At 47.4% G+C, this 70,961-nt stretch overlaps 3 protein-coding genes across 6 annotated transcripts; all 3 read right to left on the bottom strand.

The window, feature by feature from the left end:
* Positions 1-30,777: 30,777 nt before the first annotated feature.
* On the bottom strand, positions 30,778-32,782 carry CAMK2N1 (calcium/calmodulin dependent protein kinase II inhibitor 1). Its single transcript, XM_050931861.1, has 2 exons — positions 32,401-32,782; positions 30,778-30,930 (listed from the first exon to the last, which is right to left on the bottom strand). Exons 1-2 carry the CDS (start codon positions 32,567-32,569, stop codon positions 30,860-30,862), a joined length of 240 nt encoding a protein of 79 aa, XP_050787818.1. The 5' UTR covers positions 32,570-32,782; the 3' UTR covers positions 30,778-30,859.
* A 13,793-nt stretch (positions 32,783-46,575) lies between these two features.
* Positions 46,576-55,413, bottom strand: MUL1 (mitochondrial E3 ubiquitin protein ligase 1). 3 transcript variants are annotated; one of them, XM_050931851.1, is made up of 5 exons: positions 55,338-55,413; positions 54,445-54,579; positions 52,897-52,984; positions 51,833-51,953; positions 46,576-48,883 (listed from the first exon to the last, which is right to left on the bottom strand). In XM_050931851.1, exons 2-5 carry the CDS (start codon positions 54,565-54,567, stop codon positions 48,154-48,156), a joined length of 1,062 nt encoding a protein of 353 aa, XP_050787808.1. In that variant the 5' UTR covers positions 54,568-54,579; positions 55,338-55,413; the 3' UTR covers positions 46,576-48,153. The 3 variants fall into 3 exon arrangements, with proteins under 3 accessions (XP_050787808.1, XP_050787807.1, XP_050787809.1); XM_050931850.1 differs by lacking the exon at positions 55,338-55,413 and adding an exon at positions 55,174-55,313; XM_050931852.1 differs by lacking the exon at positions 55,338-55,413 and adding an exon at positions 54,871-55,002.
* Positions 55,414-65,104: 9,691 nt separating this feature from the next.
* On the bottom strand, positions 65,105-68,896 carry FAM43B (family with sequence similarity 43 member B). 2 transcript variants are annotated; one of them, XM_050931854.1, is made up of 2 exons: positions 68,657-68,896; positions 65,105-67,507 (listed from the first exon to the last, which is right to left on the bottom strand). In XM_050931854.1, exon 2 carries the CDS (start codon positions 67,498-67,500, stop codon positions 66,523-66,525), a length of 978 nt encoding a protein of 325 aa, XP_050787811.1. In that variant the 5' UTR covers positions 67,501-67,507; positions 68,657-68,896; the 3' UTR covers positions 65,105-66,522. The 2 variants fall into 2 exon arrangements, with proteins under 2 accessions (XP_050787811.1, XP_050787810.1); XM_050931853.1 differs by lacking the exon at positions 68,657-68,896 and adding an exon at positions 67,979-68,044.
* Positions 68,897-70,961: the final 2,065 nt, after the last annotated feature.

Raw genomic sequence — 70,961 nt, 5'->3', positions numbered from 1 at the left:
CTGTATCTTGGGATGTTGAAGATTCATGCTCAGCAGAAAGGAACTAAGGGCTCATCACTTTGTTATTACCAAAAAGAAACCAGAGGACAAGGAAGGCTTTTAGCGGGGAGATAGGCATTCCCCATGCTGTGGATGCCTTCTCCAAGATGCACCAGTTTCAGCCTGGTCATCATTGACACAGATTATCAGCTGCCCACATGAGATCAGCGCTAGGCTGAGACAAAAAAGGTTGCTTCTCCTACACTGGCTGGAAGGGGTCACCTCTAGTGGCAAGAGGAGAATTAACATTTCATGATCTGTTCAGACACAGCCTGTCTGTGGAGACTGTCAAGAAGAGGGCCAGTGGCAAGGTGGGGGGAAGAGGTCTTTCTAAATATGGCCATCTGCCCATTAAGACCACCAGCTCATTTCACATAGGCTACCAGATATCTGTCAAATGATTATAGGATATTGACCAGTAAGAACCTGGAATGGATCCTAGGCATCTGTAACCTAAAGGATGAAAGAAGCCGCACCTATGCACCAGCCTATCTGGTGCCCTGATTGTCTGTTGCTGTGTGTTCATGTGTATAGGAGAAGGCTTATATTTTTATACCTCGTTGCTATGCTCTGAGCACTGAGAATCTCCAAGAACTAAAATACAGGCAGTGCTGCATAGATGTGCAGTGGAATTCACAGATGTGCCCTGACTTCAGTAATGTTCATGCTAGTATAAAAAAAAATCAACTGGTTTTACTAAATATTAAAAAAAAGCTGAAGCCCAGGGGTCTTTACGGTTCATTCCTGCCTCTTTTGAAGACGTTTTGCAGGGGAGCTGGTGTGACTCCTGGCCTGATCCCAATGGAGAGATGCAGACTGGAGGGAAGAGGAGGTGTTCAGAGCATTTTCCTTGCCTGCTGTCTGGGCAGACTCCGGACAGCTGGGATTACCCATGTGCAATTACTGCCAAGCGTGCGTGTGATGCAATCAGCACTTTAGTCTGCAGTTTGCAGTAATTTTAGAGTTTTTTTCCCTTCTTTGCTGAACTGGGTAGAGTGAGAGGGCTGAAAAGCTTTGGAGGAGACTCTTGCTGAGAGTAGGTCTGTTAGAAAGGAGGCTCCAACTGCACCCACTGCTTCAAAGTCATGCAACAGTAACATTTCCAGTAGCCATCACTGTGTATTTATAAAGTGCATGTGCATGCGCACACACACACACACACACACACACACACACACTCCTCCACCACAGCCTAGTTGCTGTAAGGAAATGCTTTGTGGTGCGTATTACCAAAGTAGCAATTCTCCAAGTGCCGCAAGGTATCAGCTAAATTATCCCAATTCTCCTCCAATCTCAGTTATGTCCACAGCCATCAGCCATGTGCTGGCCTAACAAGGGAATTGAAGGTTCTGAGTTACTGGACCACTCAGCAAATTACAGGAAGATAACTTGCCTGGCTTCACTTGCCCTGGTACCAATGCACTTGTGTTTGAATATCAGTGTAAGTTACCATAACAACTCCAGCATCATGTGATGCCAGTGTGTGCTCCACATATTGCACCTCAGAGAGAGAAACGGAGGGAGAAAAATATCACCACAAGAACTTTATGTTTTAGCAGGTACAGTAACTTTGGATATGATATTCTTGTCATGAGACTGAAGTAGCATGACATGGCAGTCAGGACATATCAGCTATATCCTTATATCAGTGACATGATAAACCCGGCCAGGATAGGTCACTGATATGTCATCTGTCTCATGCCAGTTGTACCATGAAGATGGCCCCCTTGTGCCATACCTGGGTCAGGAGCATGTTTTATTAAGACATCCTAATCATACGGAGATAGCTGGGCCACGATAGTCCTAGCACGACAGATTTCAGATACAGATCCCACGTTTGGAGCTAGGGTTTTCGTTTGCACTGTTACACAACTAGTGAGAAAGCCACATCCTGGTCAGCATGTTTAGATTCTGGTCCATCCCAACATGACCGCATTAGATCAATGGCACAAGAGCGAGGCCACGTTAGTCACATACAGTCACATATGACTAACATAACTGTAGCATTGCCATTGCACAGTGGCTGGGCTGTGACCATTTTCAGCTGCCTGCTTCACTCTTCATCCTCTACTGGCTCAGGGCAAACGTACAGAGACAGTAGAGTTTTCTACATGCCTGTTGATGTTCCCTTTGCCTGCTCATAGCAGGTGAGAGAGAAGTTATTCACCAGTTGCAGGAAGGAGATGGAAAACAGAGCCCCTGCATGTTTCAAACAAGACTTGTGGTGGCTTTTGGTTTGGTTGGATTTTTGTTCTTAGCCCTGGTCTACGCTGGTGGCGGGGGTGGGAATTGATCTAAGTTATGCAACTTCAGCTACGTAGCTGAAGTCAACGTACTTAGATCTACTCACCACGGTGTCTTCAACACAATGAGTCGACTGCTGCCGCTCCCCCCTTGACTCCGCCTGCACCTCTTGCAGTGCTGGAGTACAGGAGTCGATGGGAGAGCGCTCAGGGGTCAATTTAACACGTCTAGACTAGACGCGATAAATCGATCCACACCGGATCGATCGCTGGCCGCCAGTCCGGCGGGTAGTGTAGACATACCCTTAGAGACTAAAGCAGTTTATATATACAGGGCACAACCACAAGTCACACAACTCCCTCCACAGAGTCTATCAGGACCAACGCATCTGGCAGCACTCCGCTTCTGGCCTGGGTCTTGTGAACAGACAAGGATCTCAGGAGCACTCCTTATGCTGCCCAGCATTCACCAGGCAGCATGGGGAGTGCAAAGCAAATGGATTACTGCTGGACTAAGCCAACCATCCTGTCCCAGGTGGGACATAAGTAGCCAAGTGCATCTCTTTCCCTCCCAGCAGTCAGCAGAAGTGGAGAGATGCCAGCTACCCTTCCAGCCTCCAGGAGGGGGAGAGGGAGAGAATTCTTCTCCTTTCACCAACTGGGGCAGGGTCATGCAGGTGCCATTAGATTCACAGTCAGCTTAATAAGTTAAACTGTGCCCTCAGTTATCAGGGATTTCACAAAGCGTTTGAACTATGCTGTTTTTGCTTTGTGGTGGTAGCCTGGGATGCAGACCCCAGCCATCTGGGCTGTTGGACTCACTCTGCAGTCAGCTTAATAGGAAAAAGAAGGAGATGCCAGTAATCTTGACCATATATATTTTATACATAGCAAAATAAATATACAAGCCAAAAATACCTTTCCGGAGGTCCAAAGCACCTCAGACTCTAGTATGATTGGTTGGGATAGCAATAGCCTACTCCTACCCTAGTCATCCAATGTTAAACTTCTGCACCATCAGTTCCAGAACGCATGGCTTTGGGAGACAATACTGCTGACTTGCCAAGCCTCCCGGCACACTGTCCCAGTGCACTCGAGTCAGGCCGCAAACTGAGCCTTCACCACTAGGGAAGGGTTTGTTGTAGCACCTCCTCTTCCAATTGTCCTGCCACACCTATGGTATTGGGGACTGTGCTTTTGAGGGCTGAGCCTCCCAGACAGTCTGGGTAGGGGGTTGTGAGGCTCTTGTTCTGAACAGCCAGGTGGGACCAGACGGGGGAAAAATAAAAGTACTCAGTGATCCCCAAACACCAACTGAGGATGATGCACCATCAATTAGTGATGTGATCTGGAGACCCATGTGTTGCAAAGGAATCCCTTTTGCTTCAGTAACTGTCCCAAACACAGCAGCTGGCAGTAAGGATGCTGCCCTGTTTGGGGTGATTATCTCAGCATCCTTTATAAAAACAATATGACAGCAACCATGCCATGATTGCTCAGTGGCTCTTTATGCTGCCACAGAATGACAAAGTGCCTCTACAGCTAGTATAGGTTGAGTACCTCTTCTCCAACCGGTGTCAAGAGTGAGAGAGGAGGACTAGCTGTGTAACAGTAAATTACGCTGCATGTTACACCCAAGCCTGATATTCTTTCTGTTTTAACTATTTTGCACACCTTCAGGGAGGTAAGGAAGAAGAGAGAGGGGATAGGACTCTTCGGGTATCCAGCAAATATAATCACAAGCAATCAGGAAAAGACAATAAAGAACTACATTTATTACATAAAAGACTGTCGAATACACACACTTGACTAAGGACCTAATCTTGAGGATTTCAGCATAACATACAAGGGCCAGATTCTGATCTTACAGATAGTGGTGTAAAACTGACATAGCTCCATGAACTTCAGCATGAATCTTCCCTATTTAAACCAATGCAAGACCAGAATCAGGTCCTTAACTTTTCCTCTTAAACAGAATGCAAGTTTTTCCAGGTCAGTATTGTACTACCCAATGTCAGTGATGTTCAGTCTCTCTAGTGATTTCCCCTTCTTAGTATGGATCTCTTGGCCAGGTGATTCTTGTCTCAAAGACCCAACGCCTTGCTAAATTACTGGCTGCTTTGATTGGTGATCAATGATTTGCAGCGGAGGATGCTAAGTGGAATAATTGCATTTGAGTTTACACAGAACAAAGACATCTAGAAATCAACAGCTTTCAAACGCATAAACCTGATCAGAGCCAGCCCTAGAAATCTTCAGAAGTTGTTATAGCTCAGACCTTCATGAGCTTTTTTCATCTAAAAAACAAAACCAAAGAACCCCCAAAGATCCTTTCCCTAACCCCCATCCTTGCAATCAGTAAGAGCATTTAGTTCAGAAGTGATTGCAATAGGTGGTTCCATTTGTTTACAAATGGAATCAGTGAACTGGACCAGTCGGTACCACCAATGTAGACAGAGGATTCCCCATTACAAGATTATTAATAAATAGGCACTTGTTCTGTTTTCTCCTTCCTCACATTGGGCAAGAATCTCAAGCCTTTTCTGACTGTTCATGCCACTTCGGTGAGGCTTCTGGAGCGCAGAAAGGCACCTCTGTTACTTCTCATAACAGCCCTAGAAGCCACCAGCTATCCACTTCAAACAGTGCTCCCGTGTGGTAGCCCAGTTAATGACACCCAGTAGTGACTGGCTGACACTAGCCATCCAGTCGCTGGCTACCTGGTGTTAACCCACCCCTAAGAGTGACTCAGATCACATGAGCTAGCCTGCCTTACTCCTACCACTGCCCTGAATGACACTCAGCACAAGTTGGGTGCATTTCAGAATCTGGATAGAGTGTTTAAGACCATAAGAATGGCCATACTGGGTCAGACCAAAGGTCCATCTAGCCCAGTTTCCTGTCTTCCAACAGGGTCCCAGAGGGAATGAACAGAACAGGAATCATCAAGTGATCCATCCGTTGCCCATTCCCAGCTTCTGGCAAACAGGGACATCATCCCTGCAACTCAGAGCAACCTAAACACCAAAGATGTTTTTTTTAATACCTTGATTTTTTTTTTAAATAACCACTCCAGTCTTATTCATACTTAAACTCCAGTAGTTTGGTCATAAAGACAAAGGAAGAAGCAAACAATCTGGGATTTGATTCCCAGTTTGGCAGGACAGATGTTCGCCTCTGTATTCCCACTACAAGGAAGAGAGTAGAAATAGCACAAAAACAGCTCTTCTGTCACCACTTCTTGGGTCCAACAGAAGTGAGTAAGGCACAGATGTGGTCACGGTGACCATCTTCTTGGAGTCTCTGACTCTTTCAAGAGTCACCCTGAAGCAGTTCATAGCCAGCCTCACTGCTTTTTACACCTCCAGTCAGTCAGGCCGTACAAGAATGATGTAGTTTGAACCAGCCTGCTCAATGTGTCCCAGGAAGCACCGAATTGATCAGTCACAATGCAGATGTGTTTTGAGACCCGTGCACAACCCGGCATGTTGAGACAGTGAATCTGCGCTTCCTTTGGAAAAGCCAGCAGCACTCAAGAACAGCAGGTAACCTGAATGATGCAGCACGAATCCACCTTAGCTTCCTCAGGAACACATGTGGGAAACAGGGCCAGCTTTAGGAAGTGCAGGGCCCAATTCGAACAGTTTTGACGGGCCCCGGCAGGGATGACTAAAAAAAACAACACATGTAAAAAAACACGTGGAGCTAGTACTCACCGGGCGGTGCTCCAAGTGTTTGGTGGCACTTTGGCGACGGGTCCTTCACTCGCTCCAGGTCCTTGGCGGCACTGAAGGACCCACCGCTGAAGATCCAGAGCGAGCGAAGAACCAGCTGCAGAAGTGCTGCCAGGTGAGTAAAGATTCCCTAGCCAGGGAAGGGATTCTCACTGGGTGCAGGGCCCGATTCGGGGGAATTGGTGGAATAGACCTAAAGCCGGCCCTGGGGGGAAAGGATAGGACCCTAATCCTGAAGTCTTTCCAGAGCTAGCACATCGACAATGGTTAACGGCCTTATGACCTGTGCGATTTGGCTGTTGTAGGAGATCTAATTCTTTGAAAACTGCATTTTGCTGAAAGGGCTTACGTAATAAAGGGTCCAACCCCCGACAGCCCTTGCTCAGATGAGATTCCTTGCACAGCCAGAAGGAATTTGGTCTGGGTAAAGGCTGTTTGTCTTGCTGCTCTAGCAATAAGTAAATGAAATACAGAGTATTAACTGAACAAGGCTTCAAGCTAAGAGGGTCTTTCTGAAATGTTTTAGCCTTCTCCCCATCTCATGAGTTCTACCTTTGGCTGCGATCCCAGCAACTCTCATAAGCGAAGCACGGCTGGGCCAAGTTAGCACTCAACAGGAGAGCTTAAAGGCAAGCCTAGCTTGTTGCAGGAAGTGGTGTTGGTAGTCAGTATTGAACCAGTGCCCAGCATGGTGCTCAGAAGCATATTTAGGATGAGGCATAACATTAAGGTTCCTGAAGGCATATGGCCATATGGCAATCCAATGGCATTTTAATAAGAGCAGGAGTGTCAGCTCCAGCGTCCCGGGGAACTGCTAACATAGATAATTTATGTTCACCCCTAGCTAAACTGTCCTGTGTAGTTTCAGTTAAATAAATTGTTCTTCAGTTCCAGTCCTTAAACTGTCAGGCAGGGATGCTTTGCACTGTCATATGCCACTCCAGAAATGGCTGGATTACAGGGACAGTTGGGGCTGACTGCCATGGAGGAAGGATACACGTCGCCTGCTCCAGCCAAGGCTCAGTAGAAGCCTGCGGCCTGAGCAATCCCAGCTGCAGGAGCTGCTCCTGCCTAGCACTCCTGCAGTCACTAGGCAGCCCAACTCGGTGGGTGAGGAGATGCAAGGAGAAGGATTAGCTGTGGTCCTGCTCAGACATTTGCTGCACCCCTGGGGTGGAGTAGCAGGTATATACCGGGGGGCTCCTGGAAACATTGCACCATCTTGAGGCACATTGCTCTGGGAGCTCCCTGGGGGGAGGGATATCACATCCATCCCAGGGCTGTACCTGGGAGACACAAGGGGCCATGGCCTTCAGGAGAATAGAGAGCTCTAATGACTAGTGGCTGAAATTCCAGCTACTCCCGCTCTGTTCAGTCAGCAGCCCTGCATGAGTGTCTGGCCCCAAGAAGAATGAGGAGTACTTGTGGCACCTTAGAGACTAGCACATTTATTTGGGCATCAGCTTTCGTGGGCTAAAATCCACTTCATCGGATGCATGTAGTGGAAAATGCAGTAGGAAGATATCTAGATACACAGAGAACATGAAAAAAATGGGTGTTGCCATACCCAATATAGCGAGACTAATCAATTAAGATGGGCTATTATCAGCAGGAGACAAAAAAAACTTTTGTAGTGATAATTAGGATGGCTCATTTCCAACAGTTGACAAGAAGGTGTGAGTAACAGTAGAGGGAAAAATTAGCAGAGGGAAATAGCTTTACTTTGTGTAATGACCCATCCACTCCCAGTCTTTACTCAAGACTAATTTAATGGTGTCCAGTTTGCAAATTAATTCCAATTCAGCAGTTTCTCATTGGAGTCTGTTTTGAAGGTTTTTTGTTGTAATATTGTGACTTTTAGGTCTGTAATTGAGTGACCAGGGAGGCTGAAGTGTTCTCTGACTGGTTTTTGAATGTTATAATTCTTGAAGTCTGATTTGTGTCCATTCATTCTTTTGCGTAGAGACTGTCCGGTTTGGCCAATGTACATGGCAGAGGGGCATTGCTAACACATATCACATTGCTGGAAGGAAGAACCCATCTACCGCAGAGCAGCAGCAGCAGCTCTGGATGCCTGTGGCTTGTATTCTAGTGGGAGTTAAAGTCTTCAGTAGAATGATCAGTCCTTGAATGAAGAATGAAAAAGACCATGGTGTGCTGGGTTTAAGGGGCTGGCGTTTCACATACTCTAGGAAAAGCTGCAGATGTTAGGATCCCTGTCCCTCCTTAGAGATACAAAACCTGCACATTAGGGTGAACTAACACACCCTCCGTCTCAGCACCTGTGTTGCCATCTGTAAGGCTCCATTATCCCTCAGGGATGGAAGCAAAGGTGGGGGAGCTATCTAAGAGGGGAGCAGAAATGGCCACTGAAGCTTTGACTGGGTATTTGTTTGGGGACCCATCCACACACCACTATGATCCCTTGCCCACATACCGCAGCTAGGAGCTGTTGGAGTGTTTAGTGCATTAGCATCCTTTGTACAAGGCACAGGCTTAGGAGAGGGGTAATACTTAGGATGGCAGGGAGTAGCGCCCCTGCTGCTCACTAGTGGCAATTGCAGGACATTAAAGAAAGTCTGCCTAACTTTTCCCTATCAGAACACTCAACGACAGGGAGCATAGAAAGCCCCAGTCGGGATGTTAGACCTGCACCAGAAGCATGTGGCTGAGGACAACTCTGTGCTGCATGGGGCGAGTGGGAAGGTGGCCCAGGCCCTCCAGTGTTTGTGGTGGTTTGGGGGTGATGTGTGGAAGGGGCTGAGTCCAACACGGTTCACACAAGCAGGGCTGGGTTTCCCAGGTGAGCAGTGCTCAGCGGGGAGGATGATGTGGGAGGCTGGTTTCTGGAAAAGCTGGACCAGAGATCCTGGTTATCGTATGACAATGCATGCAGAGTCCCCTTAGCCTGATTATTGGCAAGAGCTGGCAGGCTCAGCTGCGAGACCACTGATTGAATGAGACCAGACCGCTCTGACCCCTGGACCGGCAAACACTCTCCCTACACATGCTGCTGTGCTGTGCTCAGAAGATTTCAGGCTCCAGGGTGATTGTGACACTGCACCCCAAATTCTTCATAGTGATATTATGATGTGGTTATGACATAATTGAGGCATTTTGTACAAGCCAGGTCATGTGAGGTGTCATTGGAAAAGTTATGATTTGCTCAATGTGATTATCCTAGTTGTATGCCTGTATCATTTTTGTATCTAAAGTTATGAATATTGACTATGTATCTGTATTTCAAATGTGCTTACTCTGGGTGACACCCACAACTAGCCTTTCAGGTACAACAATGACAAGATTACGGACCCTGGAAGAATTTAACCATCTTGGAAATGTTCCAGGCAGCCTGTAAGTAATGGCTGCTATGACTCCGCAAGGTATGCAAGGGTATGTAACCAGGCCACATGACTCTGGACTCCCTCTTGGGCTGCTTGTATTTTTTCCACAAACTGGTCTGGGAACTAAGTTTAAAACAAAGGGTTCCTACGCCCTATGCTAAAACTATATAAGGCAGGGAGTGACATCATCTGGTGTTCTTCACCCCTCACCCAAGAAGACACCTGAAGAACAAAGACTGAACTGGGGGAAGTGATGGACCCAGGCTAAAGGAATTTCTAGCCTGTCAATGAAAACCTGGGATCCCAACCTACAAAGCAAATGCAGCTTGTCCCTTACAAATCTGCAAGTCTGCTTATACCATCTCTTGGGGTGAGAAACTGCTAATTCATATCCTATCTATCTAATATGTTAAACAAATGAAAATGGAGCTTATTTGCTAGATAATCTGTTTGCTATCCCTTATAATCACTTTAATTAGGGCTGTCAAGTGGTAAAAAAATTAAGCATGATTAATCATGCTGTTAAACAATAATAGAATACTATTCACATAAATATATTGGATGTTTTCCACATTCTCAAATATATTGATTTCAATTACAACACAGAATACAAACTGCACAGTGCTCATTTTTTTATTATAAATATTTGCACTGTAAAAATAAAATAGTATTTTTCAATTCACTTAATACAAGTACTGAAGTGCAATGTCCATCATGAAAGCTGAACTTACAAATGTACAAAAAGGAACTGCATTCAAAAAGAAAATGTAAAACTTTAGAGCCTACAATTCCACTCAGTCCTACTTCTTGTTCAGTCAGTCACTCAGACAAACAAGTTTGTTTACAGGTGCAGGAGATAATGCTGCCTGCTTCTTGTTTATAATGTCACCTGAAAGTGAGAACAGGTGTTTGCCTGGCCCTGTTGTAGCCAGTGTTGCAAGATATTTACATGCCAGATGCGCTAAAGATTCATATGTCCCTTCATGCTTCAACCACCATTCCAGGGGATATGTGTCCATTATGACAGGCTCTGTTCGATAATGATTCAAAGCAGTGCAGACCAATGCATGGTAATTTTCATCATCATGACTCAGATGCCACCAGCAGACGGTTGATTTTCTTTTTTGCTGGTTTGCGTTCTGTAGTTTCCGCATCAGTGTTGTTCTTTTAAGACTTTCAAAGAGCATGCTCTACACCCTGTCCCTGTCAGATTTTGGAAGGCACTTCAGATTCTTAAACCTTGGGTTGAGTGCTGTAGCTCTCCTTAGAAATCTCACATTGGTACCTTTTTTGCATTTTGTCAAATCTGCAGTGAAAGTGTTCTTAATATGAACGACATGTGTTAGGTCATCATCCAAGACTGTTATAACATGAAATATATGGCAGAATGCGGGTAAAACACAGAGCAGGAGATATACAATTATCCCCCAAGAAGTTCAGTCACAAATGTAATTAACATTTTTTTTAACGAGCGTCATCAGCATGGAGGCATGGCCTCTGGAATGGAGACTAAAGCATGAAGGGGCATACGAATGTTCAGCACATCTGGCATGTAAATGTCTTGCTTGCATGGCACTTTTGTAGCTGGCATTGCATCTGTCCTCACTTTCAGGTGAGATTGTAAATAAGAAGCAGGTAGCATTATCTGCTGTAAACGTAAACAAACTTGTTTCTCTTAATGATTGACTGAACAAGAAGAGGACTGAGTGGACTTGTAGGCTCTAAAGTTTTACACTGCACTCAAAAAGAAAACAGTTATGTAACAAAAAAAAAACCCTACATTTGTAAGTTGTGCTTTCATGATGAAGAGACTGTGCTACAGGACTTGCATGAGGTGAATTGAAAAAATGCTATTTCTTTTGTTTATCATTTTTACAGTGCAAATATTTGTAATAAATATAAAGTGAGTACTATACACTTTGTATTCTGGTGTAATTGAAATTAATATATTTGAAAATGTAGGAAAAACATCCAAAATATTTAAATTTCAATTGGTATTCTACTGTTTAACAGTGCACTTAAAACTGCAATTAATCGTGATTAATTTTTTAATCGTGATTTCAGTTAATTGTGTGAGTTAACTGCGATTAATCAATCAATTTTTAAATAGGGCTATCTTTTATAGTTAATAAACTTGTTTTATATTTTAATTTAAACCCAGTGTGCCTTTAAGTGAAGTGTCTTGGGGGGAAAAAAAACATCTCAGCTTGGTTTAATACCGGCTTGTTGCATTTCCTCTCCACATTGATGGGAAGGTGAACTGGATAATAAATTCATACCGGTTGGGGTTTTGGCCAGGGCAGGACAGTACAGTTCTTGGGTCCCAGGCTGGGACGCTGGTGGCAGGGGCGGCTCCAGACCCCAGCACGCCAAGCGCGTGCTTGGGGCGGCATGCTGCGGGGGGCGCTCTGCCGGTCACTGGGAGGGCGGCAGGCGGCTTCAGTGGACCTCTCAGAGGTGTGCCTGTGGAGGGTCCACTGGTCCCGCGGCTCCGACCAGCAGAGCGCCTGCCACAGCATGCTGCCCTACTTGGGGTGGCGAAATGTCTAGAGCCGTCCCTGGCTGGTGGTTATTTTGGCTGTAGCCTTTCTATTGTTGGTTTATGCAGTGGCTGGTCAGAGATCCTGCTTGTAACTGCAGCTCGTTGTGAGCCTACCTGCGTGAATGCTGGAGGCAGTGTAAGACCAGGAGCGGATCTGCAATTTGTCACAGCAAACACAGTGTGAGAGGGAGCCCAGGCTGGTGGGTCAGAGGCCTCAGTTTGAGGAGGCACCCCCCGGAGGCAACTCATCACAGTGGTCATTTCCGTAACACCACAATTCATCATAAAATACTACTTAAAACCCCAGCCCTATATGTGTAGGGATGTCTCCTGCTGGGTGACTATTTGTTAAGGGCTGAAAGTGCTTGGTGCTGTACGATCCCCACGGATCCTAGAGTATGGCAGACACCCCATGCATGGGAGACCCAGAGGGGAATTTCAGTTGTCTCTGGCTCACTGCCTCTCCTTACAGGGACCTTTGTTCCCCTCTCTTGCCTGCTCCTGAGGATGCAGCATGAACAGACCCCTCAAAACCCCATGTTTTCTGCAGTAAAACCGCTCCCACCCCACCCTGCAAACACATCAAAACAACCAGCCACTAGTTTTGTGGATGCTGTTACCATGGAAACATGGCTCTGGAGATGCTCCTCCTGACAGTGCCAGAGCCCCTGCTGTCTCTCCAGGTGAGTATTTTGCTCAGGCTGCTTTACCACCAGTAACCGGAGCCCAGATATCACATGCCAGACTCCATGGGCTCTTACAGAAGGTCGTTTAGGAGACAATGGGCTATCGACAAGCAGCGGCTGGATTATCTTCCCTGGACTCCACAGAGGAAACCAGGCATCTTGTTTCATGTCTCACCCTCCATGCCCTCACACCCCAGATGCTGTCAGAAAGAGCAGAGGTTGCCCACAGCATAGAGGAAAGGCGGCTGCCTGGTGCCTCAGAAGTTTGAGATCAATCCGACTCCCTCTTCCTCCACCGCCATTCTCGTCCCACAGGGCCTGAATGGGTTGACACAAGCTCCTCGGGGTGGGTCGTATCTTCCCAGGTGTTTGTACAATGCCCAGCTCAATGGGGCCTTGAGCAGGGCCTCTGGGCACTGACGTAATATACATAATAATTCGCTGTCCCATGCACAGAACAGGCTTCCCAGGAAGTGCATCTTTTACTCTCAGTCCTGGTTTCCTATTCAGAATATCCTTCTTCCCACGTTACTTCTCATAACCATGAATCAATCATGTGAACCTGCATCCATCCACTTTTCCAAAAGAGGCCTAGTTGACGCTGCCTGGGGCGGGAAGTCAGGATTCCTGGCTCTGCCACCAACATACTGTGTGAGCCTGGGCAAGTTGTTTCACTCTTCTGGGGCCTCCGTTTCCTCTCTCATCCATAAAGTGAGGATAAATACCAACCTCGCATGGATGGGAATGAGTGGGTCAGACAGCACGACTTTGCAGCAGTTCTCTGATGAGCCCCATCAGTTTCTAAATAGGAGATTGAGGGGCAAACAGATGTCTTATCTCCAGGCTATGAACCCTGATGGCCTTGTTGCTTCCAGAGGCATTTTGGCCAAGCAATCTGCATAGTCACAGATCAGCTAGGAACAACTGCCTCTCCTCTAGTCCAGGTCCAGTTGGGGAATGCCATGTTTGGAGAGGCTGCATACATGGCAGAATCATGAAATTTGCCGTATGCTTTTAGTCCCATGTACTACTCTGTACAAATAGGGTGACCAGACAGCAAATGTGAAAAATCGGGACGGGTTGGGAGGTAATAGGAGCTTATATAAGAAAAAAACCCAAAAATCGTGACTGTCCCTAAAAAAATTGGGACATCTGGTCACTCTATGTACAAACAGCATGATTAGAACAGCATGAAAGTGACTATTTTAAACAAGTCAGAAACAAAGGCTATCCTAGCACTGCTAGCTCATCATTATCTGTGAGGTATCTATGGTTTTTATGCAGCGTCCAAACATTTAAAACTTGGATGCCTAAAACTTAGGTTCCTAAATCTATGTTTGGGCACCTAAATAAGTAGCCTGATTTGTCAGGGGTGCTGAACACTTACAAACCCCACTGATTTCAGTGGGATTTGCAGGTGCTCATCACCTTGGGAAGAAAAAGAATCAGTCCATTGCCTATGGATTTAGGAGTCTAAGTTTAGGTATCTTAGCTTGAAAACTCTGGCTAACCAGAGTACATCCTGTTTATATACAGAACATGCATTTAATACCCTAAACAGCAATAGATTAAAGATTGATTAAACAAATGAGTAGAAAGTGTGACACACATGACATAGTCAAGTCAACGTGACGGTGAGCATCTTGGAACTTGGTTTCCTGAGCCTTTCCTCTTTTTCTCCCCCATGCACAATTATCTCAGTTGTTTGCGCATTGGCCTGCTAAACCCAGGGTTGTGAGTTCAGTCCTGGAGGGGGCCCATTTAGGGATCTGGGGCAAAAATCTGTCTGGGATTGGCCCTGCTTTGAGCAGGGGGTTGGACTAGACGACCTCCTGAGGTCCCTTCCAACCCTGATATTCTATGATTTGCTGCCTCCTTTCTCCCAATTTAAGTCACTTCAATGTATTTTAATTTTGGGGATGGGCTTCCCTTTAAAATAAAGTGACGGGCATGGGGTTGAGATTGGGAAGGGAAAAGGAAAGCTAAGAGTGTCACACAGTTGGGGCCCAGACCTGGGAGCTGCTGTGCATTTCTAAGAGGTGCCGAGCAGCTTCTCCTCTGAGGCCCTTTCAGAAGCACACCACATCCTTCAAATTCAAGAGCATCTGCCCAAATCCTGCTGTCTTTACTCACTTGGCCAAGGCTCTGGTGGACTTCAGTAGGTGCTGCCATGGTTCAGCACCTCCGTGAAAGTCAGGCCACTTATTTAGGGACCCAAACTTTTACACAACCACATCTGAAGATTTCATCTTTGATGCCTAAAGATTTTCCACACTGCAAGCTTTGAGCAGGGTGTCCATCTCTCTGGACCACAGTCGGCAAATCACAGACTGCCTATCCACCAGGGTCAGAGAAATACCCCCACCTACCAGTAGGCAGCTTCACATCATGGTCAAGCCTGGGGCTTCTCATGCTGTTTTGCCAAAAAAGAGGCCTTGATTGCAAAATCTGGATTGTGCTCCGAAGCACATCTGGGCTTCGGCCCGGTGCCACGGGGGTCTAGAAATTCCTGTGGTCTGCAGCGAGGAAGACACCAGCATCCACAGCAAACAGCTCTTATCAGGTAGGCGCAGTGGCTTCAGCAGCTGCTAAAGATGAGTCCAGGCAGCAAAAGAGTTAGAAACCAAACTCAGTCCCTGGGCCAGCTTCAGAGGCAGCACTCTCAGCTCGAAAAAGCATCCTGTATCTTTTCCCCCAATGGCTTCATCCCTGCCCAGCCAGCGGTGGCAGAGGAAAGAAGCTCTGAGCAGGGATCCTCATGGAGTTTGCCTTCCCTAGTGGGTTCTTTCACAAGATGGGACAGTGTGGGCTATGGACAGCAAATTGACTGCAATCGGACATCTGTTAAATGTTTGACATAACAAACTCTTACCAAGTGTTCAGTCTAATCCTTAAGCACCTTTCAGAACATCATACAATCTTTATGCACAGTTCAGGGAGCACCAGCTCTTCATGTCCTTTCAATTCTCATCTGAAACCACGTCCTTTCTCCCTTGCCTGCACATCTTAATTTCACTCGCTCAGCTATTACACCCATAGAGTGGGATAATGTGTATTATTTATCCCTGTAACCGAGCCAACTAGAACACCATGCGTTGCTACTCCATTATTTATTTAGCTCTCTACAGCACTTTAAGAGCCACAGTTTATATGAAAGACACTTTTAGGAGGTATGAGAAAATTCTGATTATACAACAACTTCCCACCACCAGCACCTTTTGGGCCCCAATCCTGCTTCAATTCAAGTTAACTGCAGAACTCCAACAGATTTCAATGACAGCAGGATCAGGCCCCAGTGTAAGAATGGCTGCTATCCCTGTTCGGAGTCAAGTTCATGCCAGCTTGTGTGGAGATGTGCTAGCTGCGCCCTAGACTCAGCTGAGATCACCAATCTTTGGACCCAAACTAGATTTTCTCAAGCAACATTGTTGCTAAGATTTGCTTTGCTAAGATTCAGTTCTTCTAGTAGAGATGGGCGAGACCATGGGCCTATGGGTCTTGCGTTCCCAGGGTACCGCAAGCCCTGGGTAATAAGAAACCCCTCCCCATCTTCAACCTGAACCCAGATCAGCTGGAAAAGCAGAAAGAAAGAGATTTGCCCTATGGGCTGTGGAGCTGCCTTGTCTGCAAACACGTGTATTAAACAGTTGTCACGGGAGTGGAAAAGGTGATTGGTGTCAATCCAGTTATTCTACACTGAATGTTCGAGTCCATAACAGCCTCATATTGCTCATGCACTAGGGACAAGCCAGAACCAAAGCCCTGAATCCAACCAGCCCTGAGCTTTAGGGTAGCATGGTCCAGTGGCTAGGGCCTGCGCTGAGAGTTAGGAGACATGCGCTCTGTTCCCAATGCTACCACCAACCTGCTGAGTGTCTCTGGGCCAGTCACATCCCCCCTCTGTACTTGTTTCCCTTCTTGCCCTTTGTCTGTTTAGATTATCAGTGCTTAGGGCAAACTCTTATGGGCATGGACAGCACCAGCTACAACTGGCCCCTAATCTTAAGTGGAATCTCAAGGTGCTACTGTAATTCCGCTAACAGATGCTGAATCTGCAACTCCAACTCATCTATACTGATGGGAGACCCTCTAAAGGTCTGGTTTATAGGAACACCCTCCCTGCCCCCAAGACCCTTCTCCACATATTCAGCCCCCTGGGGTTATACAATAACAAAGCTTCCTCCCTCTCTTTTGAGGCTGTGGCTTCAGCAGCTTCCCACAGTCAAGAAGTGTCAGAACAGGCACAGAGATGGAAAATTGTTTTTGTTTATTCCCAGTTAATCTAAGGAGCCACAAAACACTGGTTCTGCGCACGTTTGATTTGTCATTATTAATATCGACATGCTTTGCACGCTGGTTGTGCCTCTCTCTCACAAACGATACACTAATCTTTGTACAGTGCCCCTGTGAGGTCAGCAAGTATGAGCCTCTTTTCACAGAGAGGGTGACCAAGAAGATACAGGCCTCACGGTCACAGAGTGAGTCCTCGCTCCCAGTCCTTTGCTCGAACCCCTCCACACATGGCCTCTCAGAACACCCTGCCTCAGGAAAAGTTTGGGTCGTGTCATTAACTCTTTCCATTCTCTCCCCTCCCCCCCCCCCAAACCTCCTCTCCCCACCCCCCAGCAATCTGTCCAGGCCACACCTTTACTGGATACCAGCCACCTGCCACGCATACGTAGTGGACTTTGGTGGGATGGTCAACCTCAGCACTTGAGTGCTTTATCATAATCTCAGCAGCATTGTAGAGATGCACCTTTAGCAACTTGGCTGTAGTTTTTAGGGTAGGTTTTTTTTGCTGGGTCTGTGAACACCCACCCAGGGAACAGAATGGCAGGGGAAGGAAATCAGATACTCCCCCTTAATTTGGCAGCATTCTAGCACTTATTTCCCCCATCCTCACTGCAGTTATGAGGCTGCACCTCTGTCACCGTCTTCCATCAACCTGCTTCAGTAGCGTATTCTCTTGTGCCTTGGAATGTTTTAACGCCACCAGCGTGTTATATTCTGCACCTGTTTCTCCTCTCACCTCACATCAGTTTAGCTCCACTGAGCGATTCCTGAATTACACCCGCGTAAAGTGGGAAGAAAGGCAGGATCTGTGCGCCAGTCTCTAAGAAAACCCAATCCAAATAACACTTAAAGATTCCCTGCAAGACATTCCCTGGAGGCTCCGGCAGGGAAAGGAATGTAATTTACACCAGGCTAGCTGTAGATGAGAAATGAAGTCTAATCAAAATAAGAATCACTCCTTCGTGTAACCTTCCCCATGTCACTTCCTATGTAAATTGACTTCTCTGAATATTATTCATATGTTAAGGGAGAGAGATGCTGATGCATTTCAGAGGCAGTAAGTAATAATGAGGCCAGGCTGCAAACAGATGGGCTAACAGGATAAATCCTCTCTCCGTTGATTTTATTTTATTAGCGGCATTATTGCAGGCCTTAAAAAAGGCAGATTGCAATTTCCTCTCTCAAGGGGAACACTCTAATCTGCGTCGTAAGGTGTAGCTACAGAGAAGCCAGTGGGGAGGAAAATGAGGCCTATTGGTTACAGCACGAGACCGGTAGTCAACAGGCTTGGGTTCTGTTCCTGACTTTGCCACTACTGTTGGTGGACCATGGGGCCATTAGGAAGCCACCTCCCCATTTCACAGAAGGGTAAATGGAGGCAAAGGGAGATAGAAAGACGATGCTTACCTGGAAATTGAAAGATCTAACTATGTGGCATGGAGAAGACACTCACAGCCAAAAGATAATACACAAAGGCCCTCTGCTCCCAGCTGCCCCATAGCTCATGACTAACATTGAGAAATAGTTCTATTACAGGAGGACCTGATTGTGCTGTTATTAAGGCTGCCCGATACTTTCATTTTAAGATCCTGTTTTCAGTTGCTTATAACTTTGCCAAACATTGGCCATTTCAGCTGAAATTATTCGCTCCGGGTGTTTGCCTCAAGCTGAATTAAGGTTGCACGGGGAAGCTTAATTCTGTTACTTCCTAACTTTTGAGTGGTTAGCATTGTAATCTGAATCATTCCATTTTAACGTATTTTGGTGTATTATAAAGTAGGAGGCACCCAGCTGCTCTGATGGGGCCCTCTGGCAGTTCTCACATTAATCTTCAGTCTCTCTCCGGAATCTCATCTTTGTATTTTCAGTGTCTCTCCCTTTCACTCACCCTCTGTCCCTCACACATGTTGTGTGCAAACTAGGCATGGAACTCAGTCTCTGGGCGGGTTTGAACACAGGTTTTTGTTTGAAGACTCAACTTAAACACATTAAGCCCACCCTTAACGGCCTACTAACATTACCTCCCTGACTCCTCTCCCCTTTGGAGAGGTCCTGCTGCTTTCACTACACTGTCTCCTCCTCTGTCTAACCTGCAGGGAACTGAATTGTTTTTTTTGTTAAAGTGACAGCAACCAATCTATTATGGTTTGCTGTCCTTTACCTCTTCTGTTTAAGGCAATGCACAGTGACTCGACAAACCAGCAATCACTGGGAAGTGAACTTAGGCAGTCTCACAAGACACAGCTCTCAACCTCGAAGATAAATCTTTTTACACACAAGTAGCAAGCTACTACAGTTGCTGGTACCAGCCACCAGGGAACACAATCCCATATCCCCATTCAGGATCAGGTCCCAGTCCTTAATGCTCAATATGCCCCACCATGGCATATGTGTTTGCCAGGAACCGTGAAGTGGCAGAAACCTGTTTAAAACTCACTGAGGGCAGAGGCAGTGAGAAGCCCTGGAGTGCGCTTCTGTGAGTCTCCTTAAAAAAAATATGCTCTAGCTCAACCTTAAGATATGAGCTTCATGCTGGAATTACTGGGTGAAATGTTTAGGCTTGTGTTATGCAGGATGTCAGACTAGATGATCATAATGGCCCCTTCTGGCCTTAAATCTATGCACACTAAGACTGTTTATTCCATTAACAGGGGACACTGAGTACAGCCTGAGGGAGGTAGATAATAATCCACTTGACCTCTCCAGTAGGTGTCCTAGGGACAAACATCCTGCTTTTGTTTGCATTAGCACAGGTGCCTTCAAACTGCCGAGTCAAGAGCATAAAGACTGGAGTGCACCGGGGGCAAAGTCCTGATGAAAGAGATTGTCATTGTAAGAGACCTGGAGTCATGGAGGTAATTAGAAATGAGAAATCAAAAACACAATACCGAGTGCCAACCCTCTTGCCAGCTCCCTAAGACCTCCCCAACTTGGGTAAGTGCCATGCCCTTCCCATCATATCATTCCAAGAAAGGAGAGGTCATGAGGAGCGCATGATATCACATGACACCAAGCAGATCCGGTTACACCTTTTCCCTGCACTTGCAGATGCAGAGACTCATTTATGAGCAGGATGCAACTCCATGGACCTCAGGGCGCTCACCCCAGGGATGATGAACTGGGTGTAAAATCTCTGGGTGGATGGCACTGTAGTTTGTTCCGTTTACATTGGCAACTGAGTAGCTGGAAATACAGGTCTCAGCTTGGTTTAACCCCAGGTTTAGCACTGTCAGAAAGCATGAATTGCTAAGAAATCCTGCAGGAGGGAGAGGTGAGCTACAGGAGATGAGGAATAGAAAGAATCTTCTCAACCCAGATACAATCAGAGGAGCCACCTCCCCTGAGGAGGGCTTGAATAACACCAACAGACTGCTTTGCCAGGGCTTGTGAGAGATGATTGCCAAGCTTCCCCAACAGCAAAACCAGCTTCTCACAATGAGATCACTCTTCCTTAGCCACAGAGCGGGACTAGCCCTGGCTATTATTATTAGACTGAAGGCTGCTACTTTCAAGGTCTTTCACAGAAGATAAAACCCTAAAACATGCTGTTTCTGCCTCTGCCCCTTCAGGGAAACAGGCCCCAGATGCAGGGACGTCAGCTCCTCTTCACCACAAAGTGCCCGGTCTCAGCAGCTCAGCATGGAAGGCAGGCAACCCAGAGTTCTATTCCTGGCGCTCAACTGCCTTGTTGTGTGGGCAAACCATTTCAGCTCTCTGTCAGACAGGGATAACGATGCTTATTTACCTGCCTTGTCACAGCGGCAGCACCATGGTGATGATTAGTTGACATTAATAGAGTGCTTTAAAGAAACCAGATTAGCAGAACCTGCTATGAAGCACCACTTCCAAGTGGGAGAGGTGGGCTGGAAATGCGACGGGTGGAGGGGAAATTGTTCACCAGAAGACACTGGTGCTTTCCCCTAGAAAGGAGTTGGAATCAGAGAGTTAGAGGGCCAAATTCAGAGTCAGCGAAGTTAACGGAGTTGCACCAGGGTTCATACCAGATCTGTTCATGCCTGCAGCAGGCTCTCTTTGAATCCTTTGCACTCCTTCCCCGATCGCCTGCAGCAGCTGAGAAACAATGTCCTCTGCACCCCTCCCCTGCTCAGACCGCTTGCAATGTGGGGCCAACCATGCCTAATGGTCCACTAAAGAATTCTGAAAAGACTATTGAGGGAAGAAGGTGCCTCGGGGGTGGCCCTTCCAGGCCTGCACTATCCAATTAAAATATTCTCTAGGGCACTGCTGATCCTGCCAGCTGGAAGACCCATGGTTTGTTGACATGGAGCCCTGTCCAGCAACAAGTGAACTCACACTCAGGGCTCGCGTCGCCCAGGACACCAAACAGCCATGACTGAGTCACTGACAGCCTGACCTACGTCAGGCCCAGACTCAGTCCTTGCAGCAGGTTTTCTAACCCTAACCCTGACAATGCTTGGGGGCGGGGGACAGGGAATCCTAAGGTAGCACCCTTTGCCAGTGTAAAGGTTTTCATCCGACATATCAACAGTTCCAGCAGTTTCCCCAGACTTCAGGGAGATGCCCCATGCTCCTGTGGCCCCTTCATGCCGCCATTTCACTCCCCAGCCTGAGAGTGAGCTAATTCCTGCCAGAGGGCAACCTTGACTGAAGCATCTTACAGTAGCAGGCCACAGCATAATCCCCCCCCCACATCCCTTCCTCAGTTTCCCCTCTCAGGTAACCCAAGAACTCCAGCCCATGTTCTCTTGCCCCTTCGTTGGGGCTGGTTTATTACAAGAACGCACTGTGACTAGTACAAAAACTAAGCCCCCAAACATAGTCCATTTTTCACCCCCGCACAAGTCACATCTCCCCTCAGCCATTGATGTGACATTCTGCATTCCAGCGCCTTCTGCCACACCTGGTCCACTGGTCAGTCCTCTCTATCCCTCTGCCAGGACAGCCATCCCACTGGAGTACAAACCCACTTTTCCCAGTGGGCACTCCCACAGCCTCTCTGCTGGGAGCTGATCCTCACCGGGGGAACATCTCTTAGTCCCCCACTCCTCTCACTGTTCCCTGAGCCCAGCTCTCCAGCAAGGAGACTGCAACAAGTAGCCCCTCTGGCCTATGCTACTCCCATCTCTGGCCCTCAGCTTCTGCTTTCCAGCTCCGAGCCAGCAAGCAGCTCTCTCTGCTGCTTCTCCTGCTCCCCTACTTCAGCCCTGGCTCGAGATCAGCCAGAAAACCCCTCTTGCTGCTGTCCTTGCCTTTAGCCTTCCCCCAAGAAATACCTCCTGGCTCTGGCAGCTCTCACCTGCCCCTCCTCCTGACTCTCACTCAGGAAGTTCTGATTCACCAGGTCTGTCTGTATCACCAGGGAGGTAGGTGGCTCCATCCATCTCCCTCTGATTCTCCCTGGTTTCCAGGTGCTGCCCTGCCCTCTTAAGAGAGCAAATGGGAACACCTGTGCTCCTACAGGGGCACTAGGCCTACTTCATTTATTGGGTCCAACCACCTTATGACATTTCCGCCAGCCATGTCCCCCTGACATGTGCCCCATACAGATAATTCCACTGACCACATCTCTCCGAAAACCTGCACTGCCTTCCCCACCCCCATGGGGGTTCCCCCAGGCACTGCGCACACCCCTCCTTGTAGAAACACTCCTGCATATCACGCTTCCTCCAGAGACTCAGTCTACCACATTCCCCATACACCCCACTAAGGAGCAACTGCTGCTGACCATGTCTTCTATACCCCTTCACACCTCCAAAGAGGCACTGCCTTCCAAGTCTCCTGTGCCTCCCAGAGACTCCAGCTGACCACATTCCCAGCACTGTCTCATCCAGGAACTCCCATGCGCACAGGTTCCTTTGCCTGCACCCACCTCCTACAGACTCCAGGCTATTCCAGCATACTGCTGCCCATGATTCTCCTTCCCAAGATGTCAGTTTTTCAGAGGGGTTCCCCCCCCCCCGCCACAAATGTAGCAGCTTGCAGCTCCCCATTCCCTCTAGCCCAAGATAAATGTGTTGTTTCCTTCCCATCTCTCCAAGGCCTCTGGGCTCCTTTGTATTATTTCTCTCTGGCCTCAATGTTTGCAAGGCCTCTCAGTTCAGGAACCTCAGCAAAGCTGATTAATATGCTCTTTCCTCTGCTGCTTATTGCTCATGGTTATCAGTCTCTCTCTGGACATTTAGGCTTTTAATTAAATAGTCTTAATATTTGCTCCATTATTTTACTAGGGAAGGAAGTTAGGCTTACCGGAGGCTAACTGGCAAGGTTGCATCTTCTCTCCGTTCTAGACAGTCAGTGGCACATTTGCTTTTCTTTAGTCCTCTCCTTTCTCCTCCGTTCTCCGTCCTTTCCCAGAAATACTCAGCAGGAGCAGCACAGCAAGCTTGTTAGCTCCTTCCCCACTCACTCCGCCCAGCAAGTCGCCATGACCTGTTGGTTTGACATTCACACCTTTTCCAGGTAGTCCTCTTACCGGCTTTTCCAGCTACAGCTATTTTCAGCAGTTTATTACTCCCTGGTTTTCTTTTTTTAAGTTGTTAAAGGACATCTATAAATGCTTCTCCTCCTAATTGTTTTTAACAGCCTGCTGCCTGCGTGCCCTCCAGTCAGTGAGTCAGCCCCTCTTAGCTGTTTCTGTAGCACCCCCTTACTACAATAGCTAAGCTCTGTTGGTATCCCATTGGTGGCATCTGGCACCTACATGCCCCCTCTACTTCTAAGTGTTGCCTATAGGCATTTTTCTTGTCCTTATGCTCCCTAAGACTCACTGGCCATGTTTTGTAACTGCCTCTTCCCAGCTACCACAGGCAACTTCCTACAGCTACATCACCATCCACGGAGATGCTCCCTGACAACCTGCTGTGACTCCATTCTCTTTCTGACTCCCAGAAGCCCTTGCACTCACCCTCACCTTTCAGTGATATTTAGCACACAGCTTTGCCCTGTAGGTCTGCACTGAACACTTCCTCCCCATGTTACCCCCTCCAAAATCACCGTGGTGACTTCCTGCATGTGTGACCCTCCCAAAATCACCCCATGGTGACTTCCTGCATCTATGCCCTGCCCAAAATCACCACAGCAACTTCTTGCACCTGTGGCCAAAGTCCTCCTCACACATCTGCCAGACATCCCCTGAAATCTGTCTGCAATTGCTCTTCTGTCCTGGATCTTGTTATATCTACCCTCCTTCCTTTCCTTCCCACTGAGAGACATGTCCACCATCCCTTGGCTCTTTCTGGGGCACAGCACCTCCCAGTTTTAGGGCAGGGGGTCTAGAGAGTCTGGTATAATTTATACCTCCTTCACATCTCTTCAGGGCCTAATACCACCCTCAGTTCCTTGTGGGTGACTCCATTTGACTTCCTCTAGTTTCTCCACTGAGCTGAGGTCAAACTGAGCTCCAGGGGGAGGGAAAGTACTCCTACCCTGAGGCTAGACTGGTATTAAGGGACTGCAAAGCAGCCATATTGTCTCCCCGTTGAATACCTCTGGCATAGGAGGCCTACCTGGCAGACATAAAGCTGGCATTTTAGGGGACATGCCAGAGGGGGCATGTCAGAGGACCGAGGCGGCATGCCCGATGACATTCCTATACCACAGTTATTCTCTGGTGGCACAGTAGGTCATTGCAGCTTGCCAATGGAGAAAGGATGGTTCTGTGCTTAGGGTACTAGACTAGTGCTTGGGAGCCCTAGATTAAGTTCCCTGACCTACCATAGTCCTCCTGTTTGAGGCACAAGCTTCTTTGTGCCTCAGTACCACATCTATACCATGAGGTAATAGCACTGCCCTACCTCATAAACTGTGCTGCCAGATTAAAGAATTCTGGGACCCTATGCTCTATGGAAACTGCCCCCGTACACACTGGATTCGTGATGCTGTGAACTGGCACGTGGGGTCACAGTGCCACTCAGGTTTGGCCGGATCACCCCTCGTTCATGACAGAGGGGCAGGCAGGCCAAATCTGAGTGGTGTTGCAGCCTGAAAAAAACAAGGAGACCTGGGACACCTTAAAGACTAACAGATTTATTTGGGCATAAACTTGCAGCCTGGCACACTGGGTCACAGCGCCACTTTTTTGCTTTTTTTCTGGTGGTCGGGACTCCCCCCCCAAGACAGGGGCCCTGGGCAAATGCACTGAATGCACCTTGGTTAATCCAAGCTGGCTCACAGGTGTGTTGTGAGGATACATATATTATAGACCCTGTCCCAAAGCCCTTTGAGATCCACTGATGAAAAGTGTCATATGAGAGGTAGGTATTAGTAACCCTGAGCCCAACCCTGAATAAGGACGGGGCAGCCCCAATGGGTCCCTCCGCTGAGCTCAGCACCAGCCCAGGGATGAGCTGGGCCCCTTGTGTGTGTAACTTACACCACCTTAGACTCCGCAGGCTAAATTCGTCCCTGGCCAACTCAAGTGGAGGCTGAAGTTGCACTAGGGATGAATTTGGCCTCATTAGACTCTCTCATACCCACTGCCTGAAGCATAACTTTACAACCTCTTCAACATCACCTCTGCACATGGCCAAACAGGTTTTGCCATCAGCTGCCCCGGGTGCAGGCTCAGACCCTATGTTTGCCTGCAATTGTATCCTTTGAGAGCAGCTATCCCAGAACCGCAGACGAGAGATTTCACTCGCTTTTACCAGAGAAACTCTGCAGCCAGGTACAAGTCCCCCTGTGCTAGGACGTGCTGTCATTAACATTGCCTTATTCCACACAGCAGGCTTTGGGATAGTTTTTACAATGTTCTTTTTTTTTTTCCCTTCCCAAACAGGCAGGTTTTGTAAACCAGAGCAGCTGTTCCAAGGGTGAGGAGAGAAGGGACTGTACAGTTTCCAGTCTGAGATGACAGCTCCACTCAGCAGGAAGTTGCTTTTATTAAAATATTTTTTTGAAAGCATCCATCATACCTTTTGCAGAACCGAGGCTACCACGGACACTGCATTCTTCTCAGCTGGCTTGGGGTTTGCACAGATTTCAGGGCTTGCATTTATTTTACAAATATCAGTTCTCTTTGTTTCTAAGATTCTTGGTTTCCCTAAGCACAGTCAATACTCAATTTCCCTGCACAAAGCAACTGCTATTTGCAAAATGCCAAGCACCAGTGTTGGCCTCTTTACAACTAATCAGCAGTAGCAATAATAACTATTATTTTTAACGCTGTGAGCTGTGCCAATGGATGTGGGGTTCTTCTGTGATGTGTGAAATACACTTCTCAAGGTGTGATTAATTTTTATGGTCATAAGCATAAGGCAGAAGCATCCAAACTTTGCAACACTGAGGGATGTGTTGGCAATTAGCCAGCAGTCCTTGGGCATCACCTCATTTACATGTAAATTTACATACATTTAACTTAAAAAAAATCCACATGCCACCATAATATTTTTATCGTTGCTGGCAGGTGAATAGAGACTACTTGGTGTTTTAGTTCAGCGGCTGCTATACACAAACTGCAGGTGACTGGTTTTGTCTTCATGTATATAAAGGGAAGGGGCAGCTGCAGGCCTGCCCCCCCAGAAGTTTCACCCAAGAGCTATGCTTTGGGGTCCCTGATCTAAGAGAAATATTTTGTGACTAATAATTATATTTATAGACTAAGAATTAATTTAACTTCCCATGAACAACTGTGCATTGTTAGTCTGAGCTATTCCACAACAGCTGCGCTGCACCCCAGAAATGGCTGCATTTCAGTGCTGGATGACATGTTATCGTATATGTCTGACCTAACTCACAAGACCGTTGTGAGGCTTAAGCTAGGGCCCAATCCTGCACACCCTTATTTGTGTGAATAAGCTTTACTTATGCTTGTTGTCCTATTAAAATCAATGGAATTGCTCACGTCAGTGCATATCGCTTGTGTGAATGAGAATTTGCAGGATTGGGCCCTTCATGTTTGCCAAATACTTTGAGATCCTCAGATGAAAGGCAAATGTGATGGATAGCCTGACCCTGTAATGGGCTTCACTTGGGCACAGAGGTCCACCTGCCCGGAGCTCATTACAGGAATGGGTCTACAGTTCACATCTTTCAGTGGGTGCAGGATTAGGCTCTATTATTCTTAGGTCTGATTGTGCGTGACTTGTGCTGAGTGTGCCAGGAAATCATTTTCTCCCTCTCTCTCTCCCTCTTTTCATTCTCTCTGCAGCTGCTTCTTTCATTTCTCTCTCCTCTCTCATAAAATCAATAATTTACAAGAGTTTGTAAAGAATTCCCCCAGAAGCAAGGCTGGGGGTGAAGGGTGTCTTTTAAGTTGTCAGCCAGAATCCACCAAGATTTACATTTATTGCAAGTATTCAATTAATTGTGTTTGAATAATACAGCCCTTGATGCTCCATCAATAAGAGAAGGATTATAGATTCTCTCATCATCTTTAGAGCTTAATATCCTCCCTTTCTATATTTACTGTTGCTCAGACATATTTTCACAATATGTTCTACACTTGGCATAATTTCCTGCCAATTAACATGCTTCCAGATTCCAAACTGCATCCTTTACAGATGTTTACATTCACATTTTCCATTTAAAGACGCCTGTGACATGGAAGTGTCCACAAAACTAGCTGACACTGCCTCCTCACCACTGACACAATTGCTTTTGTGCTATTATAGTAATATTTTAATGCCATCTCCTGAAAAACAATCATCAGAGCCTTTCAACCACCAATTGACAAACCTGCTCAGCTTGAGAATAGGAGCTCTTTGTTCTCGTTCCACAGCCATCCCCTCTGCATAATCCTCTCACAGTGTATTGTCCACAATGAAAAAAGGCTACACAACAGAAACCACTCACACAATTGTTAGAGAGAGAGAGAAGAAAAGAAAAAAGAAAAAAAGAAAAGGGGAGAGGGAATAAATAGAATTAAGCAAATATATTTTTCAAATATATAAAAAGAGAGAGACACTTTGCAGTGATCAGTACAGTTTTGGAGGTGGGATAATATTTTTTTCCCTTTGTTCCCACCCTGCCCTTATCTCTCAAATGTCCGTTTTGAAGGTGGCCACACATCTTAAGTCTAAAGGTACCTACAGCTGCACAGATCAGACATCTCCTCACTTTTAAAGCTACTTACATTGTTTTGTTTGTTTGTTTTTTAATGACAAAGCTGAGACCATAGAAAGAGTTTATGATACTGAAGCAATGAATCCCACGGCATGGAAAGCTTTTTGCATTATTTTGCATGTCCCTCATTTGGGGCCTTGCTCACCTGTTGCATCTCACAATCAGGTGCTAGCAGATTGAGAGATGCTCTTCTTGTTGAAATTACGATCTTCTTAAAACCGCTCTCCGTAAATTTCACTTCCTAGCTAGGGCAGTTCTTTGGTGAAAGGATCTCAAACATAGCATTACACATACACACAAAACCCCCCAACCCCAGTAAATATGAATTCTTATTAACACAACCTAGCTGTCACAGAGTGCTTTTCCTCCATTGAGATCACCTTGTGGCACCAGCCACTACAATAACGACCCATTTGTAGGCATCTTCATGTTTTATTGTTTATATAGAGGTAGGATCTAGTAGCTAACCAGAGTGGGGCCCCACTGCAATAGGTGGCGTAGAAACCCATCAGGAACCATTGCCAATAACAACTCGATTCACATGTGAGTCAGACCCCTGCACCTTTGTATGGCTATTGTTGTTATTCTAGAATTATGCTTCTTAGTCTCAGTTGCCATTGGTCAGCGATGAACATTCCTGAGTTAAGTCCTGGGCCCTTTTGTTACATCTGTCTCAGTCACTCCCAGCTCTCGTATCGCTCCATTCCATGTTATGACACCAGATCTCCAGAATCTTACCACCAGCCCCAGCGATGGATTGTGAGTTCTGGTAAGAATCCATGGAAGCCTCTTGCTGGCAAAGCTGGGAAGAGAAAAGTTGTGCTAGTTTTGCAAAACCAGAAACAGGAAGAGTTTGGCTCCAGGTGCCATTTAAGCTGAGTCCCCTCCCTCCCTTCAGCCCAAGGTCAGAGAAGGGGAGCTGGTGAATGGCTCTGCTTTGGCCCAGCTCCAGTAACAATCCAGGCAAACACACTCTTCCTCCATCCCCCAGCCCCTTCTGCTCCAGCAGCAGGCATGTTATTGTTCGACCCACTTGGCAACTGTTGGAAGTTAGGGACAGCACGTTAAAGCTTGGGCAGGTTTCCTCAGCAGTGAAAGGGCCAGCGGGAGCAAGCACAAGGATCCTGAGGGTTTTTTTTTTTTTTTTTTTTGGTCTTTCAAGTAAAATCCTTCTCCTTGCCAGTAGTGAGTTTTTGTTTGTTTATCAATACATCAGGCAGGCAGTTCTAAGCAGGCAGGAATGGCTGGTGGGTTTGCTCTTGTGTAATGTCATCCAAGGAGAGACTGGCACAAAGATGGAGGTGTGTGTGTGTGTGTGTGTGTTGAAATGAATCAGTGATGACTAGCAAACCAACACACCCAACCCATCCGGGTCCATTTAACTTTCCCCTGGGGAGCAATAATCACACCACCTCCATATGCCCAATTCACTATTAGCCTCAGTATGAACAGAAAGTACTTCCAGCATGGGCCAGCTCGACATTTCATTAATTTCTTCTTTCCTTGACATTCCCCCAGTGACCACCTAACACACCTCACTCTGAGACAGACATATGCAGCCTTAGCGTTCAGGCTGAAACAGATTTCTCTGCATGCTGCAGGCACAAAAACAAGACAAGAGATAGTGATCAGACACAGGAATGGACTGTTTTGTTTTTTATTGTACATTGCAGAAATAGCCCTGTGTGGTGGATAAAAGTGCAACATACACAATATTTAAGAAAAGGAAAAAAAAATAAAACCCTTCTTGAGGTCTGTCTTTCAAAGTTGCAAACAAAACCAGTAAAATAGTCCCTCACACAAGAGGCTTTTTTTTTTTTGCACATATCATGCAAAAAAAAAAGTAAAAGAAAACTCAGAAGATATTTTTATATATATATACATATATAGATAGATAGATAGATGTCTAGATATCAATAAAATCCAGTAGAGAGCCCTATAAAGAACAGAAAAGACACCAAAAGTGCTACTTTACATAGACTCAAAGAGCACTAAATAAGAAATGAAAACAGATTGCCATTTGGCATCTCAAGATATTTGGCACTCTTGTGATTACATTGGATTTTTTTTGTTCCTTTTTTTTTTTTTTAAACACAGTCTATTAAAGAGAATAAACTGCCACAATATAGGAAAAAAACAGAGATTACCCACACTACAGACTGCATGGTAGTTAGAAAAAGCTGAGCATTTTTTTTCTGTTTTACATATAAAATTTGTCCATTTGCGCTAACTTGAGCAGTTGCTCACAGCAAAAGTAATACAAGCTTTAAAAAATAAAACAATAATTCTTCCTATATAGTTCATTCCTTATAAAATTTTTTCACACATTCCATCAATACGTTAAAATGTGACTGAAATATATATATATAATTTATATATAATTTTTTTTAAACATCCAAGGACATCAACATAAAAAAACCCAATGAACCTGACAGCATGTTACATCCAAGTGCACAGAATCATTTTTGCAAGATTAAATAATGTAAACAAGGTGCTCATTTGGAACAACCATGACCAGCAAAAGGTACCACGGTCTGAAAACACTGTGTTTTGCTGCCTTGTTCAAAGTACTTTAAACCCCACATCTGGAATTGTGCAATATTCATCATCATATAGAAAAAAGAAATGACTAGTAATTTAAACAACATAGCTGCAACTGATACACTTTGATTTATTACTGTTTGTGGGCTGGGTTTAGGTTTTTGTGGGGTTTTTTGGTGGATTTTTCTTTTGGTTTGCACATTACTTAAACCTTCTTCCTTTTCGCACCTCTTCTGTCTCCAAGCCTGATGTTAAGATACAATCTGCTGATGTGCATTGCGGATCATAGGCTAGTAATGAAGGATTTCAGAGTGCTTTTTTGTTTGTTTGTTGCCAATAATGTGTTATATTGTAAATTAATTTTTCCCCTTTACTCAGTGTCTCTGGGAGGGAATTAAACACCAGGAGGTGCCTTTTCTGAAAGATTTTTCAGCACATCATCAATTCTATCATCTTCAATGACAACTGTAAAGCAGAAAAACAAAATGATGAATATATTGTAGCTTCCCTTGTCCCCCCCCCCCCCCACTTCTCCTTGCTGTTGCATGAATTCCCCCGGTTTTGCAATCTGCCTCCCTGACACATGTATGGTTCACAGAGACTCTCTACCTAATATCCAAGGCAACACTGAATTCCAACACACACACACAAAGTTATTGCAAATGATTTTGTTTAAACAGCATAAACGTCAGGGAAACATGAGTTTCAAAGAGAAAGAACTGTCTCCATTCAGCAATTTGCTTCTATTTAAAAAGAAGTGATACCATTGCAAAGAATTAAAAGTACCGGATAATATTACACACTTAATCCAGTGTTTTCAAGGTCACCAAACACTTGGCCGCTAGGGTTAGGTTGCCTAAAACAACTGATGGTGTATTTATTTAATCAACTGGGGTAAGTCGTAGCTGAATGGAACCTATCCCCCTCTGAAATGAGTTGCAGAATCTCTGAGCTCTCCAGATGTCAAGAGACACCTCCAGGTTAGCTATGTTGTGATTATTGAGATCACTTGGAATTTCTTTGTCTCTACTAGGGACATGAGGTTAGGACTGTTGCGGGTTTTTTATCATAAACATGCAACGTGGAGAAAAAGAGACAAGAAAACATCTAACTGCTAGATGACCTTCTCTCTCCCCTATGAGAACCTACACGATCTACTGCAGTTTTTTCATTCCTCTTTGCCACTCGATGCAGACTCAACACCTCTCCAACAGCATTTTGACTTGCAAGCCGGAATTCTGCGCACAAGGCTCAGACTTGGATTTGATACATTTAAACTAGCCCGAGAACTCCATGCTCCCCCCTCCCCCGCCCCAGTACGCAGAAGGTTTTAACTACAGGGATGTGTTCAGTTCTCTACAGAAGTGAAAATGCCGTTGGGGAGGTGTTGAATGTGCTGAGAGTGGCAAGGAGGAGTGGGGGTAAAAAAGGGCTTTGGATCTGTTCACCTAAACTGTGGGGTAAAAAAAGACCCATCTGTTTACACTGCTAAGTGAGCAAATGATCCCAAGCTGCATTTATCCCCCCACCCCCCATTGATCACTCCTGTGCACAGAGCAGGCACACAGCGGCAAATGGAGCTGCACCAGTGCCCGGTCCCCGCCGCCCTGGGATTCCCCCCGCAGACTGGGGATCCCGACCCCTTACTCAGCACTTCAACCCGTTCCGCGCGGGTGCAAAGCCCAGTGGCCGCCGCTCCGGGAGCCCCATCTCGGGGCGCCTGCCTGGCTCCCTGCCTCGAGGGGCACCAGCGCTTGGCAACGCGCCTGTGGGGCGGGGAGAGGGGGGCTCCTGGCCAAGCAGGAGGGGGGGGGTCAGGGCGAAGTGACTCCGATTCCGAACAGCTGCGGAGAAGGCGGGGTGCGGGCTCGGGGGAGACCCCCCCCCAGCCGGGGGCTGCGGGGCTTTAGGGAACGGGGCGAGCCCGGCCCTTACCTCTCTTGCTCCTGCCGATCTGCCCCAGCTTGGGGGGCCTCTTGCTCTGCCCCCCCGCGAAGAAGTTGCTGGTGTCCTGCAGGCGGCAGGTGAAGGAGATCTGCCCCACCTCCCCGCCCTCCCCGTAGTGGCCCAGCTTGTCCTCGCCGTAGGGCAGCACCTCCGACATGGTCTGGCCGGGCGGGTCCGCTGCCCCTGGCCCTCCGCCCGCTCCTGCTCGCTCGCAGCCGGCAGACAGGGTCGCCGCTGGCCCGGCAGCCCCGGCCCGGCAGGGGAAGCTGCACCGGCGCTGGGTGGGGGGGGTCCCTCTCCCGACTGGACTCGGCGGCGGCAGCAGCAGCAGCGGCGCGGCCCCAGCTACATCCTCCGGCGGCGGCGCGAGAGTGGCCGCCCGGCTCCCGGGCGAGAGGAGGGGGCGGGGGGCTGGCTGCGGGCTCCGGCAGGCACCGAGCGGGGGGAGGAGGCAGAGATCCCGGGAAAAGGAGCAACGTCACCGAGGGCAGAGCCCGGCTGCCGCGCGCGCGGGCTGGGCTCGCCCCTGGCGGGGGGGGGGGGGGGGTTCGCCCCTCCTTTGCAGCCCCCGCCCCAGGCTCCGCCTCCCCGCCCGGGTGCACGAGAGCTCGGTCCGGCTGCTGGGCTCTGCCCTTCCCGGGCACCTGCCACCTCTGCCCGAAGCCTCCCATCACCCTCCCCCCCCCGGCAGGTGGGGACAGCCAGGCACAGAGGGGGTCCTGCTCGCCCGGCCTGCCCCAAGCCTTTGCTCTCACCACTGATCCTTACTGCCTCCTAGAGGGAGAAACAGAACCCCGGGCTCCTGACTCCCAGACAGGGCTTAGCCCCGGCACCTCTGGGCCTGGCAGTTCAGGGCCCTGGCACCTCTGGGCCTGGCACATCAGTTATGAAAGTAAAAAAAAAATACCTGAGCCCCAGCACCTCTTTCATTACAAATTAAGCCCTGTTCCCAAGCCGCCTGGGCAAGGCCACCCTTCCCCTCCTCGACCAGTTGACCTCTTTGGTTTTCAGCAGCAGGGCAACGTCTCTGCTTCTGCACCCCACCCCATATACACTGCAGCATTCTTGCTTTTCTGATGCACATCCCCATGCTCCCTTGATTTCTCGGAGCGCCCCTCTTGCAGCAGAGTGGAGGAGGGGTGCTTTCAGCAACAAGATGGAGTGGCAGGTACAGAGCCAGCAAGCTGCCAGATGCTCTGCTGAAAAGGCAACGGCTGCTTCTTTAATGTATTATTATTGTTCATTATTTGGAGGAAATCCCCCCCCCCACTCAGCACCCCTCGCTGCTCTGATCTCCAAGAAAGGGTCTGACAATTGCCTTCCTCTGAGTACCCTGGTCTGGGTCAGGCTCCTTAGTAAAGGAGCAGGGACACAACCTCAGGTGGATGTTTCAGTGGCTCCCTTTAAAAATCTAAGGAGCGTTTTGAACAGCTTCTGCCCAAAAGCCTCAATACTGAGATTAACTTCAGAGAAACACTGAAAGAAGGGACCTAGATAATCTAACCTGGTCTAGCCAGGTATTTAGACTGCTTGTCAAATTGGAAAAGGGCCAATGTCTCCCAGTACCCCAGTCCTAGGGAACTGAGTGTAATGTTTTCACCTCTCTTAGCCAGAAAGTACAGGCCCATAGAGACAAGCTCAGCTCATCGCTCCTGAAGAAGCAGCACCCTCCAGCAACAATCCCATTTATATCCTATCTCTGGCATCTAAGTAATTGTCCTTTTCCTCTCTCATCCCATCCAGGAATCCCTGTCAAGTGGATTCTCCCACCACCTTCTGGGAAAAGAAGCCTGAATGTTCATTCCCTGACTAAGGTGATGCAGTACCCTGGCCAGCCATTACAGCAGTGGGGAAAGGGATGGCAAAGCCCAATTTTCTTTTGCCTCAGAGCAGCAGCTCTGCAGTAATGGCACTAATGCAGCGGGTGGAGCATTTGTGAAGCCTGGGCTGAGGCTATTGCCATCTTCCTTGTCATGAAGCCTTACGGCCAGGGAGATAAAATCTTCTACACTGCTGGCAGCTTTACTCTGTAAATGGCCCTGTTTCCTAATGTGTGCGTTGCCTCCATAACCAATCCTCAGTGTGGATGGAAAAGAAGGATTCACTCACAAGGGGGTATAAATGGCAGAGAATGAGGGATGTGGCCTGCTCACAGTGCTGGAATATATAGTGAAAACTGCCGTGTGGTAGCTATATGCTCCACATACCTGGCTCTCCACACAGCCAACACTGTAACAACCTACATGGAAGCTGGAGGGAGGAGCACAGGTTACAGGAAGGAAGACTTTGGAGGAGGCGCTGGGAAGTTAGTCTGCGTGCACGTGGCTGGAATGCTAGCTGCTACTGCAGCACCCCCATGAACAGTTCTCTTAATAAAGATTTGATTTAGTTTTAGAAACATGGTGCCCTCTTATGTCATTACTCAGCATGCGGTACGTGAAACAAGCACTGTGGTCATCTCACCTGTCCTGCTCTCAGATGCATGTTTCTGTCACTACCTCCTCCTAGCAGTCCTGCTGTACTGAAGGAGGTGATGTAATGTTATAAGGTGTAAATGCCTCCCGGAAACACTGGTGTACTCCCATGTGACATGGCATAACTCTGGTGCAGTGTGTCTGAAGCAATGCCTGGGCAACCTGATACCCTGTAACTTCCTGCTGCTGGAAGGCAAACAAAGGAGTCTCTTTTGACCTGGAGGATGTGACTTCTGCAGCTGGGGAAGCAAACAAGGGGAAGCAGGAAAATCCTACCCCAACACAAAGGTCACGCTATAAAACACAGGAGCTGTGAAATTTTTAGTCTAAATCTGTAGTTCCCTGTGTCCCAATCCAACACAAATGGCTGTGAAACTGCAGGGCTGCGTGACCGACAGCACCATAAAGGGTGCAACATCAAAGGTGTCCTATGACACACGGCAACCCCTCTGTAAGCCAAAGTGATGCTAGAGTAACAGCACGACCCAAGGGAACATGAGGTTATGCAATGCGGCAGGACCAGTGTAACCCAATGCAACAGAGGGAGATGGACCACTGCAGCATAGTGCACTGCAGTGTCATCTGATACGAACACCTAATCCAATGCAGTATGATAAAATGGTCTCCTAATTTGGCGATTTAAGCACAGTGATGCCCATTGCAGCAGAATGAGGCTGGAACCTCATGCAGTGCCACATACACATGCTGAAGCAACGCTAACAAGGTGACAGTGACTAGGAAAACCATGTACCATTCCATCCCGCAACCCATAACGCGCAGCTCCAGTGTACACCCTTTGAAGGGAAAGGAGGGCATAGTTAGCAGAGTTCACGAGTCACTGCTGAGCCTTACAGGCATTTTTTGTAGTCTGTTCTTCTCTTTGAGCAAACCTCTTTTGCTTGGAGGGTAACATGTTGATCCTGCAGCAATTCCCTCGTCTTGTGCAGATTTATTCAGTACGTGGAGATGGGTGTGAATTTTAGTGCTGGCAAAAGGTGCCAGACTGACAACCCTGACGACTGAAATCTTGTTTATGCAGAGAACAGGTACTAGCACAGTCAGTGGCAGCTTACGGAGAAGGGGCAGGGATGGGTAGGGGCTCTGCTCCTTCTCTCCCATTGAGGTAACAGGAGTAGAAGCCAGTCATGCATGCTTTGGAGATATACCAATCTAGAACTGGAAGGGACCTTGAAAGGTCATTGAGTCCAGCTCCCGGCCTTCACTAGCAGGACCAATTTTTGCCCCAGATCCCTAAGTGGCTCAAACCACTGAAACTCAAACCCTAATGCTCAAACCACTGAGCTCTCTCTCCCTCTTTGAACCATGGGTGGAGGGCCTAGCCCAAGAGGTGTTTGAATCGTCCTATCAATGGCTAGTCTGCATGCCCACTCAAGCCTTAGGCTCTCTGCTGAGGCTGCCAGGAAAGTTCCCAGTTAGTGCCCACCACAGTGGTACCTGGACTGATACTGCCTGCTCACTATGTCACCGTCAGGTGGGAACAACGCTTCTGTCCTTCCTCAGCTGAATTTGAGCCACTGACCTAGAAGCAAAAGGCTCGGGCTATCCTGTTACCAAGCTCATTGCCCCTGCTATAAAGTTTTGTGATAAATAATATTCTTTGTAGCATTCCCAACTAATAACAAATGGCCACCTTGAAGCATTTAATGCTTCGCAAGCACTTCAGGAATCAAGGGTCCGGACAGCTCATGAAAGTGAGCTACAGAACCTTTCGTTTCTGGGGTACCGATCTGATTCCAGCTCCAGATGTCTGTGACTGAATGTTATTGCCACTCGACAGCTGTTCCATGCCCTCTCTGCAGTGAACTGGTGGTCTCAGGCCAATTCCTAGTGAACAGATGTGCACGTGAGCCTCAGCACTAATTAACACTCCTGCTGGCAGTCTTGGCTGAGATCCAGCAACCTAGGATTGATGGGTTTAGAGACAGAGCTACCCTCTCCCTTTAAAGATGGGGAGGGGGAGGCAGATCAAGAAAATCAGGGTAGCAGAACGTGTACTGCTGTTGCGCACAGCGTACTTGTTCTGTGGATACAGGACTTCAGCCTCAAATGTTCCACCACTACTGAATTCAATGGAAAAAATGGAAATCCTTTCCCTGGCCCTGGGCCCAGGAGCCCAGGTGACACCGAACATTGGCAGGCTGGGCTGAGGGACTCCGGTGTGTGTTTTGGGACAGTACATTAGAGGGGGAGCTGGAGGGCACCGTGGTTAGTGACTGTGGCAGAATCACATCATCTGAAGGGGATGTTGTCTGTAATCTATAAAGTGCTTCAGCAGTGGATGAGCAGGTGAACAAGCACTTTCCACTCCCGAGAGGTTTAAGAGCTCCAAAATGGATTAAGTGTAAATGAAGAGCTCTTTGGTACTGTCTTCCAAGAACCAACCCACCCAGGAACTCGAAACCTGATTCTCTCAATCCTGCCCAGCCTTGCAAGGAGATGCTGGCTGTCAGCTCCCCAAAGCCTCTCGTTCTGATGTTTCTGTAACAAATAAGCCTATTTCAGGCTTTGCCTGCAGACTCGCTGGTCCCAGCGCACAGGAGATGTGTTTAAACAGTTATATTTGCGTGGCTACCTTCTTTTTCCCCTGGAAATCACTTGGCAACAGAGATAACAGAGCAATGGTGTGGCTGCTGCCTGAAAGGCTAAGTCTGGGCTGGAGAAGGAAGTCTCACTTGTGCCAAAGTCCCTGATTAAAATGGACAAACAGGCTTCATGGGAAGCAACCCTGACCCTCTGTTTTGTGCAGTACATCGCTCAGCAGAGGGAAAATGATACAGCAAAGGAAATAATAGGCAGTAATGGGTCAAGCAGCTGGGTATAAAAGCCTGCACTAATTGAGCACAGCTTTTGGATAATTTCCCTGCCTCCAGAATGGAGGGTTCTCCTTTTATTAACCACAGGCCTGCTATACTGGGCAGGCAGCATGGCCCAGAGGACTGAACACAGGAACAAGGACCAGAAGCATTTAAAGCATATGGACATCTCTACCACAGATTCCCTTTGTGGCCTTGGGCAAGTCACTTAAGCACTCTGCCGCTCCCCATCTAAATGCACAGCAATGCATAATTCCTGTTAGCAGAGTGCTTTGAAAATGAGAAGTACCACGTTGCTACCTGATAATGGAAAAGAGGCTTTTTAAAGGTTCCTTAGTAGCCTCAGATTTTAGGGGCTAAATTTTCACTGCAACGCTTAAATGCACCTGGATTTGTGGGCTCACCAGACCCAAAACGAGGCCTGTCCACCACACCGACTAGGGATATCAAACCAGCATGCTCTTAATTGCTGCGAAACACACACAATATATCTGACCATCCCACCAACCAGTGTGAGGTCCTTAGTGAAGTTAGCAGCACTGCCTGCCACAGAGAGGTCTGGCAGCAAGAGGGTTAAAACAAAAGCGTCTCCGAACACCATGGTTTATTAATAAGGTACACAACTTTCTCTGGCCTTGAAACGTTCTTGGTGGGTTTCAGGAGCGGGGAGAGTTGCTTGCTGGTTCAGTTTTCGCTTGTGCTGGCACTGCGTACCCAGCCGGTCACGTGATCAGTTTCTGGCTGCTTTATACAACTCTGGTTTCTAAACTAGCAGCTGGAGAGATCAGACTCATTTTTGAAAAGAGGAGGGGAGCGGGGGTGAAGCAGAGAGGCAGCATCTTCTGCAGTGTAATTGTTCTGCTGCGCGAGAGTGCGTCTTGATTCAGGTCAGTAGTAACGTTTCCGTAGACACTGCTTTTAGGATGGTTTCTGCAGAAGCAGCACTTCAGCTACATGAAATACCTATTTTACAACTGTACCTATTTACTGATCCTTCTACGGCTCTTCTACCACTCAGTGCAGCTGCTCAGATCATGCAGCAGAGCTGATGTTGGATGAATGCCACCAAGCAGCCAAGTCCTGCAGGCAGATACCACGTGGCTGCTGATTATTTTGCTGCCACTGCAGGCTCTCAATATTGCATTGGCTTGGTACACTCCATCTGAGGAAGTGACTTACAAGCGTTACCTGGACCACAGTAGGCAATCCCCTGCTGAAGGAAGAGTTTGTCCGAGGAAGGAATTCTCCACCATGCACAACTTGCCCTGGGGAGGGGAATCCCATCACTGAAGGACAGATGGGAGTAAAAGGTTTGCCATCAGTAGTCACTCTCATGCACAGTCCTGCTGATTTCAGTGGAATACTCATGCTAGTAACCACTTGCCAAAAGGTGTAAGGGGTCAGAGTGTGTCCCTGAGTGAAGGCACAGAAGCAGCTGGCAGGAGGAAATGAATAGCTTGTTAGAATGGGTCTCTCATTTGAGCAACATGGTGGGTAACAAGGCACATATGCTCATTCAGAACCTGTCGCAGAGATTCCCCTGCCTTGATACTGTCGTTCTTATTATCAGTCCATGCTGCTCAGGCTGTGGCTGCTTTTTGGGTAGGATACATTTCACGAGTACTAAATTCCCGTGCACTTTTTTCTATTTCTTCCTGGAGAGTCTGGCTGAAAACCAGAAAGACAAGGTGCAGCAGGAGGTGGTGGTAATGGTAAAATTAGCTCTGCTATCATGCTTTACAAAGGATGGCCGGTATCACTAACCATGTCCGGCAGCTGGCAAAGCTAGAGGCAGAGAGAGGGGAAGTGACTTGCCAATGGACACAGGTATGGTCTAGGATAGTGATACTCTGACCTCAGTGGTTCAGGAGCCAAATTAGGACCAACATTACTCGAAGGAGCCATAGTTGTGTGAATTCATTGTTTCATTTACTATAGCACTATATCTTTTATATAAATAATTCTTCTCACAGCAAATAAGTTAATAACTTAGTGCAAACTGATAACTTAATTGGTTAATAACATAGTAAAAGTATCTTGACTGGTTAATAAATAAATCACACAGTGTTTTAATATTATGTGCTGCAAAGAGCTGCAGCAGATGCATTAAAGAGTCCTCAGTCTGAGTATCTCTGGTCTAGCATCACCAGGGATAGAACCCCGGTCTCTTTATTCCCAGATAGGCACAGTTCAATGCACCATAGTGCCTCCTTGTTTGAGATATAAAAAAATCCATCATTAAGAGGAAGGCAGAGAATGCAAAGAGCTTGAAACCCTGGAAAAAAGAGAACATGAGGGGAAAACACACATACAGAGCTGTCACCACATCGAAAACAACAGACACGTCAATTTGTTTCTTTAGACATTCAAATCTAGCAAGTTGATCAAGCTCTCGCTCTGAATTCTGTCCCTGGAGACAGCTGCAGCTAAAAGCTGAGATCTTGACAGATTCTGCTGTTTACTGGTGCGTTGCTATTAATTCTATCAGCTAAGGATGGAAAGGGATAGCAGTTAAATTGGCAAAGGTTCACAATCCCCCAGATCCTGAAAAGAGGCTGCTTCCTGGCAATCCTCCAACAACTGAAAGAGCCTCTCTGCTCAGAAAAGTGATTAACATGGCTTCATTGCATCACCTGTTTGTTGCAATCATTTTAATAACAAAGAAAGTTTACAAATAAATTATGGGGCTTTTTCCTCCCCTCCAGCCCCCAATTATCCCTTCATACTGAGTTTGGGATCTGAGGGTCATATGAGGTTATTCTCTTTGGCTGCATCATCACCCTGGTCATTGGGTGATCTCCTTGTCTACAAACTGTGGCCTCCGTGGACTTCCATTGCTATCACTGTGTTGGCACATGCTAATTGCCTGGAACTTACGACATAATTTTGCCAAGGCCTGACTAGAACCCAGCTCGCTTCTCTTTAGCTCTGCAGCGCTGACAAGAGTAAACACTTATTTTTGACAGTAAAATCAGCTGATCCGATTCCAAATACAAACAAGGAGCGGGTCTGTTGAGTAAGAGAGAGTTGTTTTTACACAGCGTCTTTTTCAGAAGAGACGGGCACTTTGAGCCGCCCAAGAGATCATTTTTATGACATCATAAAATGCAAGGAAAGTCCTTTACAAGAAGATAAATTGCTGTAGACAGACACTGAAAATTAAAAGACACTTAGAAAACAGAACCTGGGAGAAAAACCAAAGAGAACACAAGACAAAAAGAAAGACGACCACCTTTCCCACAAGAGAATGAGAAGCAAATAAATGAAAGGGAGGGAAAAAAGAGACAGGAACATGGAATGAAAGGAAATTGTAATCGTAATACAAACTAAAGCACCAGTTTGGGCTCACTTATTTTCTATTGCAGTAATGCCTAGAAGTCTTACGTGAGAGGAAGGCCTCATTGTGTTTGAACCTGTATATACGCACTGTCAGAGAGAGTCCCAGCCCCAGAGAGTTTACAGCCCAAATAGACAAGACAGAACAAGGAAGTATTTGTATCTCCAGCTGACAGGGGAAACGGAGGCATAAAGAGATTAAGTAATTTGCCCAAGGTCACAGTCTGTAGCAGAGCCAGTAACTGAACCAAGGCCTCAAGAGTCCCAGTCCGACTCCTCAACCACAAAATCATCTTTTGTCTCTTGTCCTGCAGATGTTTAATTAAAATGCTCAGTGAGCGCTGAGTGGCAGTCTCTCAGTTTCATACCAAATCCTGCTGTCTCCCCTTCCTTACTCCCAATGAAGGAGCAAACCTCATGGAGAGAGAAATTATAGTTCACATTGGAACCAAATACAATGGTCATACTATACAGAGAACCACAGAGCAAGGAGTGACCATATTAATAACAATATGTATGGTTATAGCGATTTTCATCAAGAAGGATCTCAAAGCACTTTAAAAATGTAGTGTTTTACAAACTATACACAGGATAGGGATCATTTCAGTCACCACTGAATTGCAGCCACTTTGGGGGTGGGGCATGACAGCTGTTTAACAGCAATGCAAGAGTTCAAGACAGAAAGCGAGGGGAAACACCTTTTTCCGAACAAATATGCGAGGGAGAGGCAAGGAGAGATTTAGGAATTGTGACCAAGACATGAGACACTCAGCATTATAGGATTCATTACATAAATCCCCATTAGCATCCTTCTCCTCCCCAGCTCTGATCAATTCTACTGTATTCCTCGACTGAAACAGGTGGCTGGGGCGGGGGGTGGAAAACAAACCCTCCTCTGGACTACATGGACAGGTACAATGCTATCACAGCAGCGGCAGTGAAAGCGCCTAGTGTGAAACAGAAATAGCCTTGCGTGGCAGTTCCCTTTTCCCTACTGCTCTTCATTATTGCCCCCTCCCACCCCTACGTCTCTCCTCCTCTGCCTGACCCCACCATTTCTAGGCAAGAGAGGCAGCCTGTTAACAGTTTTACAGCAGTTTTTGCTAGAACCAGTATTTGCAAGAAAGCACAGTGGTGAGAGAGCCATAGCCAGGTGTACTGGATATCATGGTTCTATTGCACCATCTAGAGTACAGATAGGACCGGACACAGCTAAAAACCTGTGGAAAACATGCAGCTTCAAACTCTGCAGCCTGAGGGCTTCTGAACATTCTGTTACAGATGAAACGTGTCTGGTGTAGGAACATGTTACGGTCCAACTGCTTCCGAAAGTTGATGATGCCGTTAGTCTCCCTGCTGCAAAAATGTCGCCTTTGTTTTGGTAAGAAGATGATAAATGAATCACCAGAATAGCATCAAAACTGGGGAGAGGCAGAAAGGTCAGTTTCGTGCTGCCTGTGAGGACTTTCTTGATTCACTGCCTTATTTCTAACCCTCCAAGGATCTACTTTTGGACCAAGCCTATGCAAGTTAAGTCCTTAAATTAGAGAAACTCTGGACTAATGCAGGACAACTGGCTTATCAGGAAGAAACAAAGCTCCATGAATTTCCATTAATAACTCTTGTTTAATTGTGAACCCGGCCATAAAAAGACTCTCACAGAGGGACATTATAACTTTGAGTTTCCCATTTCTATTTTTTAAAAGACATGCATAATTGATTAAGCCGTTATTTCATCCCTTTGCAACCCATCTTGCCTCGGATCTTGTGGACAAGCCTGTCAATGCGACATCCACCTCAACACTGCATGGTTGAGTGGTCTTTTAACTTGGCCGCAGGCAGGGAAACTAGACTGCAGTGAAGATGCTCTTTGTCAGAATGCCAGCTGGATTGGCACGGGGATAGATACAGGGAAGGAGAGCAGTGAGACCCCACTGGCGTCTTCCCACTACTTAGATGTCTCAAGCACTGAAGCATAGGCCTGAGTGGCATCCCCTCTAATCCCCACAGGCCTGCTCTCTCAAGTAATGGGCAGAATAACTGGACCGCACTAGTGGCTTCACCGCAGGGCTCTGCAGTTTCACTGCAGGATACTACCACCTACTTGATACATATCCTGTTTCATAAACATGCCTTGGATTGTTTCACTGTAAAACTAATAAAGAGAATTTACCTTTTAAAAAGACTCAGTTCAGCTCTGGAAACGGTTTCCTGAGGGGAAACTCACCTGTCTATGCCTGCAATTAAATCCAACTACCCCTTGTTTTAGTGAGAACCCCAAAAGGCAATGGTCCTGTGCTCTCTGTCCCAGCTTTGCAGAAGCAACTCATACTATTCCCAGAGCTGACATAATCCTTGACGCTGGCACACAAAGATCTCTCGGTTTAACCTTGTTAGCATTTAACAAAGAAACAAAGTACGTAATTCACCCTTTATTCTAGCTGCTGACAAAAGGAGTGTGTGTCGAAGGGGGAGTTGTTTTCATTTAAAACCAAACCAACACAGCTCTGAGCTCTCAGAGCAAAGGGAGTCCCAAAGTGAGGATTATAAAAGGCTGAAACTCGTGTTCAAGTTCATTGACTGCAGCAGAAAGAGTGACAGTCGTGCTATGCAGGATATAACCTTTAATGGTGTCAGTTTAATGTGCACGGTGCGGCCATCAGTCTCGCACAATGTGTAACAGGGAGTAAAATAACAATGAAACAGCTGTACAGGAAGTGACTAACAAGCACATCTGGAAGTCATGAGGGATTTTTGGAGGCAATAAAATGGAAATTCTTTTGTCCAAGATTGATAAAGTGGCTCAACCCACTTCAAAATAAAGTGTAGTTCTGCTCCTCCTGGCCCATTTCAGCCAAAATATCCTGGATTAAATGTCATAATGAAACACACTACAGTACAGCAAGCTCATCTTGCAAGGCAGGCCCCGGTAATGTATTCTATTTCCATGACAACTACACCAAACCATTCTACTGATAAATGCAGAATACACTGATCAGAGAGGAAGCAAAAAAGCCATTGTCCCAAATCTCCTCCCCCACAACCTCCAATAACCTTCACAATCCTTGGTACCTCACTCAGAGGATTAATGCACCAGGGCAGACAAGCTGGGGCACAGGATGTGCTGGGCACAGTGTGTCTCAGAGAGAGAGAGATGCTTGTTAATACAGATAAGAGTATGATGACAAGTCTGAAGCTGTGAGCTTTGTAATGAGGATATGGAGTGGCTCTGGGGTAGCTGCAGCATCTCTCAAAGCATTTTACTCTCTGTCATATGCTGGACTGGCTTAGGATACAAGAATATAAATAAACACACACAGATCTCTCAGAAGCCTTTTGCCCTGCCAGCTTAAAGAGCCACACAAGATCCAAACTATATGCTGGATTTCAGTGAGGAGGGCAGCGGCAAGAAGATGTACCTAGTCTATGTGGAAATGGGGTAACAGGTGGTTTCATTTATCAAAGCAACTCCTTCCTAGTCAGTCTGACGGACGGGCCTCTACACACGGCATGGGGTAACAAAACGTCAGGAACTAGGATACGAGCATAAACTAAGAATACATCCGATAGTCTCCCCTTGTTCCTTTAAGGCATCCTCATTCTTCTATCACGGGTAGTTGGGAGAATGTGGTGACATGAAAAAGGGCGAAATTGTTAAAGGGAATTTACAGACAAACTGGCCTGCTGCTAAATCACATCAGTGGTTTGGAACGCTCCTGCTTTGGCCGATTCTCTAATAAGCCAGGGGTAGGCAACCTATGACATGCGTGCCGCCTTTCAGCTGATTTTCAGTGGCACTCACACTGCCTGGGTCCTGGCCACCGGTCCAGGGGGCTCTGCATTTTAATTTAAATTTTAAATGAAGTTTCCTAAACATTTTAAAAACCTTATTTACTTTACATACAAGAATAGTTTAGTTATATATTATAGACTTATAGAAAGAGACCTAAAAATGTTAAAATGTATGACTGGCATGCAAAACCTTAAATCAGAGTGAATAAACGAAGACTCGGCACAGCATTTCTGGAAGGTTGCCGACCCCTGCTCTAAGCAATGGTCACTCAATCCGTTTGTCCCATTCTCCCCAGGGGTGAGCACCTACCATTTCTCCAGAGAAGGTGATGAGGAACAGGCCAGTGCAGGGGCAGAAGAGGGAAGAGAAAAAAGGATGACAACCCATTTTGAACATTTTGTGCCTAAAAAGCAAGGGCTTAGCAGACTTCTAGTGCCCAGTAGCGGCAGGATGGGAAATGCAAAGTGGTTTGAGTGAATTAAGTACAAGACCAGCAGCCAAAAACCCCAAGGCTTTGGGCAAGTTTCAACTCTCCAGGTCTTTATTATCCCATTTCTTAAATGTGGATATGTACCTCATGCAGTTGTTTGAGATTACACATTTGTAAATCTACAGACCCTCCCTCAGGCTCTTGTTCCAATATAGGAGCCCCAACTCCCAGCCAGATCCTTGATTACAGGATCGCTTCTTTGGAATGGAGAGCCATACTGCAACACATTCAGTGCTGCTCCACTGTGACAGAAGTGACTGACTAACAGGGCCAATGACTACCGAGCCTTACATGGTTTAACTGTCTTAGTACTATTGGCACTAAATGGAGACCTGACATCATAGAATATCAGGGTTAGAAGGGACCTCAGGATGTCATCTAGTCCAAGCCACTGCTCAAAGCAGGACCAATCCCCAGACAGATTTTTGCCCTAGATCCCTAAGTGGCCCCCTCAAGGATTGAACTCAAAACCCTGGGTTTAGCAGGCTGATGCTCAAACCACTGAGCGATCCCTCCTCCCCCTTAGGCACAACTGGAAAATTGGAGTTATCAGAGTCTCTAGAACTATCACAGCTACTAAAATACAAATGGTTAAAATATCAAGACCCCCATTTAAAAAAAAAAAAAAAAAAAAAAAAAAAGGACAGGCCTAAACAGCCATCCAAGCTCCAACACAATTCCATTGTATGCCAAATTACTTTTAACCCATCAACTTCCATTGGAGTTGCCACCCTAATCCATCTCCTCCATTCTCTGGAATGTTTACTCCCGTATATATGAGAAAAATCCTGGTCCCTAATTGCTAGAATCTGTCATTGATGAGCCAGCAACTTTCTGTGTACCTCCTCAGAGGTATGCAGTAATGTTAACCAATCAGAACATGTTATATAAATGAGTGCAACGTTATTGGCTGTGAGCTCCAAGACAGTAGTTTATTTTCCAGATATGTAGTGAAATCTCCTCTTTAGAATGACAGTTTCAAAGGAAATACTGTTACCCTTTTAAAATTCATGGCCATAACAGAAGTTGAATATACTAGAAAAATCTCAAAATATTTTGAATGTACAAAAACAATACATCCACTGACTTTCTGTTTACTGAATATGAAGATCTGATGTCCTCCAACATAAATATTGACCTTTGTGTCATCTGGATCAGGAAGTCTTTATATTCCATTCAAGAACAATTTCCATCTATTATTTAGTAAGAAATTTGGGAAATGAAAGAGATTTGTGCTTTCTTTTTGCAGATAAACATTTATTTCTAATATACATGGTACGAAATAAAGAGGAGTACAGGAGTATCAACAAAGCTTTCCTTTATGTTGTGGTCAGTGCACAAATATGCAATGCACCCCTTTGTTTCACAAATGTTGTGAAATAGTACTGAGGGTGACCAGCACTCTGTGGTTCACCACCACACATGAAATCAGAATGTTAAATCAAAGGAAGAAAGAAGGCAGAACGGAGTATTATGAAGTACATTAAAAAAAAAATCTAATCCCATTCAAGATTTTACTTTATAACCATTGTGGAAGTAGAGTTTTCTCCAACACCATACACTGTCTATTGTCAGGACGCTGCTTGGCCGATTTGTGTATGTGTCAGAACAAACAGAAAGCAAAAGAAATACATACAACATAACACAAGACTGCAGAGGAGTGTTCTCTTATTGCTCTATTGCTGGGAAGCAGCAACTTTTACTGAACTCGTGGGCAGAGACAGAAACTTTGAGAGTCAGATTCCAAAAGCCCAAATAACAATCCCATCCGTCACCTCCATCCCAGTTCCTAGCCTAACTGAAATCACCACCAGTCTCACCTACTACAAGAAGGGCCATTGTCAAAATAAAAACTCATGAGAAAGGAAATTTCTTACCTGCTCTACCACCACCACTTTAAGATTTGTTTAGTTTTATTAATCTAAGTCAAATTTATTTTTCACCATCGATGCCTGTTCCCTTTTGAACCTGCCTCAAGCTTGGACAATGAAGCCAGACAGGCGAATTTCACTGCCTGGTTTCCGTGTGCTAGAATGACGCAGTCGTATATGGATTTCCAATGCTGCCGAGAAAGGTTTAACGAATAACCTCATATGTTTTGTGATGGTGGCAGGAGAACAAGGAGAGGGCAATGGGAACATAACTGCTCACTCTAATTAAATAAAGTCTTTCTTGAAAATATTTCCATTCATATGAGGCTTTGTAAAAGCCCTTAAATTCTTAATGCTAAATTCAGGCCTTAGAACTACTTGACGGCATCACTTTAATCCGGCAGTCTAAAGGCCATCTCAGACTAAAGCTTCTTCTAGCCCAGATATTTCAGACACTGAAATCAAGTGGGATCAAACTAAATCTACAGTGACTGCAGATCCTGTTACAATAAACCAATAACAGAAAGTACAAAAATCAAAAGATATATAGATACCAACTGTAATAAACACAAGGGATTAGAAGTGCAGAAAGAGAAATATTAACTCACCATCTTAATAAATCTTCATTTCTAGAGACTGCAAAAACCATCCTCAAAGTCTATGAGGTGCAGTCTAAAGGAAACTCAATGCACTCATTAGCTGGATTTGCTCCCTTTAGGACCAGTTCTTGATTAAGTTATAACCTTTACGTCAGTTCTGCCTCTGCAGTAAAATTCTACTGTTGCATTTTGGATCACAAGGCAGTCTCACCCACTCACTCTTCTCCCAACAAATCCCTCCCAGGAACAGCACCTGCCCAAATTGTCAGACAGGCCAACCAGGACTTGAGAAAACCCCTTAAGAGGGGAAACATTTTTGCAAATTGCTCCAAAGCCATGACCTTTTAGCTGTTATATAAAGGAACCACCCTAGAAATTGCCTGCCTACAGATAGGGCATTTCTTTGGGTCTGGAAGTGCCTGGTAGCACTCGTCACAGGAGCAGATGTGCCCACACTCGAGAAAGACACATGATTTCATGTTACTCAGACAGACGACACAGGCGTTTTTTACAGTCTCCCCACCCTCCGTGTTCATGTCATGCCTTAACTGCTCCTGAGTCTGCCTGAATTCATCTTGCATTTGTTTCAGGCGCTGCTTTTCCCGAAAGTGCTGGTACTGCTTCCGCAGAATGAAGAAGAGTGTGGCACAGGTTGCAAAGCCGAAAATGACCGTCAGGATTTTCCAGAGTTTGACATTTGATTCTTGCTTCTTCAGCAAGGAGTCAAAATCCAGGCTGCTCAGATAATACTGCAACCCTTGCTTGGGGGGCTGCAGCTTGATAATGTTGTTGTCTAGGACCAACTCTCCCACTCCCGTTAACGTTGCTCCGACCTTCAGCATCTCTTCAGTTTCTTGGATGCCTTTGGGACGTTCGCCGCTAATGTAGTGGCCAATCACATCCGTGAAGGACTGAATAGAGGGATGGAACTTTTCGTACACCGTCTCCAAGCTGAGTTCTGCAGCATCCAGGGGCTTTACCACCCTTACTGCGACGTTGGCACCGTCCTCGTGAGGCACCAAGTCAAAGGGTGTTGCATTGGTTCTCTGGTGGATGATCTTTTCACAGTCATTCCTGGTGGAGGACAAGTGAGTGAAAAATAAAGCAAATGCAGGCATAGCCGTTTTGCCATCAGCTGGAACACATGACAAGCAAAAACACAAGCCACTTTCCCCTAATTAAAGACTAGCCATGAAATAGGTGTTTAATCTGCTTTGTTGTAAACGCACCATCTTCAAGCCCTCTACTCTTCTACAAGAGGTTAAAAAGTCTTCAAAAGATGCACTGAAAGTTGGCTAATTTTATAACCCTACATAAGTTAAATCAACAAAGCATCCTTCCTCTCACATACTTGACAGTAGCATACTACAGTGTTGTGAGCTTCAACTAATTAATGCTTGCAAAGCACTTTGAGTGCTAAAGAACAAAATATTACGTTAATTCTCCTGGAACAAAGTACCTTGACACTACTGGAGCCATTGAAAGTTTCTGCAGCATTTGATCCTCTTGAAAAATCCCTCCTTTATATTAGTGTGCCATAACTGGGCTTTCAGGCAAAGCACTGGTATTATCTGAATCCTATTTTTACATGTCCTACCAAAATTTCTTTAGGTCAAAATAACTGTAAACTTTTCCTTTCTGTAGCAGTGTTGCCTGGGGAATCTGTAGTAGCCCCTCTTTTGTATTCTCACACTTCTGCTTAGCTCCATTATAAGGAAGCAGACACTGCACTTCCTCTGGCAAGAAGACGACACTCAGACATACCTCATCTTCCAAATGGGTTTCCAACTTTGACAAATTGTTGTGTGGCAAGGAGCACTGCAAGGCACATAAGCAATTTTAATAAGTGTAACCCGATTGACTGAGGCTTTGTTTAGGCTCAGAGAGCGGAGCAATGATCTGGTTTCAGTAGGTTCATTTGACAATGCGACTTCTGATTCCTTCTCCGGGTACTGAGTCAGGGAATCATGTTCTCACCAGATTTATCATTTGAATTATACTGTAGGTCTATTATTAAGAACTCATTTTAACATATGGGAAATTCTGCCAGGTTATGACCATTGTTCAATATGAACAATTTACAGCTGTTGACAAATGCTCTTAAACTAGCTAAGTTGGATTAATTCCCTATTTTCCAGTATTTTACCAGCTACATGAGGATCACAACACATCGTGATCTCAAAATCTTTACACAGGCACCTCCATGAATTCTGCTGTGATTTTAGTTTATAAGGCTTTTGGGAGAATGCCTTCCACCCCAAATGACACTTCTGATTCCTACACCCAATAATTTCATGCATTCTCTGATCAGGCTAGTTATGTAAAGTTGCCCAATCTTTGGGGTGGGGACCAAGGGCTTGTAATAACAGCTCTCCTCACGCTTACAGAGTGAAATACCTTCCCTGATGTAAACAATTGCTAATGTGCAATAGAATTCTGAAGTAGGTTAAGGACGTGACTGTTTGCTGCCCACTTCAGTTCACCATCACTGATTTTTTTATGATTTTATTGAACAGCATTCAGACTTGGCGAGGGATGCTCTATGAGGCTCAGATTGTTGTTGCCACTGCTAATAATAATCCACACTACCTAAAGGCTTTGCCATTCCCACCACTCAATTGCCAAGGAATTAAAAACAAATGGCATCACAGATGATGTTAAAAAAACTTCACAAAACAGTGTACATTGCACCTGCACTAGCCATTAAAGGGAACAAATAAAGTTGGCAGGCCCAAAAATCTGACCTATTTACATTAATTTGTAAAGAAAGTGAGTGTTTACAGGTGTCTTCCTTCTCAATTACCACCATCAACATTCTCTACCCTGCTCACCTCAAGGGAAAAGAAAAAAAGAAATAGAAAATGGATTTGAGAGAGAAAAGTTTTCCGCTCCTAAAGAAGGATTTAATATAGGGAATGGGATGGAAGATGTTAAATCTTACTAAAAAGTATCCATGACATATACATGCACCTTCAATATATACACACTTTAAGGGATTTACAAACTTTATATATAGGAATGACTTCACCCCACACTGAAACATATTCACCTCTGAGTTGGACTGCAGCAACCGGGCCTGGCTCCAGCCTTTTTGCCACCTCACGCGGCAAAGTAAAAAAACAAACAAACAAAAAAAAAGCCGATTGACAGCTCTTCGGCAGCAACTCAATCTTGCCGCTTCATTCTTCTGAGGCAATTCAGTGGTGGGTCTTTCGCTCTCTCTCTCTTCCTCTTCAGCGGCACTTCGGAGGTCGCTCAAAGAGGAAGAGAGGGACCTGCCGCCGAAGACCCGGACATGCCACCCCTTTCGACTGACCACCCCAAGCACTTGCTTTCTTCGCTGGTGCCTGGAGCCGGCCCTGGCAGCAGCTGGTTAACACTGGACAGCAATATTACACACCAATTACCATCATATCCAATTTTCACAGCAGAAAAAATTTAAGGAGCCAAAATAAATGGCATTTGGCTAGGACACCAAAGTTAACAATATTACTTCTCACGGAAAGTGTCATTTGACCTCCAGTAGCCAAGTGGTTACAGTTTGATCCGAGTGACAGCATTACCAGCAACGAAAAAAGTCTGACAATCTACACTGGAGCCTTGGTTCAAAATTGATCAGTAACCCACCTAAATACCGACTAGACTATTTTAATTGTTGAATAACTCTCATGTCCATTCAAATCCAACAAAATATTTGTCTGGTTTTGAAACAGCATCCATAATTCATGGAAAACAAAATACCTAGCCAACTAGTTACTAAGTAACCTTGGTTAACAGGCTATTTTATATGGAATGGAATTGCCCTATAGTTACCTCTCCCAACAAGCAAACTGAGCTACAAAATATAGTTCACTGCCAAACTCCTGCATTATTCAGTAGGCTTCATGACCAAATGATATCACACCACTACATTATCTCACCAAATTCAATACCTAATTACTTTCTTTGGCAGCTGTTTTTATCATAAAGCCAACAGGGGGAGCACAGATGTCTGGATCTTTTCAAGAAGAGACGCAGACATACCAGATATGGGTTGTTCGATTCCACACCATTTTATGCTCCTGGAGTGTCAGCCTCTGAACTACCCCCTTGCAATTGTCCACAAATTGGCTGTTGAGAGTTTCCTTAACAGACTGCACAACACCTGAAAGATACAGAAACATTTTACCAAGAATTATAAAGGCTATATATTTGTTAACCATTAATAAAAATGATACGTATAATAAATGCATATAAAATTAGTAATGCCAGAGTTAACCCTGTTATGCAACAAAGGAAGACTATGGTATAGACAGGCTAAAAGTATAAGAAGAAGAGAATTAGTGCTTTCAGTTATCAGCAACTGTCCCAGATGAAGAACTAGAATAAGATCTAGAGCAGTGGTTCTCAAATGAGAGCTGACGCTTTTTCAGGGAAAACCTCTGGCAGGCCAGGCCGGTTTGTTTACCTGCTGCATCCGCAGGTTCAGCCGATCAGGGCTCCCACTGGCTGCCGTTCACTGCTCCAAGCCAATGGGGGCTGCAAGAAGGCAGCCAGCTCGTCTCTCGGCCTGCACTGCTTCCTGCAGCCCCCGTTGGCCTGTAGCGGCGAACCGCGGCCAGTGGGAGCCACGATCGGCCGAATATGCAGACACGGCAGGTAAACAAACAGGCCCGGCCTGCCAGGGGCTTTACCTGAACAAGCGGTGGCCCTAGTTTGAGAATCACTGGTCTAGACGGTCAGGAGGTGGATATAGGCTAGGCAAGGAAACAGACACACTATTCTAAGGAGACTGCCTGACTTTCTATTCTAATGGAGGTCATTTAATGTAAGGACTTGTTTGGGATTAGACAGAAACCACTGGAAAAATTAGGAACTACTTTGTACATGTATGTGCTGAGCCTACTACTTGAAATAGAACTTCATTATCCTTGTGAGTTTTGTTGGATAGTTCAATGTTTTCTCGACCAACCTCTGCTTTAGCTACCTGAACCAGTATAAGAGATGCTGGAGAAAAGTTATTTTCTTAGAAGAAGGGACGGTGAAATGGAAAAGATTGGAAGCTATATTTACAACCCTTTAGCGACCCAGGCACTTCTGCACAATACCTTCAATAACTGCATAGGGGACACATTTTCCTGGTGCTTCCATAAGAATGTTCTTCAAGTCTTGATCTAGATTCACTTTTTTTGCTCCCTACATAAAAAAAGAGCCCGATGTATCAGTAGTTATAGACTAAATGTGTGTTATGAAACAGACGTAAGAGAGACTTCTCACTTATAACTAATTTCTAAAGACCGTGTTGTGCAGACAAACTTGGGGGCGGGGGGGAAAGGAGGGTTTTGAGGAATGGGGGTCAGTTCAGTGCTAATTTACAATAGGCACTATATTTAGTCTTGGGAGGGTTAGGTTTTTATTAGTAAATGTCAATTTCACCATACACATACAAATTGACAAAAAATAATATTTCCACTGATAATATCAAAATTTACAGATAGGCAAAGTAAGAAAAATGCTGCTTGAGAAATTATTAGAGCTTGATTGAAGGATATTTACTTTGTATATTTTGGCATGTGATGTTGACAATATGTGTTTTAAGTTACAAAGCTTGAACTTTTTGAATCTCAATGTCTACTGTCATTAGATAATTATTGCCTGGCCCCTCCACAATTTCCCACAACTATGAACATTTAAATTGATAAAAAAATTTTAAAAAGTTTAAAAATAAACACCTAAAAATATTATCTGTCAAAATTGTCAAAATATAAAAAATAGAATTCTGCCAAGCCTAACTATATTAAGTCTTTTTCCTCCATAGTTTTAATAGGACAACTTTACTCTTATCTAATGTTTTTCCTCAGTAGACTTCAAGGCACTTTACAAAGGATGTCCGTATCATTATCCCCATTTTACAGATGGAAAACTAAAGCACAGACCAGTGAACTGACTTGCCCAAGATCACCCAGCCGGTCAGTAGCAGAATCAGGAACAGAACCCAGGTCACCTAAGTCCCAGTCTAGTGTTCTATTTTAAATCACCAGTGGGAATTACTTGCTATCATAAAAGCAGCAAAGAGTCCTGTGGCACCCTATAGACTAACAGATGTTTTGGAGCATGAGCTTTTGTGGGTGAATACCTATACGCATCCGACGAAGTGGGTATTCACCCACGAAAGCTCATGCTGCAAAATGTCTGTTAGTCTATAAGGTGCCACAGGACTCTCTGCTGCTTTTATAGATCCAGCCTAACATGGCTATCCCTCTGATACTTGCTATCATATGTGTATCATGTTAATCTAATAAAATACCTCCAAACATGCTTATCATACTAGTTAGTTTAAGTTATTACAGTGAAGCAATCCCTGAACCAGTTTTAAAATACTGAAAAAAACAATATAAAGGGGGAACACTCCTGGGAACAGGATAAATACTGCACCGTCAAACAAATGGAGTACTAACAACACACTCTACAGCCAAACAAAGACATGAAATATTCAATTAAGAGAAAAAACATCTCCAAATGAACCAAATATTTACTCATCAGAACACTCTATTCTTGATATGGAGTTTCTAACCTATGATTGTGCTACAGTGTTACACACCAGACTGTAAAGTTAGTACTTTTCAATAATAAAATAAAAATATCACACAACTGACCTTGAGGCTGTGAGCAACTTTAGATTTCTGCCTGTAAATGGAGTACAGAATTGCCGTGACAGCCGAACTGGTGGCCAGCAGTATAAGCTGGCCAGTTGGAGGCCGCCCCCCACTTTCCATCATCGCAATTTAGATCTAGTTCAAACATATTTAAAATAAAAAAAGGTTACAGTAATGATCAGGTTATTAAGAGACTTTCCTGTGATCATGCTTCTGAGGGGAGGAACAGACCTCATGAAGGAAAAGGATTTACAGTGGTCTCAATCTGAGCCAGAAGCACTGAGCCATGGGGAGGGGGTAGAGGTACCAGAAAGCAGTTCAGGAAGCAAGAGGGATAATTTAAGGCAGAAGCTGATAGCTCCTGGCAACAAGGGACAGTCAGCTGGTGTGCACTGTATAAGCACAAGCAAAAGCAGGGCTATTTACTTTATAGGGATGGTGGCAGGAGGGCGAGGTGAGGAGAGCAGTCAGTGCTGAGCACTAGCATCTGGGAAATCCAAATGTGACCAATGGGCAGGCAGATCCCCGCCCCATCCTACCTGCCTCACCCCCAAAAACTTCCCTCTTGGCTCCAAACACCCGCTGGTAGCCCTGCTCTCCCCCCCCAAACACCCCCCGGTACCCCTATTCTCCCCCACCCCCCAAACACCTTCTTCCTAGCCCTACTCTGCCCCACCCCCCAAACACCCCCTTCCTAGCCCCACCCCCTTTCTCTTCCCCATCCCTCACCCCGCCGCCAGCGTCGTCTCCTGCACACGCAGCGCGCGTCCCCCTGCAGCCCGTGGGGGGGAGGGGGCGAACCCCTTCCAGGGTCTGCCCCCCGTTTGACGCCCTCGACCGCTGCCTCCTCCCGGGGCTCCCCCCCACCCTCCGTGCCAGGGAAGGACACTCACCCTGCCCTAGCCAAGCCTGTCCCTTTCCCTTCCGGCGCGGCCTGATGACGTCATCGCCTACACTCTATCCGCAAGCAGCATAGAGATGAATCGGGAGCATAGAGAGTGGGGCTAGAGGAGACACGCGGGGTCCTCCACTCCCCCACCCTTGTGAGACAGAGTCTCCCTGCTTTCTGCTAGAGCTGGAGACCCAGGCTGGAGCCTGCCCTTGTGCATGGCCGCAGCTTGCCCAGGCAGTGCCTCCCTCTGGGTATGGGAGCCAGGGTCAGGGCTTCTCTTCCCATCTCTGCCCCTTATCTGTGCGCATGACTTGGAGCCTCCATGATCCCTGCCTCTTAGCTAGGGCTCCCATGGGTGGCTCTCACAGCACTTGACAAGGGAAGGCGCTGCCATCAGCCCCCTTTTACAGCTGGGGAAACTGAGGCATGCAGGGGGAAAACAACTTGCTTACGGTCACCCAGCAGGCCAGTGGCAGAGAGCTGGGAATAGAACCCAGGTCTCTTCAACCCAGGGCTATGTCTGGTAAGCCACACTGCTTTATACATTTCATAGCACCTCTCATCCCAAAGTTTTGCAAACAGTAATCATTTCACCGAGAGCCAGTACTAGCCTAGTGAGGGCCTGAAGCAGAAATATCCTGAGCCCTGCTTGCCCCTCAGCCACTCCCCTAAATATACAAATTGCATTATTTCCACAAACCAAAAAACATACCAACACAACAAATACACTTGTTAAAAAGTCCACATTAAATAAGATGAATGGTATGGGGGAGGTGTCATACTAAACTGGGGGGCCCCTGAGCTGCTTGGAACCTTAAACAATTGCTTATTCTACTTATGCCTAGCGCAGTATTCACCAACTGTTGAAGACCAGAGGCCTTTGGGGGTAGAATTCAGCATAGCACTGCACAATTGGTTGGGGCCAGATTTTCAGATGTGGTTGGAGTAACAGCTAGGCACCTAAGTAATCCCTATTTAAGCATTTAAATCATAGGATATCAGGGTTGGAAGGGAGCTCAGGAGGTCATCTAGTCCAACCCCCTGCTCAAAGCAGGACCAATCCCCAACTAAATCATCCCAACCAGGGCTTTGTCAAGTTGAGCCGTAAAAACCTCTAAGGAAGGAGATTCCACCACCTGCCTAAGTAACCCCTTCCAGTGCTTCACCAACGTGTGGCTTGATTTTCTGAAGCACTAGGCACAGCTCCTGTGGAAGGAGTCTGAAGTCAATAGGAGTTGTGGATGCTCAGCAACTTTGAAAATCAAGCCACTTACTCAGGTGTCCATATGTGGATTCAGGCACACAAGTTTGAAATGCATGGCCTGAATGCATTATTGGGGAGGAGATCACCCTCACTTAAGACAGAAAAATTTCACTTTGGAGATCTATTTATCTATAACTATGTATGTAATTATACTTGAAGCTTGAGAGCTTGTCTCTTTCACTGCGAGAAGCTGGTCCAATAAAAGATATAACTTCACCTACCTTGTCTATGTATTTATACCACAGTCACCACACTGGCACCTCTTCTTTGTTCCCATCAGTGCCACATGTGTGGTTGATAGAAGAAGTTTCAGGGGCTCATCAAGAAGAAAATTTGTCCCATTAAATGTAATATTTCCAAGGCTGATTAAGTTATTTTCTGTGTTGCTTTCTTTCTGTCCACTAGATGGTGAGATGCTCACATTTAAAGCCAGATTCTGCTTTTGCTATCACTTTGAAACAGCTAGTGGTGGAAAGGATGGGATGGGTTTTCTAGGATGAGATGGCTCCACTGCATTCAATATTTAATGTTTAGGGGAATGACCAATCCTAGGAGGGAAGTGTGGGAGGTCGGAGATACTTCCAAAAGGCTCGTGGCCTTTGCTTTCCACTAGAAGGAACTTGCACCAGTCGCTATTATATCAAAAGGGACCAGGTCATGGGGTGTTGTTTCCAGTTTTTCTTCAGATGATTTTACAAAACAAATTAATTAAAAAATAGAAACCCATTCTGAAAATTTCTTTTGCTGAGCAGCAGCAGAGAATGATGGTGCTAATTAATCTTTTATTCAGTGCTCTGAAGCTAAAAAGTATGGTACAGGAGCAAAAACTATGTCTACACTACAGAGCCTATGCCAGCATAGGCCCTGTAGTGTAGACACAGCATATGCCAACAGAAGGAGTTTTTCTACTGGTGTAGGAATACCATCTGCCTGAACCATGGTAACTATGCCAATAAAAGCCCTCATAGCTATACCAGTATATGTTTTAAGAGTAGATCATGTCTCAGTAATGTTAGAAGCAATGAACCTAGCCAGTTTCTCTAATTCCTTCAAATAGGAAATGAGGCCGGGACAGATTCCTTGGGATATGCATATCGATAATATTCAGTTCTTTGTTAATGAGCTTCTTATAGTGCACCCATCACCGTAGTATCTGAGCTACTGAGATACTCCTAGGATGAATATAATCAGCTATGGTACTGCTGAGCTGCTTGGATCTCCATAGGGAATATACGTGTAATGTAATTGGCTGCTAGATGTCATCAAGCACTTCACTTGCATTCTCAGAGAGAGCGAGTCCCAGTGCAAAGGTTCCTGTTGGCTCAACCTGTCACTGTAGGAGGACTGCCCCGTGATGTTTCCACTGCTGACAATACAAGTTGCCTATGGAGCATTTTTTATGAGTCGATCTCAAAGGAGGGAAAGCCACAGTTAGCCCTTGTAATTAAGAGAGGGGAAATGAGGTATAGAGAGACAAAGGGATAGATTTTTAAAGGTATTTAGGTACCTAAAGATGCAGATAGATTTCCTAGTCGATTTTCAAAAGCCCCTTAAGCAGGTTAGGTGCCTAAATCTCATAGGCATCTATCTGCACCTCTACATGCCTAAACACCTTTACAAATCTGGCCCTTAGTGACTTATCCAGGGTCTCATAGCAAGTGAGTCACAAAGCTGGCCCAAAATCCTAAGTTCCTGTCGAATGCTCTGTCCACTACCACGCAACAATTTGTAAGCAATACTGACCCCCCCCCCCTTCATTCTCCTCTCCCATCATCTTCAACAGGGCTGCTTGGACTGAAGGTTGCAACTGGGTTTGATAGGTTTCTCCCAGAATTACACACCCCACGTCCAACTCCCAGACAAGATATGAAACACAGAAGAAAGTGATCTAAATGAAGTGGAAAGAGGGCACACATTTTTAACAGTGAGGGTCATTAGCCACTGGAATAATTGAGCCAGAGCTTTTATGTCACTTTCAATCCAGAGTGGATGTCCTTTAAAAGAGAGATGATCTAGTTCAACCACAGGTTACCAGGCTCAGTGCAGCTGAATTACTAGTTGGAAACTATGGCCTGTGTTACGCAGGAGGTCCGACTAGATGGCCACAGTGGTCCCTTCTGGCCTTAAACTTTATACATCTAGATGCGTTTGTCAGTGCTCAGCCTGTTTCCAGGTGAATAGATGTCCGCGCAACAACACTCAAAACAAACAGCGCTAACTCATTGGAGGAGCCAAGAAATGAATGGGTCTTAGACACTTAGGCCTGATCTGCACTTAAAAGTTAGGTTGACACAGCTATGGCACTCCGGGATTTGAAAACTGTATACCCCGGAGCACTGTAGTTAAGCTAACCTAGCCTCCAGTGTAGAAGAGGCTAGATATATGGAAGAATATACCTAGCCTTTAGTAGACCTATCTGCCACCTCTCGGGGAGAGGGATTACCAATGTCCATGGAAAACCCCCTCCCATCACCATAGAAGGCATTTACACTGTGGCAGTACAGCTGCATAGTGGTGCGCCACTGTAGCGCCCATAATGTAGGCTTGGGCTGAGCTACCTTTCTACCCTAGCGGTAGTCGTCCCTCCAGATCAGGATTGGAGCAGCGTCGAAAACCGTGCAGTGCCGTGACCGGGCTCTGATCTGATTTGTGGGAGCCTGGTACTGCCATCAGAGCAACAGCTGTTCACCACCTCACCCGGTTTAGATTGGAAGAGGAGAAAGAGGAAGCTTTTTACTGAGAATGGAAAAGGAAAGAACACCCCAGTTCCTGCCCTATGTTACCAAATACCCAGTTCACTTTAATTTACCAATAGTGCTGCAGCATCCACCCGGCAACTGCATCATTTACACACCTTCTGTAGGGAGCATGTCTGCAAATCCTTGAGCAAGGCATGGTAGAGATTCTTCCCTTTACTTCTCATGGTGGTAACTGTACTGTGCTTCAGGGAGCTAATCATTTCAATTCCCCCTTTGGTTACGGTCAACAGACATCCAGGGGCACAGTCCAGAAGTGCCTGGATCCCTGTGGCAGGAGGAGGCAGGACCCCAGGTATAGAGCCATCTATCTCTTTCCATCCGGGAGCTGCAGCTTTAAGGAGAGATGAGTGTTGCACTTCAAAGAAAGCTCCACAATGGTACATTGGAGGGATAGGAAAAGCAAGGGGAAGCAGGGGGAGTGGGAAGAGAAAGAAAGGAAAGATAGAGGAGAAAGGCAGAAGAGAAGGTTTATGGGAGCCTAAACTGTGCTGAATCCATTGGTCTAAATGCCCTTCTGAGCTCAGGAAAAGATATCTCGGTGGATGAAGCCCTGTGCTGTCAGGTGTCCGCACTGGCTATAAAAACTAGGGCATCGTTCTGATATACCTCACAAGCTCCCTATATACCACCCTCCCATCCCTCTCTAGTTCACAGATTCCCTGCAATCCCACCTCTCGCTCAGGGGTTCTGTGTGGACCCCATTCCTCCTTTTCCCCACATTCCAGGACCCTCCATTCTCCCCCATGCCAGAGGCTCTGTGTGCAACCCCTCTCTGGCCATCACCTCTCCATTGCCTCCTTCCCTCCCCCCACACATTTCTCTCTGTCTGGGAGAGAAGTAATTTATTACAGGGGTTCTCAAACTAGGGGTTGGGACCCCTTGGGGGATCATGAGGTTATTACATGGGGGGTCGAAAGCACTCAGCCTCCACCCCAAACCCCACTTTGCCTCTAGCATTTATAATGGTGTTAAATATATTAAAAAGTGTTTTTAATTTATAAGGGAGGTTGCATTCAGAGGCTTGCTATGTGAAAGGGGTCACCAGTACAAAAGTTTGAGAACTCCTGATTTAGGGTATCGCCATGTTTAAACTGTATTGAGACAATTGGGGGTGTTGTTGCGCTGAAAGGTGTTCATGGCTGCCATCAATCAGTTCTTTGATATGTAGGCAATTACAGTCTGGTTAAAGCACCTGGGCCTGCTAACAAGATATAAAAGGCCCTGTGTGTCTTCCATGGCCAATGATACCTAGAACATTTACTAACATTTTGAAATAAATCAGATGTGGTGTTGACAGACAGACAGACAGACAGAAATGCCACTGAGTTGTGTGTGAGACCTCACTCTGCTTGGCCAATAGGATCAGCATCACAGCTTACGGATAGATGAGAACAGCCGCTCATCAACCTTTTTTCTTTCTGATCCCCCTGGAGACAGGCACCAGTGTCCCTGGGTGAGCTCATTCTATAGCCAGAAGGCAGAAAGAGCATGAGCTGACACAAACTGCACATATCCCTGCCAGCTGGAGAGAGATCAGCATGAACAAAGTTACTCTCTCATCCTGGGGACCCATGGCTCATGCCTGCAACGGCCCCACAGCTGAGACAAGGGCTGAGCCAAGCACTGCCACAAAATAAGCCACACTTGGATTTTCACTCAAATCAAGCATATTCTTGTTGTGACAGCACCAGGACCTTTTTCCACTGTGCTAAACTGTGGGGAGCAGCCAGCCTGAGAGCTGCTGCATTCCATCCACTTGCGCTTCCTCTGGCCCACTCAGAAACCACTGGGGGTCAATGCTTTCTAGCATGGGATCCCCCAAGCGCACCTTTAACCCTTTCACTGCTCATCCTTCATCTCACTGGCCATTATCTATGAAGATCACATTTGTGCTAACAGAAATGCCAATAAATCGGTAATGAATGGAATGCCAAGAGCACTCAGCAGGTGCATTCTGCCCAGCTGTACCTGGTCCTGGACCATACAGCTGTTCTCTGCCTGCAGTATTCATTTGGTCTGAACCTCAGGTTAACATCTCCTCGATAGATACCTCCAGCAGGACAGCAGCCCCTAACACCACAATGGTATGTCAGTGCAAAATCAGCCCAGACAGAAAAGTGGTTCTTCATTAGTCACCAGCCCCACCTCTTAAAACAGCGAAGTGGCCCTTGCAGTCTCCTATCTGAGTTCTGGTCTAGCCTAATCGTGCTTAGGTTATAAGATGTGTTAGGATCACACCCCACGGCCACATCTCTGACAAGTCAAAGCAGTTGAAGTTCTACGGCACATGAGATTCTTCTAAGCTCTCCAGGGACAAGCAGCAATCTACTAATGGGAGTGCTGAGTCCACCAGAGAGAATGTTCTCAAGCAATGTTTTCCGGAGTTCTCTTTTGCCTCTGGTTGCTTCTCTTCCCTCAGGGATGTGTTCCTGTCTGACTGATGCTGGCTGTGGCTGCTGCACTGACATGCCTCTAGCTGATTAAATCTCTAGGAGGTGAGAGCTGGAGTGTGATTTCTAAGGCATGTGCAGCGATCAGGGCTGCTCTAGCCCTAGCAACATTCCCGCTTTTAAAGGAATCTTAACCTTAGGATGCTGGGGATGAGTCTGCAAATTCATCTGTAAGTTCATGCAGCTGCTGGACCCAGCCATGATCCCCCCTCCCACACCTCCTGGCAACAAACTGCCAAATCCTTCCTGTAATGAGGTTCTTGATCAGTGGTTCTCAAACTTGGGCTGCCACTTGTTCAGGGAAAGCCCCTGGCAGGCCAGGCTGATTTGTTTATCTGCCACGTCTGCAGGTTCGGCCGATTGCAGCTCCCACTGGCCATGGTTTGCCACTCCAGGCCAATGGGAGCTGCGGGAAGCGGTGTGGGCTGAAGGATGTGCTGGCTGCCCTTCCTGCAGCCCCCATTGGCCTAGAGCGGCAAACTGTGGCCAGTGGGAGCTGCGATCGTCCGAACCTGTGGATGCAGCAGGTAAACAAACCGGCCTGGCCTGCCAGAGGCTTTCCCTGAACAAGCAGCGGCCCAAGTTTGAGAACCACTGGTCTTGATCTTCTACACAGCTGCCGTAACCCTCTTTCTAAAATCCTGGCCATCCACTGAAGTTCCCAGCTGCCAGAGGGATCACTTATCCAGAGAGGTGCCCTGACTCTGCACCAGCTGTCTAACCTGCCACCAAATGCCTCTCCTCGAGGCAAGACCACACTTCCCTTCCAAATCCAGAGCCTCCTAGCCCCCTGTTGGGCGGCCTGACCCACTTCCCAGCCACCAGAATCCTCCTTCTACCTGCCCCCACTGCCCCCAAGACATGCACCCCCTGGCCAGGTGTCACCCACCTGGAAATCAGGACGTATTCTAAAGGGTTAAGATTCCTTTTGCTAGACACAAGCATGCAATGAGATAATGGCCTTAGGAGTCTCCACCAAGGAAAGGGTTACAAGTTAAACATGTACCTTCCATGTTCCTGTTGTGTCTAGTTGGGAAATAAACACCTTCCACCTCTGGTCAGGCCAGGTCCACACACAGGGCCAGTCAGCTGGCTGAGAATGCTTCTCCTTTCTGTGAGAGGAGGGGTCTTAGAGAAACAAGGTAGGTGAGGTAATATCTCTTACTGGACCACCTTCTGTTGATGAGAGAGACAAGCTTTGGAGCCATGCAGAGCTCTTTGTCAGGTCTGGGGAGGTACGCTGAGTGTCACAGCTTAGCAAGGTGGAATATATTGTTCAGCCTAAGGAGTTAGCATATATTCTAAGGGATGCTCAGAGCACCTTTCCCAGACCTCAAGAAGAGCTCTGGGTAGCTCGAAAGCGCATCTCTGACACCAACAGAAGTTGGTCCAATAAAAGATACGGCCTCCCCCACCTTGTCTCTCTAATATCCTGGGACCCACCCACGACTGCAACAGCAGGGTCTGTAAGTGTTCAGTTGGGTGGGGGTGGGAACTATGCTACTTTCATACTGAGTTCCAGGTTCAAAGTACCAGCCACACAGAGCTGGAGATTTTGCAAGGATTCTGCCTTCAGTTACTTTCCATCCTCTCCTCCCCTGCCTCAGCCTGGCCCCAATGCTGAGAATACAGGGGAGCTGTCTGGCACTGTCTGACAGCAAAAGACAGGCCTCTTGGTTGCTACTTGGAATGGGCCCCCATGGAGCGATGCAGCCAGATTCCGCCCCCCCCCCCCGCCCCTGCCCCCTGCATCCAACTCCCCAAGAATACAGCCCTCACCATCCCAGTATGTTTACATCAGATGGAGAGACCAGCTGGCCAATAAACCAGTTCCCAATACCAACGGGCTGGGATAAAAATGGGACAAAAGGCTGCTTTGTTAACTGGTGGGTTAGCCCCTCTCCCCAAGTTCTTAGGATGCTAATACACCTCGGGCTGGACTTTGGCCACACATCCACTTTGTAAGCTCTTTGGGGCAGCAATGGGTCTTTTTCTGTGTATTCAACAACAGTGGAGGGCAAGTCATCAGCACTAGAGGAATAATAATGTCCCCCAGTCCTCGCCCTTGCTTTGGGGACGTGCGCCTGAATCTAACGTCTGATTCTCAGCCCCATCACTCAGCACAAAGCAAATAAGCTTTTAATAAAACCCACATGTCTCAAAGGCAGCAGAATAAAGGGAAAGAAGAAAACAATCTTCTTAGCTTAAATGGGACCAGTCCCTTCCTGGTGGAAGCTCCTCGCAGGGGGTGGAGTTATGCCACGGAGGCATTTGGCCTCATGATTTTAAAAATGCTGGTTGCCATGGCCACTGGAAGTGGCTGTTTATTTGATATCATTTCTTGAACTTCTGTTGCCATCGGGAGGGAGTGTGGATTTTTAAAAGCATGTCGCGACTTTTCTTCGGTTTTGTTTTTTCAGGAGCTGTTTGTTCCTCCCAAGAGCAGAGATAAATGCTGTAGGAGTGTGGGGATGGCGGCCCTGGGGAAGATGAAAGGGAATAATGCAGCTGTCTCCTTGCAAAACTACTTACCCCAGCCCCCTTTCTCCTCCTCCTGGGATGTTCCTTCATGTTAGAGCACAGAATCATTCTGCAGTTTCTCTCTTTTCTGATAATTGGTTGCTAGGGACTGATCTCCAGAGAGCACCACACAAAAAGGGTGAGATGCTTTCATGTCTACAACCTACCCAGCATACAGCACACAGAGAAATATAGGGCTCTGTTGTCAAACAAGTGCCTGAATGGGACAACCACATCTCACATTTGGTCACTGAAATTGGAACTTAGAGGAGGTATTTATGCACTTGCAGGTAACTTACTGGTGGTACATGCTAATTTGAATGTCAGCATGTGGGCTTTGGGCATCCTGCTACAGCTCCCCAGTTTGAAGCCAAATGTATATCTGTATTTCTACATCTACCCACGGCAGACACATGAAATGCACACGCATGCAAAGTGTGAGTCCACATTTGGAAAAGATACATGCATAGGCACAGACCAAGACACAATCACAGATTCATATGCATGTGCACACAAATAATCAAACACAAACCCCTTTTAGCAAACAAATCTTCACCCACGTACACACCCACACAAACATCATCTCCACCACAACAGAGCAGTAAAATCCCTCATTTATAATCAGGGCTTGGTACACAATCTAGCCAAATGGCCTTCCTGGTCCAAAACCTAAACTGGACCCCATAAAGGGAGAGGTGCCAGCGTCTCCATGAAGGCTGCTAGGAACGTTGAATGGCAGCGAAATGTTTACAAAAGATAAAGCACAGTAATCATATTGCAGAAAATGCAGAGAATCTTTATTACAATTACCACATTATATGTGTGTGTGTACGCACGCACGCGCACACGCCGTTGGACTTTGCATTGTGAACATACAAAGGAGACGTGCAGCTGACCATCTTCTTTTGGGGTTAAAACACCCCATGTTCTGTGTCAGAACAAAGTCTCTTTCTCTCTCTGTGATGCTCTGCATCTCATCCCCAGAGTCAGACACATGTGGGCCAGATCTGTCCGTGATGTAACCCCACTGAAACCAAAGCATGATGAAGAATTTGACTCCTGGGTGTTCTAGAGCCCATCTCCTTAAGACACAGCTAGGCACCCCCAGGGCCAAATTTTCCAAACTTGGGTGCCAAATTGTAGACAGCTAAACCCACCTTTAGCTACCTAACTCAAAGAGGGCTGATTTTCAGAGGAACTGAACTTCTGCAAATCCCACCAAAGACAACAGGTGCTCAGCATCTCTGGAATTAAGGATGCTTATTTAGGTACCTAAATATGAATGTAGACACTTATATTTAGCCATGTAACTGTGGCCTGATTTGCAGAGCTCTGGAGCACCCACACAATCCCTTCTGGAGAGTGATCGGAGCCCAGCACTTTTGAAAATCAGTCCCATCGTGCTGTACATCCCATCCCTGGCCACATCCCCGCCCCAGTGTCAGACACATACAGGCACCTGTCCTATGTGACATGTACAAAACTGTACAGAAAAATTGCATGTTGTAATAGAAGTGAAATGTAAGGGCATCTCTCTGTACATAGATGGCTTTTTTTTTAAATATATAAATGTTAGTTTAGATCAAGTAGTAAAAGTCACTTCAGCTAGACTCTGATGAAATGGAAATATCATCCCCCACCCCTAGTTTGTGTGTGTGTGTCTCTCTTTCCTTGAAACCACTGGAAGTGCAAAATACACACAAGAGTTGCTCCCTTCCCAATCTGCGGCAGCTGCCCATTCAGGGAACCCTTCACCCTTTCAGAACTTGCGGGTATGTCTCAGTTCCCTGGCTCTAATGCCAGTCAGTCTTTCTCTGAGCGGTTAGCAAGTGTCTGTGAGTGTGCAGGGGTGGGGAGGTGTGTGGAGGAGATGGAGATATGCACCAACCCCTCTGGATCATTTCAGTGTCCGCTCAGAAGAAGAACAGGTGCAAGGGCCACATCAGAGCTGGCGCCTGTACTCGGATGGCAGTGGAGAAGCGTTAACTGCAGGCTGAGTAGGTCAGTCTATCTGTGTGTGAGTCCTGACAGCCAGCAGGGCCTGATGGCTGTTGTGTGCCCCTCCTCAGGCTGCAAAGGCAGCAGCCAGGGAGACGTGGGCAGGGGGCCTTTCCAGACTCCTCCTGCCCCTCCTCACCCCAGTCAGGCGGGCCCTTCCGAAAAGGCAGCTGGGCGGTCTCTAGCCTTCTGGCTTCAGCAGCAGGACCTCTCTCGGGCGGGCTGCCAGGGCGGCGGGCTCTGGAGGCTCCAGCCCCGCATCTCCCGGGCTAAGGTCAGCACCTCGGCCCGCTCCCGGCGCTGGGGGGCCGCAGCGGGCCGGTCGCAGCCGGTGGCCAGGCTGAGGCTGGCGGGGGGCGCGTTGTTGCGGGAGGCGCCCAGGATCTCCTCCTCCTCCTCCTCCAGGATGGAGCTGAGCCGGCGGGCGCCGCGGCCCCGCTCGGCGGGGGGCCGGTAGGGGCCCTGCCCGTTGAGCAGCTTGCGGATGGGCAGCAGCGGGACGATGGAGTCGCCCAGGCGCTGGCGCTGGAGGCGCCGGGCGTCCTTCTGCCGCTGCAGGCGCTTGAAGTCGCTGAAGGCGGCGCTGGCCGTTTGGTGGAGCAGGCGCGCCAGGGCCCGCGCCGTCCCGGCCTTGGGGAGCAGCGCGGCGTGGCAGCGCAGCACCACGGCCTTGTGCTTCACCTGGTGCCGGTAGACCCAGGCGAAGAGCTTGGGGCGCCGGGCGTCGGCCGCGCAGTAGGTGATGCGGCGCAGCAGGTAGACGTGGGCCGGGCGCCGCCCGCCGCCGCCCCGCTTCTCGCAGGGGGCCATGCGGATGCCGTGCGCCCCCAGCGTCAGCTTGACCCGGGTGCCGCTGGCCCCGCCGCCGCTCTTGGCCCAGATCTTGCCCACCGCCTCGTCCGTGCAGCCCTCGCCCTTGGCCTGCAGCGTGACCGCGTTGCCCAGGTACCAGGCCGTGTAGGTGGGGTCCTCCTGGTTCAGCTCCACCTTGTGCCGCCGGCTGCGGAAGACGCTGCCCAGCCGCTCCAGCGGGCACTCGGGCAGCAGGTCGGGGCAGGAGCGCACGAAACTGGAGAGCAGGGAGGCGTAGCTTAGCCCCGGGCCCAGGCTCTTGGCTTTGCCCTGGCGCTCCTCTTCCACCAGCACGAACTTGTTCCTGCGCCAGGGCAGCATCGCGGCTCTGCAAGGGGGAGAGCGGGGGGTGAGAGGCTGGAGGGGCAGCGGGGTCCGGTCCCTGTGCGGCAATCGCTGCCTGCCCCCGGCTCGGGAAAGGGGCTTTCCTCCGAGCGCACTGGGAGGCGCCCCGACCCCGCTGCTCCTCCCTGAGCCGCTGTTCCGCCCAGCCCCGTCGGGAAATGCCCCGGTCCCGACCCCACTGCCCCGCCTGGAGATGTCTCAGTCCCTACCTCATTGCACCGCCTGGAGATGCCCCGGTCCCTACCCTACCGCTCCGCCTGGAGATGCTCCGGTCCCTACCCTACCGCTCCGTCTGGAGATGCCCCGATCCCTACCCTACCGCTCCGCCTGGAGATGCCCCGATCCCTACCCTACCGCTCCGCCTGGAGATGCCCCGATCCCTACCCCACTGCCCCGCCTGGACATGCCCCGGTCCCTACCCCACTGCCCCGCCTGGAGATGCCCCGGTCCCTACCTCATTGCACCGCCTGGAGATGCCCCGGTCCCGACCCCACCGCTCCGCCTGGAGATGCCCCGGTCCCTACCCCACCGCTCCGCCCGGAGATGCCCCGATCCCTACCCTACCGCTGCGCCTGGAGATGCCCCGATCCCTACCCCATTGCTCCGCCTGGAGATGCCCCAGTCCCTACCCCACTGCCCCGCCGGGAATGGCCCCGGTCCCTACCCCACTGCCCCGCCTGGAGATGCCCCGGTCCCTACCCCACTGCGCAGCTGGGAATGGCCTCGGTCCCTACCCCACTGCCCCGCCGGGAATGGCCCCGGTCCCTACCTCATTGCACCGCCTGGAGATGTCCCGATCCCTACCCCACTGCCCCGCCTGGAATGGCCCCGATCCCTACCTCATTGCACCGCCTGGAATGGCCCCGATCCCTACCCCACTGCCCCACTTGGAAATGTCCCGATCCCTACCCCACCGCTCCGCATGGAATGGCCCCGGTCCCTACCCCACTGCCCCGCCTGGAAGTGCCTCTACCCCATTGCACTGCCTGGAATTGCCACTGTCTCTACCTCACTGCAGATTGCTGGGAGTGCCCCTCCCTCTGGCCTGCCCCACTGCAAATGGATGGAGCTGCCTCCCCCCGCCCCCCGCTCTGCTGCAGCTGGGCGGGTGCCCCTATCCTGCTGTCCCTACCTCACTGCAACAGGAGGAAGAGGCGCCGATCCCGATCGCTCTGCCCCGCAGCGGGCTCTGGCTCCCGGTCCCGCGGCTTCTCCTGCTGTGACAGCAATGAGGAGAGGATGCGGGGATCCATCCCCTAACTGCGTGTGCTGCTCCCCCTCCCGGCCTGCTCCATCGTGCAGCCACACACGCACACAGCAGCCCAGAGCTTTCACATAGACAAACACACACACCAGCCCAGAGCACTCTCTGTCTCTCTCTCACACACACACAGCAGCCCAGAGCTCGCTCACACACACACACAGAGCAGCTCAGAGCTCACTCACACACACATATATACTCACAAACATACACACAGAGAGATCAGTCCAGTGCTCACACACACACAGAGTGGCTCAGAGCTCGCTTACACACACACATCAGCCCAAAGTGCTCTCTGTTTCACATATGCACTCACCAGCCCAGAGCGTTCTCTGTCTCACACACACAGCAGCCCAGAGCTCACATGCGCGCGCGCACACACACACACACACACACACACACACACACATCAGCCCAGAGCCCCCTCACACACACACACACAAAATGGCTCAGAGCTCACTCACATACACACACATCAGCACAGAGCCCTCCCTCACACATACACACACAGTGGCTCAGAGCACATACACACACACACACACACACACCAGCTCAGAGCTCACCCACAGGGAGACCCCACTTTTCTCACAGCCTTACCTGGACCATTCCTGCAATGCCCATAACCCACCGTGCTGCCTCCCAAGCAGACACCTGCCTGGCTCTTGGCTACGCATTGCTTTGGCCATGGTGATGTGACGGGGTGAGGTATGTTCCCTGCACTCACAATTCCGAGCACTCACAAAAGCAGAGAGATGCCAAGGACGTTTGCCATAGCAACCTTAGCTCAGGCCTGTGGTGTCCAAGTACTAGAGAGCCCACAGTTCCTCTGTCAGGGGGAGAGAAACCAGTGCTGTGGTCCACTCAGAGCAAAATAACCTAGAATTAGCCCACGGTGGGGAAACAAATATTTACCCTGCCAACTATACTCAGGGTCAATGCTGTGGGATTCTCATACCAGCTTCCTAGTGCTGGTTTCAAAAATATTGGAGGTAAACATTTCCTGGGTGCTTAAAGAAGGCAATTGCATCAATATTTAGGCAGGTAAATAAGTGGCCCTGTTTCCAGAGGTGCTGAGAACCCACAAAATCAGGTGTCTTATTCCAGACCTAAATGTGCATCTCAGCACCCATGTTTGGAAAGTTCATTATTTTTTGGCATGACTCCAAAGCACAAAGGCCTCTGTCATCACTTACTCTGCACTCTTCATCTTCAAAGCACTCGGTGAACATTTATCATCGCAACAAACCAACAGGAGAGGTAAATATCAGGCTCCTGTTTTACAGATGGAGAAACTAAGGCAGAGCGGGTGGAAATGACTTGCCCAAGGCCTCAGAAGGGTCAGAGATTAACTCACGAGTTCCTAACCCCCATCTTTGCTCAGATCCCAAGACCATGCCTCTCTTAGCCCAGCTCGTGTAATGCCATAAATCCTGGCTCAATTGTTATTTTCTTTTTGTGAGTTTCTAATAGCCTCTGAACATTGTTTGAATGAAATATTTATGGCTGTTGGTGAGTACGGAGTTAGGGTTGCCAGGTGTCCAGTTTTTGACCAGCACACCTGGTTAAAAAGGGACCTTGGTGGCTCCAGTCAGCTTTACAGACCAGGTCATTAAAAGTCTGATTGGTGGCACAGTGGGGCTGGCAGGCTCCCTGCCCAGCTCCACACAGCTCCTGGGAAGCGGCTGGCATGTACGACTCCTAGGTGGAGGGGTGGCCGGGGGGATCCGCGTGCTGCCTCCGCCCACAGGTGCAGCTCCCATTGGCCGGTCAGGGCAGGGTTACATAGTGTGACTCGCAAGCACGCCAGCTGGAGATGGCTGTTGAGAGGTCATGGCGTGTGATTCTCCTGCTGCTGACCGCTTCTCCTTGCACCCCTGTGGCCGCATTGGGTGTCCCAGCGGCTACTCTGTGCTCTGTCACCCCATCGCCGGCACCAGGAGTTTGAGGTATCCCTGTCTCCTAGTGCTGCAAGGGGCTCTGGGAATGGGGCTGTTGTATGGCCTCCGAAAGCCCGCACTCCCTCCCACATCCCAACCCTTGTCCCCAGCCCTAAGCCCCCTTCTGCACTCCAAACCCCTTGTCCCCAGCCCTGAGCCCCCTCCTGAACCCCAAGCCCCTCATCCCAGGCCTCACACCAGAGCCCACACCCCCAGCTGGAGCCCCCACCCAACCCCCA

This window comes from Gopherus flavomarginatus, chromosome 21 (assembly GCF_025201925.1).
Source record: "Gopherus flavomarginatus isolate rGopFla2 chromosome 21, rGopFla2.mat.asm, whole genome shotgun sequence".
In the NCBI taxonomy this organism is placed as follows: Eukaryota; Metazoa; Chordata; order Testudines; family Testudinidae; genus Gopherus; species Gopherus flavomarginatus.
The sequence above is the reverse complement of the archived record's forward strand: the minus strand, read 5'-3'. Positions and strand labels throughout refer to the sequence as shown.

What these genes read in the sequence shown, in the direction of transcription:
- CAMK2N1 (XM_050931861.1), bottom strand. Translation starts at nt 32,569, where the DNA reads ATGTCGGAGGTGCTGCCCTACGGCGAGGACAAGCTGGGCCACTACGGG. An exon ending in GATCGGCAGGAGCAAGAGAG is followed by an intron (nt 30,931 to 32,400) that starts GTAAGGGCCGGG and finishes TCTGCTTTACAG; the next exon opens with TTGTCATTGAAGATGATAGA.
- MUL1 (XM_050931851.1), bottom strand. Translation starts at nt 54,567, where the DNA reads ATGATGGAAAGTGGGGGGCGGCCTCCAACTGGCCAGCTTATACTGCTG. An exon ending in AAGTTGCTCACAGCCTCAAG is followed by an intron (nt 52,985 to 54,444) that starts GTCAGTTGTGTG and finishes TTTTTTATGTAG; the next exon opens with GGAGCAAAAAAAGTGAATCT. An exon ending in AATCGAACAACCCATATCTG is followed by an intron (nt 48,884 to 51,832) that starts GTATGTCTGCGT and finishes GTCCTCCACCAG; the next exon opens with GAATGACTGTGAAAAGATCA.